This window comes from Choristoneura fumiferana, chromosome 6 (genome assembly GCF_025370935.1).
Source record: "Choristoneura fumiferana chromosome 6, NRCan_CFum_1, whole genome shotgun sequence".
Taxonomy (NCBI): Eukaryota; Metazoa; Arthropoda; class Insecta; order Lepidoptera; family Tortricidae; genus Choristoneura; species Choristoneura fumiferana.
The window spans coordinates 18,277,300-18,349,388 of NC_133477.1; the positions used below are offsets into that span (position 1 = coordinate 18,277,300).

The 72,089-nt window shown below is 38.0% G+C and overlaps 2 protein-coding genes across 2 annotated transcripts; one reads left to right on the forward strand and one right to left on the reverse strand.

Moving 5' to 3' along the window:
- Positions 1-27,552: 27,552 nt before the first annotated feature.
- On the reverse strand, positions 27,553-36,999 carry LOC141428716 (uncharacterized). Its single transcript, XM_074088725.1, has 5 exons — positions 36,996-36,999; positions 31,798-31,828; positions 30,932-31,229; positions 30,187-30,254; positions 27,553-27,804 (listed from the first exon to the last, which is right to left on the reverse strand). The coding sequence occupies exons 2-5, from the start codon at positions 31,823-31,825 to the stop codon at positions 27,716-27,718; spliced, it is 483 nt and encodes a 160-aa protein (XP_073944826.1). The 5' UTR covers positions 31,826-31,828; positions 36,996-36,999; the 3' UTR covers positions 27,553-27,715.
- Positions 37,000-61,276: 24,277 nt separating this feature from the next.
- LOC141428717 (uncharacterized) lies at positions 61,277-64,605 on the forward strand. Its single transcript, XM_074088726.1, has 3 exons — positions 61,277-61,392; positions 63,431-63,512; positions 64,296-64,605. The coding sequence occupies exons 1-3, from the start codon at positions 61,300-61,302 to the stop codon at positions 64,574-64,576; spliced, it is 456 nt and encodes a 151-aa protein (XP_073944827.1). The 5' UTR covers positions 61,277-61,299; the 3' UTR covers positions 64,577-64,605.
- The last annotated feature ends 7,484 nt before the right edge of the window (positions 64,606-72,089 follow it).

A 72,089-nucleotide genomic window follows, 5' to 3' on the forward strand; every position in this document is an offset into this window, starting at 1 on the left:
TCCCATTGCAGGAAATAGGCAATTTTGATCTGGTGCCGAGAATAAAAAAATGATGTGTGTAACTTTATTTCACACGTCGTGACGCACTCACCCTTGAGAAAGATCTTCTGAAAAGACTGAAACTAGTAGGACAATTTCTGACTCAAACTCGTGAGATGGACAGTTTAGGTCTGTAATTTTATAAGGGTGCAGAGTGTCTAATTTTGTCAACTTTCAATTATTTTTGGCAAATTAATATTTTTTTAGGGTCTAGTACCATAGAAGGTAAAACAACATTTATATGTTATTTATTAGTCCGTCTGTCACCGCCAACTTGTCTGAAATTAATTGGTACCTAGGTAAATAGTTATGTTAGTCGGTCACCCAAACCCGGACTGAATTAATTAATAAAAATTAACTTCCGTGAGGGGCACTTTTGGAGGTAAACTAGGCATTAGGGTGGTGATGGTTACGATCTTGTGAGAATGCCGTACTTTAACATAAAATAGAAGCAGTCCAACATAAAACTACTATATAATTAGGTATACAATCGACCAAAGGAACTCAGCCAAAAACACAACCTCTTCAAACTTGCTGTAACAACGGTAAAAATGTGGCGTTTCAAATTTACCTGTCGTCCGTACTCCTTTACTCTACGATAAAACAAGTGGGAGTTGTAAGAGGGAGGCAGTCTGAGAGGCCTTAATGACTAGAGGACGTCGCTATGAATGTAGCTTAGGCTGGAATATAATGGCTGCTTGTAAGGATTACGGTGGTACTACCACCTAGTGGTTTTGCATCTCCATCGATCACGCTAAATTAAATAATCCTGCTTCTCTCTTTTAAATAACACAAAAATAAGTAAGGGGTAGCATGAATTAGCACAAAAACCAGAAAAGTGAGTTTCGTACTTTCCTAGATATTACATATACATATGTCCTATGTTACTTTACTTAGATAATATAAATATATAAATACCATAGATTGTTGCTATAAAATTAAATAAAAGCATGTAATATTAACCTGTAATTTAAATAAATTAAAATATTTATAAACTATCCTATTTTGAACGTGGCAACTCCTAGCAAGCGCTACAGTAGGTACGGTGTTAGGGGCCCTTCACACGAGCGTGCCGAGACATTTTAATGAAGCCGTGTGGACGCCTCTTAAGTGTTGGCTTATGATGGCTTAATAATGTATGGAAGCTGTTGTAGCGGGGAGAAAAAAGAGGGGTTGGTTTGTAGTACCTTGATTATTTGACGTTTGAATTCGGTTATTTTTTCGAGTGGCATGTTGGCATGGCCTTGTGCATCCCGTTCGGACAGGTATCACCTGCTAATTCTGCCACCAAGAAGTAGTGCTGGATAACCAAAAAGCAAAGCTTTAGAATAACCCCTTCCACGGAATAAGTCGAACTACCAGTCCCTGTATATCTACACGGGATGGAATAAGCCAGTTTTTCCCGCAAGACGCGATTATCCGGGCGAATTTATGGCCCCCACAGGCCCCGCACTGAATTTCAATCTCGAACTGATTAATTTTTTTCCGAGAAATATAGGATTTAAATTGCTGTTCAAATAGCTTGGTCCCAGGTGGGGTCGGTTGAATAAGAAAACCCCTTTTCGCTTCAAACGTTCATAGTCGGGTTTTTCTTCTAAGTCTTTTATTTAAATTTGCAACGTTTGTATGTAAGTTTGCGAGTTGTGGTTATAAAATTGGCAAGTCATTTTTTGACCAGTTCTTGATTTCGGATTGAGCTGAAATTTGGCATATTAATGTAAGTCCGGTAGCAATACAATAATCGGGTAGCGAAATTCTGATGATACGGTCAGGGTCGTCTCCGCAGGACGGAACTTTTGAACGGTTAAGAGCGTTTATACCTGCTGAGCGGAAGCAATATTACCATGCTCTCGCTGCTTTCAGAGCATGACATGAGCGCGTGTGAGCTAACTTTGGGGGCGGCAGACGTGAACTTGCCTTCGAAATCCAAAAGTTTAATGGTTACTTGACCTGAAATGTATATTTCAGAACTAAATTATTGTTATTATTATTTCAAAATTTATGACGGTGGAAGCATTCTGCACTTCCACTGAACGTAGATATAGTTTAGATATAGTTAGTGTTTAGTATTGTAACTAAGGGACCCCATCCCTGTATTTTTATTATTATTATTTTTTGTATTTTTTTTCTTTAATTGTATAATATAGTTTTTAAGTATTTTATTTGTAATTATATAATTATGAAAAAATGACTTTCTGCCAAGTTTCTTGCGGCGCATTCTTCTTGGCAATGATGGTCTTTCCGAAAGCGCTGGTAGTTTTTAAAATGACGTGTAAAAGTGCCCATTGCGGCATATTTACTGAATAAATCATTTGAATTTTGAATTTTGAGCTGGCAACGTTGCATTTTTGTTAGTTTTCTCGATTATTCTATAAAAATTTAATGAAAATTAAAAATTTGGTTTATATATAAGACTATAAGTTAATGTGTCTTTTTTGTATTATCGATGCAGTGGACGTTTTGAGACTGTGGACACTGTGGGCTGCAAACTACTGCAAAGGAGTTATACTAGTACATATCATTGATATGTTAAAACATATACTCAGCGACACAAAATTTGGCCCACTCTCCATACAAATTTACCTACTACTGTATACATTTGAGGGCCAGATTTTTTGCCGCTCAGTATACATATATATAGATATTTCCAATTTATTGGTTAATTCCTTTGAAGCAGATCAACATGTACATAGAAAACATAAATAAACGAAAGCATACAAATAACTCTTGCTTTAAATTTATACCCTGTTACCAAAACTAAACAAAAGATATAAGAAACATTAGATACCGACCATGCATTCACGCCCGAACTGTTTCGGAACACAGTTGAATTTCCCTTGGACAATAATAATAGTACTTAATGCGAAAACAAGAGCATTTGTGTTCCGGAAGTGGCGGCTCACATCCGGGAGGAACTTCCGGGATAGACTCACACAACGGAACTGTAACGGAATTATGGGATAAATAAGCGTAATTGTATTATTCAAAGGTAGTCGGATATTCTGCGGTATTCCGGTATTCACTGGGATCTGGGAAATGAAGATTAAATTTTATAAAAATGTACTAAAAAAATTCAATCAGTACGCCTGTCAGTTTATCAGAAAATATTCAATCAATTCAATTAAACAAAAAATTATAAAGACCTAACGCGGCCGCGCGGCCGGCAGGGAATTTCTCTTAAACGACCACCAGCTGTAATTTAATTATGATCCAAACTCCAGAGTAATTTTAAGCAATTGGTTGAATTGGTAGGTACTGAAGTAGTAACTAAAGCCGAGCTTAGACTTGCAAGAAAAATCGTGCAAGTTGCATTACATTGTGGCGCTCGATTGATCACTACAAACTCGTTGGCTTTACGACCTCGCAATGTAATGCAACTTGCACGATTTTTCTCGCAAGTCTAATTCGGCTGAAGACCCGGATGCTATATTAGGCTGACCTTTTAACGTAATTAGTGTAGCTATTGTTTTATGGATAATTTGGAATTATATTTAATTTTTTCATCTTCATAAATGAAAAGAATAAATTCTGATTTCAATTTAATTTAATCTGCTCATTTCAACTTAATTTGATTTGTGTTAATTAGTTAATTTCAATTTTAATTTTGTTAACTTAATACAATTTATTTAGTTTGTAATTTCGTTGAATTTAATTCGTAATTTAACTGGTTTGTTTTTCAATTTAATTTAATTCATGATTTAATGTAATTTGTTCTATTTATTATATAGGTAGTTATAATTATTATCTATGAACGTCTGTCTGAAATAATTTTCGTTTCATTTAATTTCATTACGAGAAAAGAATTCTAGAATTTATCGTTATACCACAAAGGCAGTTCAACGTTCCACTCATTTCTAAACGTGTACAATATACACATATAAAGCGGTACACCTTGTCAGACGTCGGTACACGGCTCATCACTATTAAACCGCCAAAGTTGCTCAAAACACTTGCAAAATACACGGCATTAACGCGTGTGTGGTAAACTAGGGATGGGGCACGACAATGGGTTGGCAACTTGGTATCCAACGTTTTAAAACATCCACACGCTTGCAGTAACAAAAAAAAACTGGATGAGAGTCAGGCTCAAAACCGAGGTTACCTCACATTTTTTTTATTTGATCTACAATCTGGATAAGTATATCCTCATCCTATTAAAATATATCTCAAATACACATCGTCCACAAAACGATCAACAGTTTTTCTAGATGTATTCATCCAGTGTTGGCTGAGCCTTGTTTCTAAGCAAAATGTACGCAGTGTGTGGTGATTTTCGATGGATACTACACACACAGACAGACATAAAAATCGAGATTTTTAGACTTTTGTTATTGGGAAACGCCGCGGCTCTGAACGGTTGTATTGTTCCATGGATGAACTTTGATTGAATTCGAAACATGTCACAGGCGTCACGTACGTGTAGTCTGGTGGTGTGATATTCGGGCTTGTGTGACATACAGTGTGGAGGTAGAGGAGTTGCATTAGCTTACATTTGTTGCATAGAGCTATCGAATAAGGTCGCGGGTGAGCAAAGTAAATGCATTGCATAGTAACGCCTGATTCAATCAATTATGAAGTAAAAAACATCAAACCTTACGCATTTATATTTAACATGAACATTAAGTAACATCTAGCACAATTTAAAGTTGGATGTTAAATATGTATTTAACATCCAACTTTAAATTGTGCTACCACCCAGCACTACCACGCATCCGCTGCGTTGCGAAATCTTTTGAACAAGCTTAAATTTTAGATCTCTTAATGAGATTATGTTGGTATTATTGCGTAAACGTATCACGCGCAGTTTAATGGAATAAATTAATGAATCATTTAATGAAACATTGCTACTTGTGTTAGGGCGGGTTTTGCAGAGTTTTAACGAAGTTATGGGTCTTACTGTGGCAATTAGAAGATGTTTACCTAGGTGAATTTGAAAATGGTTACATTTTTGTAATGGTTATTTTTTTATTTCGAATAGCTGGCAAACGAGCATGCGGGTCACCTGATGGTAAGTGATGACCGGCGCTCATGGACACCTACAGCATTATTAGGACTACGGGCGCGTTGCCGACCTATAAGGGGGGGGGGGTTGGGCCTCCGGATCCCCACTCACCATATGAAACACAGTAGCAAAACTACTATTTCACGCCGGTATTCTGTGGGAGTGTGGTACTAACACGGTCGAGCCGGCCCATTCGTACTGCAGCCAGCAAGCTGTTATAGTAAGGCTCTACCACACCAAAATTTACTTAAATACATTTAAACACTCAAGGGTCGAGAATGAACATTCATATTTTAATCAATTGATTGAATCAGGCGTTACTTTGCTGATGTCTATATCAATGAACTAAAGCAATAATATTGCTCACCCGCGACCTTGTGATAGCTACGTTTATGCAAGATATGCGTGTTCATGCAGTTCCTCCACCTCCACACTGTTAGAACACACACAAATCACACAAACTCATCTACCACACTACACTGACGCGTATCGAACTCAACCAGAGCTCATGTTCAGAGCAACACAACCGTACACCATGTTATATGTTATATGCGTAAACACGCATATCTTGCATAAACGTAGCTCTCATAAGGTCGCGGGTGAGCAAAGTTATTATTTTAGTTCACTCATATTTTACATCATTTGGGCGAAAGCTTAAAGGCTATTTTGTTACCATTTCAAAAGTCCTCTCCTTTCCAGCACTATTTTACAAAACATCTTTTTTGATTCGGTTGTTATTTTTAATTTTATTTTTCGTTTAAGCCCACGGAAGGATGTATGTATACTTGGCAAGTGGATGTTTAAAAAGTTGTAATAATTATGTGAGCCGTGGTGGCCTAGTGGTTTGACCTATCGCCTCTCAAGCAGAGGATCGTGGGTTCAAACCCCGGCTTGCACCTCTGAGTTTAAGAATAACATCGTGAGGAAACCTGTGCAAACCCGCGAAGCAATTCAATGGTGTGTGTGAAGTTCCCAATCCGCACTGAGCCCGCGTGGGAACTATGGTCCAAGCCCTCTCATTCTGAGAGCAGGCCTGTGCCCGGCAGTGGGACGTAAGGGATGATGATGATGAAGGATGTATACTTGGCAAGTGGGTGTATAAAAAAGTTGTAATAATTATGTTTACTTGCTCCGTCAGGTGATAGAACCCGGAACCTTTAAATAAAGTCAATATTATTTTATACCGAATACTCCATATATTAAACAAAACTCAACTCTCCTGGACCCCAGCTAATGCCTAAATACATCAGCAACATCTGTTAAAAGCCGGAAATTCTTTCATTGATCTAAAATTTAAATTGCGTAAAAAGTTTTACGCTTTGGTTTTGTTTCAAGAGTTCCGTAGTCAGCACAAATAAATCGAAAAACGGGAGAATGAGAAGCGAATTAGATACACATCTAGTAGCGAAATACTTGCTTACCGCCCTTAACTTACCTAACTTACTTAACTTTTTTTTTAATTGTTACATATCCATTTCCCAAAATTTAAGTTCGTTCAAGTAGAATTCGTTTATAGCTATTCCGCGGGAACTATGCAATTTTCGGAGATTAAAACTGCTCTATGTCCTTCCCCGGGTTTGTACTATGTGTATACCGAATTTCACCTAAATCGGTTCAGCGGTTAAGACGTGAAGTGGTAGGTAACAAACAAACATACAGACTTACAAAGTATCGAAATTATAATTAATATTATTGAGATTAACTTTACTATTTTTCATATCATAATAAACAATAAAAAAACCTTTCCTATTTAGTTAAAAACAGAAACGTCTTCCTATAAAATACCTAAAGAGGCAGAGGTAAAGAACATTCAGCAAGAAACGGGACGTTTATAACATTGTTAACTCAAGAAATATTCTATACATTATTAATAGTTTTTAATCGCCAGTTTGGATCAAAATGTGACGACCTTTAATCATATACGAATAGTTAACTTTTCACTGCACCAAATTTGATAAAATTTGGAATGGAAAAAAGATTGAACTTCATAGCAGAAACTACGCATAGAATATTTTTAAACAGGGAATGAGAGCGGGTGAGTCCACGAAACATAGTTATTAAATTATGTATAAATATAAATCGAATTGATATTATGTAGCAAATTACGGGTTAATTTTGTGTTATTTTGTAAGTACATTACATTAATCTACTAACAAAGTAAACAAAATTATGACTTCATCTTATTACTTCTTTTATTCATCATCATCATCATCATTATTACTTAGGTACGACTTCACAAAAATGTTTAGAACCCCTGCTTCTGTGACCTTCTAGAGTCCAATGTTATCCTGAATAGACTATAGGTATTTCTAGGGCCGAAAGTGGCAGGTATTAATGCAGGTGATTGTATTATAACACATGATTTGTAATTAAATGTTATTATAACGGATAACTCACGTCTTAAACCGAGTTTAGCTCGACATGTTTCGGGTTATTTCGTAGCCCTTCCTCTCGCACCACGCACGCGCACGCGTGTGTGTGCGTGTTGCGGCAGCCGCCGGTTCGCGTTCTCCTGAGAGGAAGGGCTACGAAATAGCCCGAAACATGTCGAGCTAAACTCGGTTTAAGACGTGAGTTATCCGTTATAATAACATTTAATATGAGTGAGTCTCACGGTAGTTTCATGTTCAAAATGATTTGTAATGTTTTTTAAAACATGTCGAATTCAACCGACTGCCTTCTTACTTAACCAAGCACAAGTGGAAATATTTTTCTGAATTTGCGTTATGTCGCCACTCATGCGCGTACAAGTGTACGGAACCTCAAAGTACTTTATCCAACTACCACTTGCTTTCAAAAGGAAATGTTGCGGACACGCTAAATCACTCGGAAACATTCGGGAACCTTCGCGATCCATTCGAGAACCATTTAAAATAGCTCTTTGACGAATAGCGCGGAAACAAACCTCTGCTTACGTAGGTACGTATAAGGTAACGTTATAATGTTGGTGGTTGGAAAAATTTGATGGTGTTTTCATTTTCTTTCCTAATAAATAAAATAAATAAATACCGTGGGACAATGGACACCAATTGACCTAGCCCTAAACTAAGCAAAGCTTGTACTGTGGGTACTAGGCAACGGTAAGCATATAATCTTAGACCATTTGCTACTTAGATCAGTTGCTTTTTAGACGAAATGATTAGTATCATTACCCCAGTGTAGTGCGAGCTTATTATAATTAAAAAAAAATGTAACTGACTGATTGATCAACTCTTCAACACCTAAGAAAAATAACAGTGACCCTAAAAAGCTAAAGTTTTTCATATAAGTAGAGGCCTTGTTTGAGATTTTAGACAAGAACATGAGTGAGCTTTTGGACATTCCCGCCAAAAAAAGGAATTCCACATGAATGAAGCTGCGGGAAAAGCGTTATGTTACATAACTTATGTATGTATACATGTAAACTCTTTATTGTACAAAAGAAAAGAAACAAAACACAATTGACAAACTTTGAGGTACTTGTACAAAGGCGGACTTTGGGTTATTTATTTCAACATAAGATTAACTCGTTTCACTGTTTTGCAATTAGTATCAATATAAAAATAAATGCGTCAACTAGAATGATATTAATTTGTAAGCTGTAACTGTTCCTTAAATTATACACTGGTTTGAATTCCCGCAACCGTCAGCATATTAATCTCGGTACGAAATGTAATAAAGTCAATTTATGTAAGGTCCGTACAGTGAGGGTAATCCGTTCGTGACAAGCCGAGCGCGGCCGGACTTAGCCGAAGTCGCTTTGAAAAGAAAAGCCGCGCGGTAGACATGACAAAATACAACGGCGTTGCCGAAAGATTACATAGAACGGTTGGGGGCATATAAAATGCTTTGTTTGATATACTATTAGGAAAACATGCGAATAGGCACTAATAAGTGTCGAATTGTATTGTGTTGGAAGCAACTCGTCGGACCTTATAAAATGACAATATTTTTCTTTAAGTAAAATGGCCTCATGTACATTTACCTACTTCAATTGTGATTGGATAGACTTTAAATTTGGTACGAGTATACATATAGTGTGAATACAAGTACAGACAGCAAACAGAAGAAGGTAAAACCAGAAAAAAACAGGCATTCATAATAAAAAAAAAATTACATACTCATTTAAGTTAATAAATTAAAAAAAAAACAAAAAACCCGACTGCCAAAACTAGGAAAAAAACTAAGGAAGAAAATAAGTCTAGTGGTCTAAAACTTTGTTAAGTAGCTGATTTAAAGTTCAACAGTCTGGACCCTTACTAAGAGTTTTTGAGCGTCACTATTTAAATGGGTCCCGACCAGGTCGGGGTTTTTTGATTTTTTTAATTTAATGTTTTATTTTACACTTTTTTGATATTTATGTGAAAACGGTAGATTAAAAGTATTATAACTTATATATATTTAGAATGAGCTAATTATTAGCTTTCATTTGATACCCATATTGTTACAATACAAAATATATTTTTTTCATTCCTCCGCCATATTTTGTTTGCAGACGCCATATTGAAATATTATATAGCCTATATCACTCCGACAGTTATGACGAATCCAATGATTATGATACCTTATATGGTAAAATCCGTCTAGCCGTTTAGGCTGCAGCGAGGACCAAAGAAATGGACATACATACCCACATACATACATACATACATACATACGTTCGAAAAACATAACCCTCCTTCGGGCAGTCGGATAAAAAGCTTGTTTCTTAAAACACTTAAATGAAGCTTGAGTTGTATAATAAAATAACTATAACCTATATTTTTCCATTTTATTGAACACGATACGGACTTACGTTTTTGATCCGACGTACAATTCACGTACAGTTATAATAGCTTCTAGTTTAGCTTTCAAACAACTCCGAACCAACTTACTCGTATGAAACAGTGCTACAAATTTGTAAACTGCAGTAACGGGCTTTAACGTATTATCCCAATCCTTAATAACCAGATGGAACTGGTTTTCGCCGGTTCAAACTAAAATATTGACGCTCCCACAAAGCGTATAGCTGTTTATTTTTAGCAGGCGTATGCACCAGGCGAAACAGACCGGAACTCAAGTCGAACATTATAAATTCAGAGAACCATTTTCACAGTCTACAGTTTTTCCGCAGTAAGCAAAAGCAAGTCAGTGGCGTTCTAGGTAACCAAAGGCCCTTGGGCAAAAAATAAACTAGGACCCCAACTAAACTATTTAAAATCGTTTGTTCCGTGTTTGTCGTGTTCCGAATTCGGGGTACTCCAGATATGTCATTTATACCGGGTGTGGCCTGTAATATGAGCAAATAATTAAAACATAGATCATACTCCTCAAACTAAACCACATTAGTTCAGTGACTTTTAAAAATAATTAGTTCTTTAATTTTTATCCCACTTTTAAGTTTATTCGAAGAAGCAATGTAAAGCAAAATGCTCGATGTTTCTAGGGTGACAGGCGACGTCAGTTGGGTTCTAGGATGGCGTACATTGATAGCAGTATTTAATTTGTATGAAAAAAGGAAAATTCAAAGACTCCATTATTTTTAAAAGTCGCTGAACTAATGTTGTTCAGTTTGACGAGGACGATCTATGTTTTAATTTTTTGCTCGTATTACAGGCCACACCCGGTAGTTTGTAAGTCGGAGGGGCCCCCTGAGTTTGGGGGCCCTGGGGCACTGCCCCGTCTAGCCCTCCGCTAGCTACGCCACTGAAGCAAGCAGGTCTTAGCAAAAAATAAACATTTGCGAATACTAACTGCGAGTTTTATTCTACGTCTCTCTCATTCGCAAGACTAAGTAGGTACCTAGTATAATGTTTATTAACTTATAGCGTGTTCTGAGAAGCTTTTTACAAATTTATGGAAAGATTCGATTTCTGAAATAATCATTATCATTACGGGGCTTGCACATTGTATCTCTATGGTAGGCCAGAGAACGCCACAATGACCACCGTTTCTGCACCACTCGCACACATCGGACTCCTCTAACCTTTCCCAGGTCATCAGTCCACTTTATGGGTAGCAGGAGGAGGTCTTCCGTTACGAGGCAGCCGTTCAAGAAATACAGTGGCCACAGCGGCCATAATTGTTAGAGTTTTTTTTACAATGTGACCAATTTTTTGGTTCCGTGGCAATTTGGGTAGCATCAATCACACTATAATACAAATAAGTTGAATGTATTGTTTTTAAGCGGTTTGCTGCGACGGCGCGGAATGGTTAAATCACTCGGAAACCCTTCGTACATACGTGTTGGAATAAAATGCATTTTCTCGAGGTTCGTGTCGTAGGGTGAAATATTACGTCGCTACTTACGCCATTTACGCCGGCATCAACTGAGACTGAATATCTCGGAAATATTGTGCGGTACGTTTTTTGCGCATGTATTTATTATTGGATTGTACCGGAGGGTGATGTTTGATGGGGGGTTAAGTCAGAACGAATAACTTCAAGGAAACTAGAGTGCTACATTTGATTCTGCGGTTACATTTGATGAATTCCCTAATAATATATTGGGCATCGGGCAAGTGTCGGGAGACAGGCAGCGTAAGGTTCCATATGAATATCATTATTGTCATCAGATCAGCTTATATACGTCCCAGTCTCCTGTCAGAATGAGACGGCTTGGGCCGTACTTCCTATACGGGCCCAGTGCGGATTGGGAACTTCACATACACCATTGAATTGTTTTGTAGATTTATGGACTGACGGACTGTAATGACTGACGGACAAACACATAAACATGCGTAAGGTACTAAGTAAGAACCCTAATTATACGTTCCGTTGTAGCTGATTCTTTAGGGTCAGTGCAGACTGACTGCATTCCGACTGCAACGTAACTGCCAACCGCCCATACATTTCAATTGCAGTCTGAGTGCGGTTACATTGCAGTCTGTACCCTTAGAAAAAAAAAACGGTAATCTGTCTACAAAATCCAGAACTTATACCATTTCAGTGGCATGCAGCTAAGGAAGGGAGCACCAGTAGCTACATCCGCACGACCCATCAGCGCCTGTAACAGGGTAGTCGATCTAAGGAGTACAATGAGGGTAGGCTACACTAGCGCTGCCTACCCTCATGGCAGCACGGTAACCCTGTTGCTGGTGCTGGCGGGTGCAACTACTCGCGCTACCTAGCCTCACTGCACCCGTGCACCCCACTGATAGTGGTATAAGTTTACGAATAACACAAAAATAGTCACTATGTCATAAGCTTCCAAATAGCTCAAAGGATATCCCACATTATCTCACCGTGAAAAATAAACGAAACCAATAACAGCGGATAACAACAACCCTTTTACAATCAATACTCATGTGCTCATTTCAAAAAGTACTCGATTATTCCGACATCCACAGAGCTCGTTGGAATGCCACTACAACCGCATTATCGCAATATTACACAAATACACCCGCTCTTAAACCCAACGATTGCATTCCAACAACCGAGACGGCGATAAAATGGAAGAAATCGCGAATCGTTTCACGAAAAGATGTCCCATCATTCTTTTAAAATGGGACCAATTTTCCGATACTGCGTATAAGCACGCATGACCATAGGAAAAAAATCCGGAAACCAACTGTGCTCGCCGATTTTAGAGTCCAGTTTTCGCTGTGATGTAAGGAAATTAGGAAAAAATGTAAGTGGACTTCAAAATCGCACCCAGCGGGTGCCGAAGAGGAGTTATCAATCTTTGGTAGGATGAAACCCATTTCAACCTCTATTTATGTTTGGTCAACAGTTTTTCCAAAATGAAAAAGATAAGGGAAGGGTCCGCGATTATCAGTTCCAATCCATTGTCTCCGCCATTGAAGCCGGACCCTTTTGTAGACTGAAATTGTTTTTGTTTTTTGTTAACTTTTGATTGTCTTTCTTTTTGATTAATGGCCGGCCATCCTACCAGCGCTTTTTGTTGGCTATCCGTCCTCTCGTTTATTATGTGAGTGAATATACGTACAGAGAGAGAAAAATCTTGGGTACCTACTAACAGTCGAGGAAACTAAAACGCGCGGAAGGGTGTAACCTTTTCGCAACAAACTTCGCGACGATTTCTTTGAAAAGTGCAGTTTTAAATATTATGCGAGTCGATGTAGGTTTGGAGTTATTGATTGACCATTCATAAATGAAGTCTTCACCCGCGACTTCACTCGCGTAAAATCATTAGATAATAAAGTTAAATTTAAAACTTCGGGATATACAAAATTCCTGTGGGAATCACCAAAAATTATCATGGTCATGGTAAAGAAAATAATTCGTGTATTGTGTGTACTGCCGCTGCATTGGGAGCATGTTTTAATTATAAAATCGTCACGCTTTATTTGATTTTCATTCTAAAACAAAATTGTAGCAGAAAAGATATGTCCCACAGAATCAATAACAATAGAAGTGCCCACATTCCTCTAAATACACTGAATGTACTTTATAAGTAAGTACTTAAAAAAAAATTATATTAGTACCTATAGCAGTGCAAATTAATTCGGTTGCAACATCTCAAAATTTTCAATTAAAATCATATCTGCTAAAAGAAAACGTGGATAGTAACTATTTATTACATACTTCAAGTAACAAATTACTCGTAGAAAAATGTGTATAGAAAAATATGTGAAAAAAAGGAGGTATATAGCTACAGCCGTATGAGGTAAACCTGACAGGATAACAGGTTGTTGTGAATATTGACTATGCTGCTAGGCCGACTAAGTATAGATTATTTCCCTATGGTTCAGTTCAGTCGGTTAAAATACATTCAATGCGACAAAGAACAACCACTAACAGTTAAGCTAAAGATAATTGAGCAAACGTACCTACTGCTGTTAAAAACAAATAATAAAGGGTACATTTCCATTCTTCTTGTTATTAGCTCTGTGATAAGTCCTAACTGGGAGACTCCTAAATCCAAATCGGATAGTTGAATACCCTAAGCGGCCTTTCCTTGCGACATTCATCTGCCGAATGGAAGTAATTTAGATAAGCGGATGAACGCGTTTTTATGTGACAGCATTATTTTACCAACTTTTAAAAGATCCAATTTCACACATTGAATGCTTTCTATTTCGCCGAGGCGTTGTTTGAGGGTTGGTTCGTTCAAGAGCTTTTTTTTTCGAGGTTGGTGACCCAACCAGAAGGGCTAAAGAAAGAAGTGATATTAGTTTACGAATTTTGCGATCTAGAGCTTATTAGTAGCGTAAGCAAAATTATAGTAGGTACTGTGGGGACTGTAACTTGGTAAGAGCTTATATAGGTACTGGGGATCTACGCGCGTGACTTTAAACTGATATGAAATAAACAAGGTTATTGTTCCGCTGATTCAGATTTATTGTAGAACTTGGTAGAACTTATAAATACATTAACATAGATAGTTCCGGCCGCTCAGGCTGTCGGGAGCAATCTGCCCTCCGGCATGTATACCGCTGTCAATCGTTTTTAAAGTCAAATTCTAGAAACATACAATATAAAAATACTACATAATAAAGTCAATCTAACCTGCCAGGTGGTCAGTTTTACCACCTGCCAGCGGTATACAGCCTAGTTCCTACAGTACCTATAAAATAGTAAATGGGTGAATCAACTTTTAAGTGTAGCTCTTCCATTACTTGGGGGCCACTCATTACAAGTTTTATTTTATGGGGCACAAATAAATAAAATAAATATCATGGGACACTTGACACCAATTGACCTAGTCCCAAACTAAGCAAAGCTTGTACTACGGACACTAGGCAACGGATAAATACATTCTTAAATACATATACCGAAGAGCTGGCAGTTTCCTCGCTCAACGCATCAGTCTTGCGATCCAGCGGGGAAATGCTGCCAGCATCTTTGGTACCATGCCGCAGGGTCCATTTTTAGATTTAATATAGTTTTAGTTTATTTAATTTTATTGTACATAATATACCTTTTTTATAGTTGGACCTGTATTGTTCTGGAAATAAAAATACATATTAAACATCCAAGACCCGAGAACAAACATTCGTATTTATACAAATATCTGCCCCGGCCGGGATTCGAGCCCGGGACCTTAAGCTTCGTAGTCAGGTTCTCCAACGCCCATCCGGTCGTAAGCAAAATCCAGCAAAACTTTAAAGTTATGACTAGGGTTGCCAACTATACTGTTAAAAACAGTATTATACTGTTTTTCACAACATTATACCTACTTTTTACTGTTGAACAAAAATAAAGTATACAAAATACTGTTTTCAGCATCAAAATGCCTAACACCAAGCACACGCTAAGTCAGTGCAGCTTACCTAGTCACAGTCGTGGCGTTTCACGTTTGACGAATCTGTTAATGTAAGTTTACTAAAACAAGCTCCGTATTTATCGGTCCATCCGTTCAAGAGCTACGTTGCCACAGACAGGCAGACAGACACACATAGTGGTCAAACTTATAACACCTCTTTTTGCGTCGGGGGTTAAAAACGCGAGTCTCTCGGTAGTTTCATGTTGTATTAAATAATTTACTAAGTGCATTGGTCCCTCCGCAAACAAAAGTGTGGGGGTTTTACTTAAACAATGATTGTGAACGATCCGTCATCAATTAATGGGGGTGCGGGGTTGTTTCTGCTCAAGTCTCCCGAATGACCCATATTATAGAAACAACATGACCATTTCTAACAGACCTCGCACAAAGGCTCAACTCACGTTTTCCCTGCATTGACCGAATCCTCACTACGCTAACGCTCAATACGTATTATTCCTGTATTTCCTTGAATCGATAAACTGTAGAATTCAGTTTGCGTGCTAAACTTCGCCACACTTGAGCACAAAGCGAGCTCGTGCATGTGCTTCAGAATTATCAGTACAAACTTTTATCTTAATGTCGGATTAAACTTTGTAGGCGACGAAAGTGCACGATAAAATGGAGTAGCATTGGAATAGATTCGATAGCACGGCAATAACTATAACAATGATAATATTTAAGGCTATTATTAAAAAAAAATGTGGGAGATCTGAGGTGTTAATAAATTCGATCTCTTAGCTCAAGTTTTTGTGAGAGGTTTTAAACGCGGACTGTATCTCTACGAACGAAATTTATAGCCTTGTGTGATCCAGACGGACACTCACCCTGCTCAGCGCTGTGTAGAAACTTCGCAGCAACCAGGTACAGGGCCACTGGATTTCTTCGAGCTGGCCAGTCTTACCTTCCAGTCCTGGGTTACCTGCTACCCGACTATACGTGAAACAGCCGTAGCATTCCCTTGATTCCAGCACTAGATAACTTTTTTTTAAACTAAACGAACTTTGACAGTGGCACGACAGTTCAACGACACGATTCGTACGAGAGAGTGGCGAGATTCTACGGTACTAAGATTTGACAGTTAACTCGTAATGTTACTTGAATATATGAATTTAATAATTATTATTATTATTGAGATAAATAAAGAAGATTAATTGCTAAAAAATGGGCTATTGTATAAATCATGCGTCAAAAAAGGATTTAGTTTCAATGGCGAGTACCACAAGTTTCTAAAATCTATGAAAATACTAACAGGAAATGCAAACAAGTGAGGATACCTACGATTTGTCTAAGGATATTTTTTCCAAAATCAATGTGCCCTCTTTTTTTTTTTTAATAGTTCCTCAGGTTAATAAGACAGCTTCAGTTTTTTGTGGCGATACTTTCCCCAGGAGTTTAAATGGCGAAAAAATCGTCAAGAGCGACCGCCGACTGCTCTGCTTGGTCTACCCCAGACCCAAACCTGAGGACTGACGTATCTACGTTAACCTAATTCTCCGTAAGACACTACAGTGTAGTGAAGTGACATAATCGTAGTTCCGCCTGGGTGCAAGTGCACGTTGCATTAAACCGATCATAGACGCTGCATGTGGATTACATACCGTATATTGTAAACAAGGGAAATTTGATCTTGAGTACTATACAATACAGTACAACAGAAATATTCTTTATTGCGCACCACGAATCAGTACAAAAAAACTTTAAATTACACATACGAGTACATTCTGGGTAGACAATAACTTAAAAGCGATTTCTTCCAGACAACCATTTGGGTACATAGATCTTAAGATTATGTCAAAATTGTAGGTAGCGGACACAGAAACAAAAAACAAGAACAAAGATGTAAGTATATAATTACATACATACAAGACTCATACAATACATATACTACTAACATAAAAAGCAATAGAAATTGTCAAAAGGCCGAAATGTAAGAAAAGGATATGAAAGGGGTTAAGAAAATAGAATAAATAAACACAGAAAGACTGAGGACAGACAGTGTCAAGAAGTGAGCCTTGACAAGATTTTTGAAAATGGGAAGGGATTTTGCTTTCCTCACTACTAGGGGAAGAGAATTCCATAGACGGATTGAAGAGCTAGTGAAGGAGTTATGATAGAAATTAGAGGAAGAAATTACTACTATTTTAATAGTTAAGTCATTGATACACATCTCAAAGATATAAGCCACTGGTTGAGCTTTGACAAATATACCTATACCTAACTAATGGTTGTATACTGTAAGACCTCGTGAGTTGTTCGATTTAAAAGCTATAAGATAAAAAATGATAATTTATAAAAGTTGCGCTCTTGTGTTTTATTGTTAATATTGCTATGCCCAACAGGGTACATGATGATCGCATAACTTTTTGTATCTTTGTAAATATACATTGTAAAATAAAGTATTGAGTAAGTATTGAAATAGGATATTTTTACGTTTTTCAACCCCTAACATGATCTATGCAAAATATCATGGTAATCGCTTCAGTGGTTATGGCATGAAAGTTTCGCATAAGTATATAATATACCTTCTTAAGATTAATATTTACTTTATACTTGTTTATTTTGTGTTTATGTAATTTGAGAAATGCGAATAAACGTTTCTATATATATTTCTATATAATATTGGTAACCTGGTGTTGCAGATGTTTATGAGCGGTGGTGATCTCTTACCATCATTTGCCATCCAGTCGAATAAAAAAAAAAGTATGAGTAAACGGTACGAATTTTTTTACTCCATCCTGATACCGTCTCTTAGGAGGCTTTTGGGAAAAGGTGGTGGTAATGACAAAAATCGACCGATTACGTGCCAGAAGTTACAGTACAAACTCAGAAGTTTTTTACTCAGTAGTATTGTACGGTTTACTGTCGTTTACAAAGTCCGTCTTTTCGTCCGCCGAAAGACGAACTTTCCGTCTTTTTGAACTCAAACCGTTTGAAAAGTTATGTTCATTAAGTTCGAGGTCCCTACCAGCAAACAAGTCCTTCAAAAGCCTATACTATCCAAATGATTTCTAACTCATTTCACCCCTACAATGACAGCATACTTCCGAACATTAAAGCGCCGCCATTTTGGCGGAAGTCGCCGGCTGCCGGAACCGGAAGTCAAGACGGTATCGCGTCAAACGGAAACTAACTTTAAACAAGTTGGCTTATCAAGAATATTGGGAATTGATTCTTAAGACGTAACGCCGGTTTTCGATTACCTATTATTAGTTTTTGGTTCTTGATAAACTGAAACGGTAAGGTTTTGTCAGCTTCGGTAACTTAACATTTAAAATGATGTTCATTTTTTGTCTGATATTCCTTATTTTTACGCGCACAAAAAAAGGTCGTTTCCCGTCGTCTGTTCCTCTGTATGTTATGTAGGTTCTCTTAGAAGTTTTAAACTCATAAAAAAACATAAAAAGTACTGCAATCTCTACCGTGTGACTTGCCAAATGAAAACTCTCATTACGAAATTCTCTCTACGTATTTTTTGATACACCAACGAGATGGACGGATGACCTGGTTAAAGCCGCGGGTTCAAGGTGGATGCAAGCCGCTTCCAACCGAAGCAACTGGAGGTCCATGTGGGAGGCCTATGTCCAACAGTGGACGTCGGCTGATATGACGATGATGATGATTTTTTGATAGTTTCATCATGTTTTTAAAGTAACTTTTTTTATTCGACTGGATGGCAAAAGAGCAAGTGGGTCTCCTGATGGTAAGAGATCACCACGGCCCATAGACACCTATAACACCAGGGGGATTGCAGATGCGTTGCCAACCTAGAGGCCTAAGATGGGATACCTCAAGTGCCAGTAATTTCACCGGCTGTCTTACTCTCCACGCCGAAACGCAACAGTGCAAACACTGCTGCTCCACGGCAGGATTAACGAGCAAGATGGTGGTAGCAATCCGGGCGGACCTGCAAAATTACTTAAGCAAATATATGAACGTTGGTCATTCCTCTTGAGTCCGAAACCACTTATAGGTACAATAATTTAAATAGATTACAGCAAATCCTGTAACACAGGAAACAAAATGAGTCAAGCAGGATCGAAAAAACATATTTGCCACAATTCTTGTCAGGAGAGTTCGAGTGGACTGGACTTTTTATCGTCTTAGTCAAACAATATTTTCCTATAAAGTTATATATACACGCTTTTGTTTTACCGTTTTGCACGCGAGCGCCATTAAAATAAGGAATTAAACACAATTCAATAAATTTCGTTTTATAACTGATGGACGCACCGGCCAGGCAACGGTAAATTATAAAACGACTGTACATCAAAAATATGGCACGCAATATAAAATACATTAAATCCAGACGCTAATAAAATATAGGCGAAGCGGGCCTTATTCGTATGCACATCACACAACACACAAACAAAAAACAATCAATGCAAAAACAAAACAAAGACTAAGTTAATTCCGAACTCAAACAGACCAGCGAAATCCCATTATTCAATCTTCTTTTTCGAACTGGCCGGAGTTAAGTTGAAAAATAAAAATAAAACAATAGAGTGAGACGTGGGAAACAAAGGGCGGCACAATCAGGGCCTTATTTACCGAGCTGGCCTAATTGATACGGGGACGGACCGGGAACGGGGCCAGAAGAACGGCAGGCAATTTACTGTGTGTTGTTTTACAGAGAAAATTAAATGTGAAGTTTTAGAACATTATCACTTCAAAGTTTTTTTATTTTTTATTATAATTCGACTGGATGGCAAACGAGCAAGTGGGTCTCCTGATGGTAAGAGATCACCACCGCCCATAAACATCTGCAACACCAGGGGTATTGCAGATGCGTTGCCAACCTAGAGGCCTAAGATGGAATACCTCAAGTGCCAGTAATTTCACCGGCTGTCTTACTCTCCACGCCGAAACACAACAGTGCAAGCACTGCTGCTTCACGGCAGGATTAGCGAGCCTACCACCAGCAAAAAGTACAAGTTGCTAAAGAAGGATAAGTGCATGAATTAAAAAAAACTCATTAATGCGTAAGTAAATCTTGATGTTGAAATATGCGAGCAACTTACAACCCAATGTAATTTTTCAGAATTTTTTCTTTTTAATTAATATTAAGATAAGTTTTGATAAATATTTCATTCTTAATGAAATTTTTTTGCTGATTATACTTTTTGTTGCATGTGTACAGTCAAGTGCAAAAATACGTATTCGAACCACTCAAAAATATGTTACCACGGCCTTATTATATCGGAATAAGAGTCGGTGGTACATATTTTTGAAACGTTGAATAAGTTCATATTTTTACACTTGACTGAACATGCACATGGGGCATTTTCACTAAAACACGTACCTAGCAACGGCATAGTTAGATTAGAAGAAAAATCCATTGTTTTGTAGTAGGTTTGCCGTGACGGTTTGTATTGAACGATATAGTTAAGGAGTTAATCCAGTCACCAAAACTGACAACTTTTAACTTTACACCGTTGCTAGGTACATGTTTTAATAAAAATGTTGTCGTCCATGAACCGTCGAAGAGTTCTATCCTGCGGAGATGAGCCTGGTCGGACCACCAGAAATTCGCTTCCTTACATTACATAACATTAGCTATTTCGGGAATCCCGGCAACGGTTCTATCAATTTCGATGAAATTTGCTATGCGATAGGTTTAATCGATTTGTTTTGGTTTTATTTCTGAGAACAAGAAGCATTTACTTTCTCGCTAATTTAGTGGCCTTCTGAATGACATATCAGTTCGTTAGATACCGTATCATATCTATTTCAGCGCACATAGACGCGTGTTGTAGCAACAAAGGTTTTGCTCCAATTACGGCGCCAACTGATGCAGATTGCACTGAAGCCGGCCTGCGTATTGGATTGATTAATATGCAATTTGACTTAGTTACTGTCCAACTGAGTAATGCTCATGTTAATACAGACAGACAAATCCCCCTGTTACTAAGGTTACTAAGCTTATCTTATACTAAACTGTAATTATTCTAGCTAATATCTTCATCATCATCCCAGAATATATACGTCCCACTGCTGGGCACAGGCCTCCTCTCAGAATGAGAGGGCTTGGGCCGTAGTTCCCACGCGGGCCCAGTGCGGACTGGGAACTTCACACACACCATTGAATTGCTTCGCAAGCTTATGCAGGTTTCCTTACGATGTTTTCCGTCACCGTAAAGCTCGTGGTAAATTTCAAATGCAATTTTGCATTAGAATTTCGAAAAACTCAAGAGGTGCGAGTCGGGGTTTGAACCCACGATCCTCTGCTTGAGAGGCCATAGGTCAAACCACTCGGCCACCACGGCTTCCTTATAAGCTACTTAATATCTTATAAGGGACTTAACCACGACTGTTAATAATTGCTAGAATGACGTTTTGACATTGCAGCGGCCATGGTCAGAAGGAGACTGAAGTGTCTACTGAAGTGTCATTTAACGGCGTGAGTTTTAACAGACAGATAACATGTTTTGACAGACAGATGACGGACAAATCGACAACTAATCCTACAAAGGCTCTTAATTTTTTTTCGAGTTACGGAACTCCAAAAAAGGATTTACAAAACCCTTATAGGGGACTATTCAAATTTGGCCGGAGTCATGCATATCAAGACCAATTTCAAAGTGAATAATTCCGTTACGCCAGGGTTCAATTGGATTACGGCGGCGTGTAAAGAGTATCACGGCGGGTCACGTCACGATTTTATTACCGTAACGAACTGAGACGGCAAACTGAATGGAGTGCGGCCCTGCCCAGACCCGAGCCTCGGACGCAAGCCATGCGAGGAAAAGAAACAAGCAGCAGTATATTGCGGGCTGTGGAGCGAAGCAGTTGTAAGCGATCGATCGAGCGTCGCAATGGAATGCTGCTTTTTGACTCCGTCGGTTCGAGCTCAGTTTTTGGATATATGTTTTGGTGCAGTTCGCACGATGACAAGCTTGCATCAAACCCCCAATTTAGCAAATTGCAAGGGAAGTTACTACATCACCGTCATCATGGTCAGCCAGAAGACGTCCACTGTTAGAAAAAGTCTTCCCCCTTAAAACGCCATAATGAATTAAGAGAAGTTTCCCTGCCGGCCGCGCGGCCGGGGTAGGTATTCGTTTGGGATATTGCTGTCTTTATCGCTCGTGACATAAGCGCTCGCAGCCACTCGCAGCTGTCCCCCCCCATGCCTTCCGCAACGACGTCCGTAATTTATATCGAGATAGCTGTAGGCTTTTCAAGATTTGGGCGGTTGAATTTTGGGTTTCGTTGTCCTCATAATATACGAAAAGTATAGCACAGAAATCAATGATATTTTACAATCAAGATATTCATTATATTTTCTATGCCTGTGGTTTTTCGATTTTTGTAAAAATGCTTTATTAGTCTGTAATTCTCGTGCAAATTTGACATCATTTTTTTGTCGACTTTTGAGCTCCTGTAATTCTGATATTTACATTTATATGAAAAATCTGAAAAACCACAGGCATAGATAATTACGTCTAGTCCATACATACAAAATGTCATCTATTTCTGTTGCCTAGCTTTCAAATGAGACCGGGACTACGTTTGTATGGAGAATGGAACGAAGAGACTTCTCTTAATGAACGACAACTCGCCACACGCATTCAAATTTTTATGTCTGTCTGCCTGTCAGTAACCATCTCTCAGAGAGGTTCTGCTAACACGGAATAGTCATATAATAATAATCATCATCTTTATCATCATCATCATCATCGTCACTATCATCATCATCATCCCAGCCTACATACGTCCCATTGCTGGGCACAGGCCTCCTCTCAGGATGAGAGGGCTATTTATACCACATACTTACCTACCTACAAAATTGTACGGAAACCTGGGTGCGCGAGGTCCTTTCGCACTCGACCGTTTTTTTAGAAGCACATTTGCACACTATTTTATACAGGGTGGCCCATTTAGATCGGTCAGTATGGGAAAGTTTGAAACTATAAGACGTACAAAGATCTGTTCTTAGGAACCATGTCATCGATTTTAGTAAAAAGAAAAACTGCATTCATACATTAAAAAAATTCAGTTCGGGAATCGAACCCGGTCATTTTGAAAAATAAAACTTACATTATTTCTATTTGGATATCGGTAGTGTAGGACATAAGTAATAAATGTTACTATGAAATACGATACCTAAAATTAATAAAATGCATTGTATTACATATTTTTAATAATGTAAGCTTTATTTTTCAAAATGACCGGGTTCGATTTCCGAACTGAGTACATGTTTTTCTTTAAATGTATGAATGCAGTTTGTCTTGTTACTAAAATCGATGACATGGTTCCTAAGAACAGATCTTCGTATGTCACATAGTTTCAGACTTTCCCATACTGACCAATCTAAATAGGCCAACCTGTATATCCTCGTGAGCCCTCGCGTACTTTAAAAAGGACCAATTTATTAACACTCACAATAACGGCCGAATGTACTTTATAAAGTGAAAATTGTTCATTGAATAAATGCCGTGGTGGCCTATATAGTGGTTTGACCTATCGCCTCTCAAGCAGAGGGTCGTGGGTTCAAACCCCGGCTCGCACCTCTGAGTTTTTCAAAATCCATGTGCGGAATTACATTTGAAATTTACCACGAGCTTTACGGTGAAGGAAAACATCGTGAGGAAACCTGCACAAACCTGCGAAGCAATTCAATGGTGCGTGAGAAGTTCCCAATCCGCACTGGGCCCGCGTGGGAACTATGGCCCAAGCCCTCTTGTTCTGAGAGGAGGCCTGTGCCCAGCAGTGGGACTTATATAGGCTGGGATGATGATCCGACATAACAAAGCTGGTGAACCACGTCTAGGTCTCAAGTACTAAGTCTCTTACTCTCGAAGGTAATCGTATCATCCATCGGCTTATCATAAAAAGGTTCCATATGAAAGGCTTAGTACCTACGTATTTTGGGAAAGTGGGTTCCCACAATATAACCCTGTTGAAACCACAAAGGGACTGTAGCTCTTTATTTTACTTTGCCTATGTATTACTGATAGAATATTTGATGAAATCATAATATATATATATAGAAACCTTGTGGGTTCTAGTGGTGGGCGTGAGAGAATTCTGGTTACGATTGTTTAAATATTTAAAAGTTAACAGTAAGTATTAAAAAAAGGTTATAGAACAGAGGAGAGGTAAATAAAAATTCTTGATGGTCAAATCAGCATGATTTTTGAATAGGTATAATGTAGTTAGGTTATATTTTTCAATTTTTTATTTTTCTCAAACATCCAAGGAAATGTTGTCCTTGTATTCGTGATAATAGAACGCCAAGTACAGTCACCAGCACCAATATCTGACACAACAAGCGTGCATAAATATCTGATACGACTCTATTTCTAGGGCCGGAAGACGTGTCAGATATTTTTGCACGCTCCGCTGTGGCAGATATTAATGCTGGTGACTGTACGTCTTTGTGTAGCACTTATTGAAGATTCGTTCTAATTTCAAATTAGAGGATAGTAATGAAATTTCATAAAACATTGCTGGCCATGGCCAGCAAAGACATTGTTTTTTGTTTCAGTCACAGATTACTTAGAGATATTACGTAGTTTTAGTGGCTTTTATTTCTTTTATTGACTATCTATGACATACTGCCAATTAAGAAAAACATAGTTCGTGAATGTGTAGGTATTTACTTTTTATTCTCTTATTTGATTAGATTATTTAATTAGAATAAATCAGATACCTATTCAATATAATATTTATTATATAATATTTATTATTGACATTTATTGTTACTAATTTATCAAAATAACTAACTAATAAGGTACCTATCCTCATTTTTTGGAATTGAATTGGAATAGAAAAAAAAAAACAAATACTTATACGGCTTATACCTAAAACGAGTGGTTTTTAATTCAAGTGTTATTGTTTCCGACATGAGTTCATCATAAAGTGACATGGATTATTTCCTTGGATTTATTTGAGAAAAGCACTATACAAGCCTCGTCGGAGAACAGGGAGTATCGGTCTCGTATCTCTATTATAACTACTCGGCCTGCAATCTTTTATTTCGCGGCCGCTAAAGTAATGTACTATTGACGTCTTAGTATATTCATTAACATCTGTTTATAGTTATTTTACACATTACATTTAATAAATGATAAGAATTAAGAAAATAATTCATCGATTCAGGTGTTACTTTGAGACGGTTATTTTTACGAAATAAGGCTAAAATTAACAAATTAAAAAATTATCCTTTATAGGTATACATAGACAACACAGGCAATCTACAGCTACTACCTGTAGTAAGTAACTCACCCTTGAAAAAGGTCTTCCGAAAATATCGGAACTGGCGGACCGTTGCTGACTTATAATCGCGTAGCGTAGTTTTTGTTCTTCTAAATGATCAATGCCGCTGGCTCAAGCAGTGCGTGTAAAAACCGGTATCGCCTTTGCGGTTTCGTCACAACACTGGTCTCTTAAATGAATACCGGGATCCCGGGATCAGGTATCTGTCCCCGCCGCGTGATTCCTAGCTTTATTCCGGGGTAATGTATTGGTTAGGCTCAAGTTCCGATAACTTAGTTTCACTTAGGTATTGGGATTTATTTATATGCGGAAACCTAAGGGAATATTTCGAGTATACGTAGTTCGTATGGGCCGGCCATATAACCGAAGAACCGATAACCGTTGGGTAGACGAGTTCTTGAGTGGAGACCACGGACCGGCAAACGTAGTGTAGGACGTCCTCAGACTCGGTGGAGCGATGATCTTCGCAGGGCAGCTGGCAAGAGCTGGATGAGAATAGCCGAGGATCGTGCTCAGTGGCGTGCCATGGGAGAGGCTATGTCCAGCAGTGGACGAACATAGGCTGATGATGATGACGTAGTTCGTTCGTATTGGTACTGTTTTCACAGTAAATACTAAAGAACCAATTAACGACCACTTCGAAGTTTTATTTTTTGACAGTTTCGAGGGACTGTAGTAGACCTGATACGGTTTTAATTTCAACTCGATGCCTCCACGAGTTCCGAATATAAAAGGTCTTAACGGACAGACAGTTTAGCATGGTGAATGGTTGTGTTGCTCTGAAGATAAGCTCTGGTTGAGTTCGAAACGCGTCAGCGTAGTGAGGTGGTGGTGACAGATGGGTTTGTGTGATTTGTCTATTCTGTTCTGTGTTCTTTAAAAGTAAGCTATCATAAGGTCGCGGGTGAGCAAAGTAATTGTTTTAGTTTTTGGGTTAGTCTACTTGCTGGTTCTTGAGGGTTGTTCCCAAATAATAAATAGGCTTGCAACTTGACTCCATTTATTACTAACGGGCGAGAGGCTAGAGCTAGCGCGTGTTAGCCATATCGCAAGCTAAGCAATCTTGTAACCCTACAAGTTCATTGATCCTATATGACAGACGTTTTCAACTGGCACGATTGCCGCGAAGTGTATGCTGAATTGAAATCTATCCATCCATACTAATATTAAAAATGCGAAAGTTTGTGTTTGTATGTTTGTCCGTCTTTCACGTTGAAACAGAGCGACGGATTGACGTGATTTTTGCCATAGAGATAAATAATTTATGGGCTAGAGAGTGATATAGGTAGGTAAACTATTTTTTTATCCCGGAATAAATGCATAGTTTCCGAGGGAACAGCGCGATTAAAGCCAAAAGGTTGAAAAAGCCTGCTATGAGGTCCCGTTTTTCCTTTTGAGGCACAGAACCCTAAGAACAGATTGAAAAAGTACTATAATTTTTCATACGCTAGACGCTAAAACAAACTAGGCACACACTCGACTAAACACTGAGTGCTGAGACGCATTTTTTTTTAGCAACAATTAATCTCCAGCCAGGCCCGTAGGTGGCTAGTGCTGCAAAAAGCCCGTTTTTGCCCGCGGCAGAGCAGTCACTTGTTCATTTGCCCGGTACGTGCCGGGACTGGGGAGCAGCCGTCATTAGTCGCCGGGATTTAGCCGGGATTATTTTTTTCGGTTGCGTGCGAACACAATTAGTGCTACGCTATCATTATTTTATTCTTTTTTTATTCGAGCTGTTTAGGGCGAGGATTAGCAAAATCAACCGACTTCAAAGTAATTACTTTTTAACAAAGTAACTTTGTTTGAAATCAAAATGTGCTTGAAAATAAAAAAACCCTTTTTTTGCCCTAAGAGCCCGTTCACACGGATACATCTGTTTTTGGCGGGAACTGCGACTTCAAATAAATTCGTATGAAATCGAAATGCGTTAATAAGTAAAAAAAAACCCCTTTCTCACCCTAAGTGCAGACACACGGACAGTTTTTGCAGGATCCGATTTAGTAGCAACAGTATTTCAATCCACGCTAAAGGTAAAACAAAAAAGACAAAAAAATACAACTGATTCGACAGTCTAAAACAGGATTGTTTGAAGTCAGAAATAATAATCTTTTTACGTTGTTTGTCATTTAATTAGTGATGTAAAGGACACCATTATACAGAGACAAAAAATAACTACATTATACATACATTATTTATAGTACCTACAAATGTAATCAAGACAGCAATTTTTTTCTCGCTATTTCTTGAATGCTTTCAATTAAGTCTTGCGACTACGATCTTTGACTATAAGGCTTTATAGGTATTTCCCATTGTGGTACAAAGGCTACCCTTTTCTTTCGCTTCCGGTAAAACGTATCATCTGAAAAAAATTAGAAGAAAAAATTTAGTTAGTTAAAAAAGTTTTTAGGGTGTCAGAACGGCAGACACGGAATGCTTATAGTTACGCCATGTCTGTCGATCTAAAGAAAGCGAAAGAAATAAATAAAGAAATAAAACATTTATTAGTGACAGTGGGACAAAAAAAAAACAAGATTTAAAAAGTGCGCATTCCACGAAATGGTCCCAAAATAGCAAATTGTCCTGCTTAACTCAGACTTTTAGTAGGTACAGCCAAGTGTAAAAATTTGAACTTATTCAAAGTTTCAAAAATAAGTGCTACAGGCCCTTATTCCGACGCAATAAGGCCGTAGTAACATATTTTTGAGTGGTTCGATTCGATGGAATTTGACATGGACGCACTTAATAATTTTATTAATATTACAAGATAAAACAATTTTGAATAAAAAACCGGAAAACTTGAAAATATAATTTGAACAGACACCTATTTAAACGTTGTAATTAATTAAAACATTCGAGTGCTAGACAAGCTAATGCTAAAAGCTATCTATTCTATCTATCTTTCTATCTACTTATACATGTACCTTCATAAGTACAATTGTGGTCATATAATTAAGAACGATTTTTTATAGAGAAGATTTTTTCAAACTGACAAGTGTTACTAACTGCATGTATATTTTTGTACTTCTCTCGGTATCGTAAAACAATTCCGTACTAGCGGTAAATTCATTTATACAAATAATTGGCTAAAAAATAAATATATAAACTTTATACATTACATCTAAACCTAGTATTACTACTTACTGGCTGGTCATATAATTAAGAACGCTGAATTGTTTATTTTTTATTCAAATTTATATAGAGAACGGACCGCCGCTTTGTGGTTTTAGGTTATTATTCGAATAATTTTGGCGCCATTTAGTGCCGTAAAAGTCTTAAAGGCGATTGCTTCATATAAAAACAATGGGAAAAATAAAAGTTGTGATAAATCTACAAGAGAAGTAATACTAAAACTTCGCGACAAGAATTGGTCGTATAAACACATAGCCGATCATCTGCAATGTTCAAAAACTATGGTTTTCCACGCCATAAAGCATTTTGCCACGTATCAAACTACTTCAAATGTTCCGCGTGTACCTAGACAAAGAAAGTCATCTCGTCGAGATGATCGAAATATCGTTCGTTTGGCAAAACAAAATCCTTTTAAAGGGTCTAATACCGTCTAATGAGTTAAGAAAAAAATATTTTGGCGAAAACAACCCTTCAGCAATCTCGGCACGCATTATTCGAAGGCGTTTGGTAGAAGAAAAGTTGCACGGAAGGATAGCAAGGAAGGTGCCTATGTTGAAACGGTGTCGTAGGCAAGCCCGGCTTGCATTTGCAAGAAGATATGAAAACTGGACAGTCAGACAGTGGAAAAACGTTCTTTTTTCTGACAAGACAAAAATAAATAGGGTATGTTCTGATGGCAAACGATATGTAAGACGGCTTCCAAATAAAGCATTCGACCCAAAGTACACAAAAGTGACTTTAAAGCATGGCGGGAGAAATGTAAAAATTTGGGGATGTTTTTCTGGACATGGTGTTGGACCTGTTAGGCTGATAGAAGGAAACATGGATCAATTTCAATACAAAAACATACTGGAAGAAACAATGTTACCATATGCTGAAGGCGTGCTTCCGGTTATTTGGACATTCCAGCATGACAATGATCTCAAGCATACTGCACGTACCGTTAAGGAATTCCTCACATCGCAATCAGTTTCTGTCTTAGATTGGCCAGCCAACAGCCCCGATCTTAACTCAATAGAGCATCTTTGGTGCGAAGTCAAGAAAAAGGTTTCAAATCGACAGTGTGGCAATTTAAGAGAACTGTATGACGTATTCTTAGAAGAATGGAGCTCTATCTCTCTTGCGAAATGTCAAAAATTGATAGATTCAGTGCCTCGCCGGTGTAAGGCAGTAATAAAAAGCCGTGGACATGCTACTAACTATTAATTTTGGTTAAAATGTATTAAATTGCTTTTTTTTGTGTACAAACTTCACGTTAGTGTGATTTAGTTAATCTAAGTTTCAAATAAAAAAACTTTCGAGCAGTTTAATAAATCGTTCTTAATTATTTGTCCAGCTTCATTACTATTTTAATTGGTTACTAAAGAGAATAAAAACAAAATTTGTAAAAAAATGTCAGCAATTTTATTATTTATCCTTAATCCCGTTTGCTCTATTCATGTGGCTATTTCATAACGTAACTAGTTACTTCTAAGAAGGAACCACGACTACACATGACATGATTTAGTTAAAAATAATCTGGAACTTCAAATCGTTCTTAATTACATGACCACCACTGTATATTTAGATATATTATGTAAACTTTAGCTAAAGGCTTATTGAAAAATCATACCATTCGATAGGGCGCGGAATAATCGATAAATTTTACTGTTTCCATCGTCTTTATTTGTCAATTGAACGCTAAAAAAAAAGATCAGTTCAATCCTCATGCATGATACATAATTATGACTATTCAAACATTCACTGTTGACGAACACTGGTACGTTTACCATAACAAAGCACCGTGCTTTTCTTCATTTCCGTTAACTTCGACATACAGTTTAGTTTATTGACAGAACTACATTAATTAACGTTTGGCCGAATTGAACAAAAAGACATTCTGCATCACATGGCATAAATAAATAACTCAAAAGTGTTTTTTTTTAGATAGCGCCTTTTGGCTTAGGAGGACAGTATAATAACTTCACGGTCTCCAATGTCTCTAAACCTAGAGTTTGAAACTTTGGGACTTTATCCTTAATTCCGTGGGAATATTTTGTATTTATTATTTCTGATATCCAGCTGCTTACACATCAGTGACGTGGTGCCAGATATTTCCATGCTTAAACCAAAACAGAGATCGCTTATACATTTTATAAATCCTGTATAACCAGGTATCCTATTTTGTAAATATTTGGCAAGCCGGTGGTAATAGGGTTTTTTGGACACTTCGTCACTGTTGTGTATTAAATTTCATTCAAATCTAGTCGCACTCAAGTGAAAAAAAACACACACACACACATCAAATACTCACAAAACTTTTAGATTTAAAAAATTAACAGGACTAGACTGTGAGAGTCTGCGTACGAGTAACTTACATGTTATTCAAGATATCTTTATCACCAGGCACAACGACGATAGAACTTCTGGTCTCGTCAACGAATCCCCCTTCATTCTCACTCTTATCCTCATTATTACTCTCGCTATGCCCAGGCTTCAGCAACGTCAAGTATTTGGTGATATATTTAACTATAGCCGCTGCGTCGGTTTTGGAATCCAATTTGTTGATTCTCTGCAGAACTGGTTCATGGTTCTTGCTTCTGGTCTCGGATTGGTCTCGGATTTCATATAGCTCTACGCTTGGGTGGTGACGTGCTTCAGCGACGGCGAAGACAGCTAAGGAACAAATAAATTTTGAAGCTGGGAAAGCTTTTAGGTTCATCATCATCGATTTGTACAAGATATGAGCGTTCATACAGTACCTCCACCTCCACACTGTAAGTACACACAAATTACACAAACCCGTCTATCACCACCACCACACTACACTGACGCGTTAGGAACTCAACCAAAGCTCATCTTTAGAGTAACACAACCGTTCACTATTCTATCAGATGTTAGACACACATCTAACATCACATCTGTTATCTGGTCTTACATCTGGTAGCATGTTGAACGGCTTTGGTTGATTTTGAAATGCGTCAGGGCAGAGTGGTGGTGATGATAGATGGGTTTGTGTGATTTGCGTGTGTTCTTACAGTGTGGAGGAACTGCAAAAACGCACTCTTCTTGCATTTATAAACGAAACTATCATGGTCGCAGGTAAGCAAAGTAATTGTTTTAGTTCATAGATGTAGAAATAGACCTCCGCAAAGTAACGCCTGATTCAATAGATTATTCATCATCATTCTAGTCTTTCCGTCCGTCTGTCCGTCTGTTCTTCGGGTACAGCCCTAAAACTCACCAAACACAGTAGCAATTAAAAGCCCCATGTTATTCCCTTTCTTGCATTTTGTCTATGATTGAAAGTCATTTGCTTTACTGCCTTTTTATGATCTGGCCCGATGTATCGGATGGCTAGATTGGGAATCATAAATATGGAATTTAATTTTCTTTACGACTTCCATGCATTTTTATGGAAGTAGTTTTTAATGGCACAGCGTATGATTGCTGAGCTGTTGGCGTATACATACATTTTCTATTTACTATTGTTCTCCGTAACACTTTTAGGTTTCTGTGCAGTTCATCGAGAATTTCAATAATCAACCCATACATGGTCATTTTTGAGTTCAATAGGTATCTGAAAAACCGCTGAGCCGATTTTTACTAAACATAGCTAAGTACCACGAAAGGAAACTCGCTTTCTAAAGAAAACCGCATCGAAATCGGTCTATCTGTTTGAGAGCTACGATGCTACACTCAGACAGACAGATAAACTTTGGAGTCAAACTTGTAACACCCCTCTTGCTGCATCGGGGTGTGAGTGTGACAGAGGTGTATTTTGTCTCCTATGTCACGATAGTCTTTGATGCCACTTTGAGATTTATTATAAATAGTGAATATTGCAAATATGTTTTAAAAAGAAAATTGAAAAAATAATAAATTAGGTATTACAAATACCATTTAGTGTATTTTTAATGGGTTTATAACATTTCTGGTAAACGTCATAGTGACATCGCTTTAATTAACAATGAAAATCGTAATGACTTTTCCTTTGAAATGGTTCCATATTGGCTCCTGGCGTCCTTGTGTACATCAGAATAGAACTATAGTTGCTTTTATGACACTGCTCTTGCCTATTACGAGTTAGCATAGAAAAGTAAACTGGTGCGTTTTGAATACCAAGTTTGGATTTGTGTCCTATGTATCCGACTTTGCTACAACAGGAACAAAGCTTTTCTATTTCCTAATGCAGCACAATATTAACTTTAGACGGGATTCTTACAGGAAAATACATTTGTGCAATTTCTTAATACTGAAATATAGCGCAAAGATAGCTTCAAGTGGCACTACAATTCATTGTTTCCTCTGTCAAGGTGGCATAGACAGTAAACGGGGAAGATGGTGCACTCGCCATTCTCCATGCTTATTTTCGTTTACTATGGTGTAGATTTTGTACGGCATTATAGCAATCTAAAACTTATTTTGATTTTTAATTGAAAATTAATCTAGTTTTCAGTGTTTGTTTAATTCATATCCATATTAATATTATAAATGTGAGTGTGTGTGTTTGTATGTTTGTCCGTTTTTCACGTCGAAACGGAACGACGGATCGACGTGATTTTTGGCATAGAGATAGTTTATGGGCCAGAGAGTGTCATAGGCTACTTTTTATCCCGGAAAAATGCACAGTTCCCGAAGGAACAGCGCGCGATAACCGAATTGCACGCGGGCGAAACCGCGGGCAAAAGCTAGTGTTTATACATGTTTATATATTAATGTTATATAATAATATTGTTTGCCCAAATTTCATAAGCCATAATGTATCGTAACGTTTATATTGTAATAGACGAAGCATTGGCAGGCCTCCCACTAGGTGGACTCACGACATCGTGAGAGTGGCGGGAAACCGGTGGATGCAAGTGGCGAGTTGTTGTTCATTGTGGCGTTTTAAGGGGGAGGCCTTTGTTCAGCAGTGGACGTCTTCCGGCTGATGATGATGAAAATTTCCGTACCGGTGGCCTTATGGGTAAGGCCGCGAATTTTAACCAATGTGACATAGAAATAACATAAAAAAAATACGTGACGTTACCATAAAACGTAACGCAAATTTTTATAAAGCCTAGATCAAACTGGTAAAAATTCCCATTAGATAACGTATGTATGAAAAAAAAATACATGTCATATAATAAAGTGAAGTTTTTATTTTTACTAGAACTTTCTGACGATACTGATCTTAAATCTGTCCTATATGAGATCTATAGAGCTAAACATGAGAATGTGGAAGTAGAAGTACCCTCTAGTTGACGAACATCTTTCCAAAAGTGTATCTTTACATGCCTCTCTAACACTGACAATAAGGTGCACATTTATAAGCATAACGAATTTGGATGTGGTTTTTTTTTATTCGACTGGATGGCAAACGATCAAATGAGTAAGAGATCACCACCGCCCATAAAAATCTGCAATACCCCTGGTGTTGCAGACGCGTTGCCAACCTAGAGGCCTATGATGGGATACCTCGTGCCAGTAATTTCACCGGCTGTCTTACTCACCACGCCGAAACACAACAGTGCAAGCACTGCTGCTTCACGGCAGGATTAGCGAGGAAGATGGTGGTGGCAATCCGGGCGGACCTTGCACAAGGTCCTACCACCTAGTTGTGAGCATGCTTGTGACTTCGACTGTACAAGCTATTAAATACCTCAAAGAAATGGCCAAAACCCTAAATCACAGGTTTTACCAATTTAGGAAGTAGTATCTTAGTTAAGTGGACAATGTAAAAAGATGTTTTTGGAAATAAATTATTATGATTATTAAGTTTAGGTAACAAATGAACTAAGTAGGTAAGTGAATCTCTCCGTTTGTCTCTCACTTTAAATACGCTATGCATGTAGCAGGACGTGAACACAGAACTCGCCACAATTCTCTTGTGCCGATCCCTGCACCTACAGATTAAAATTTATTTAACTTCAAAATATCCATCTAACTAACTTACTGTGCGTGCAGTCATTGGAAACCTAATAATAAACTGGTGTAAGTTAGAATTTTTCTGTGTGAACTTCCCTTTACCACATTTTTTCGTTACGTTATGTACAAAATACGTAGCATTTTGTAAAAATGTAACGTAATCGTAACGAAAGTGTAACGTATTTTATACAAAAAATCGTTTATCATGGTGAATAACGACATTTTGAACATAATAACACATGCCACTTACATGGAAAAGATTACCCTATCGTATGAAAAAACAACCAGTTAAAAATAATCACTACTTACCCTTAAAATCGAACAAGCACTTTCGACGTTTTTTCGAAAAAAAAACCTCCGCGTCACTTTTGATGGCTGTTTGTCAACAAACTGATGAGATTTATTTATCTCATCGATGTTGCCCTATTAGAGTATTAGTTGCCAGTGTACAAAAACAAATTTCTACCGAAATTGGCGTTAAAGGTAGCTTAAAAAAGCGTCACCTAAGTATTCGTAACGAAAACGTGGTTTTTTGGCACGTGAAAAGAAATAAATATAAAACATGAAAATTATTTGATTATCATGATTCCGCAATCGGTAGGACTATCGTTATATCATAAAATTTCGTTTAAACAAAATCATGATCATGAGAAGTTAAATAGCATGAAAATAATAAGGTATTAAGTACTCGTGGTCAAAAAAATAGTCAATTTTCGTTACGTTTTGGACGGTAATATATTTTTATTATTTTTTTAAAAGGGTTTAAATCAATTATCTCATTTGCGACCTTGAGAGTTTATATCGTGTCATATAATAAAAAAAAATTAAACCTCTAGGTGTTATCAGTTTTTTTTTATCAGCGTTCCAAATTTGAAACGTCCAAATTGGTCAAAATTCGCGGCCTTACCCTTATACGAAAATCAATTTTCAACGAGTTAGAGATGGGAAAAACTAATCACGTGAAAGAAACGGTTGATAGTATCATTTACTCACTGAGATATATATCACTCATTAAGCTGACTATATCAGTAGCTCGCAGAACGAAACGTAACATTATTGCCTTAATGCTCATTCATTTTCTCAAATCACTTTCATGCTTGTATGTATGTATGTATGTAAACTCTTTATTGCACATAAAAATAAAAATACAAATACACAGAGAGGAGAACAAAGGCGAGCTTATCCCTAAAAAGGGATCTCTTCCAGCTAACCTAGTTAGGAAAAAACATTTGGTTATATAGACCTTGTAACTTGTATTCTCCTTCGATGATGTAATGGTTGAAAATAAATGACAAATGAAATCTAACATCAGAGTTTTGTCAGCATCGCTTATCTAAGGTAAAATAAGAGTGAGCTCACTTAAATCATAAAATGATAAGTACATTTAGATTTGAACTGATATAAAGAGGTATACAGTTCAGCGAACTGATATAACTAGCTCTGTTGTGTATATCGTTCATGAGTTACCCATCTCTACAACGAGTAAACTCAGAAAATCTTACGAGTGAACCCTTTTGGTATATTTAATATGTGTCTAAGCTTTAGATTTCTATGACTATCGTGTTCACAACATAAAAATGCTTTTACCTTTGAATGATATTTATTATTTCCTTTCTTTCTTACCTTATACTGGTTTTATTTTAGCTTCAGAAGTACGTTAGATAAGAGATGGGAAATGAACTTGTGTGATTACAAATTGAGAGTAAATCAAAGTAAAGGGAAATATAGTTGGACAAACTAATTGATTTACCAAGGTAAGTACCTTGACGCCGTGACGTCACGACGTGCTGAAAAGTGTCGCACGGCGTGAATCCACGCGGAACTATATTGACTATGTTTTCCTTCATCATTTTTTGTTTAACTGACAAAAGAAAAATATGTCATTTATTTTACATAACAATATTCGATTTTGTATTACTGCAGCGCACACAAACAATATGTAATGTTTACTTTTAAGTTTGAACTGATGTTTTGTATCTGTACCTAATCTTGATTGTGTGTTTGCAGTACCGAATAAACGTTTTATCTATCTATCTATCATTGTTCGAGCCTTGGCAGGTGGGGGTGGAGGCAAACAGCTTGTTGGGTTGCTGAATTTATTTCGGTTTCGAAAATGAAGCGAACAATAAGGGCTGAGCTGCGCTGTGCATGTGCATGCGCTTATATAAAGTCAAGCAGCGCTCTCTGCAATACTTAAAACTAGATTTATTTATAATCACGCCCTCTGTGGGTCTTGATGCTTATTGCTTTCTAGCTTACCTATAACATCGACTTTGTGAGTTTAAGCAAAAGGATCTAGCGAGCTAGTTTAAAAAGCGCCACTTAGATGACGCTTTGAACAATCATAAAACTGACCCGTGATTGATTGGGTGTGTGAGTGTGTAAGCGCGCGCGCCCGTTCGTGTGTGTGGTTTTTTTTTTTTTTTTTTTTTTTCTCGGGTGAAAAAAATACGTTAAGTATCATAGGACAGCCATCCCGTATGTCGGACTTAATGTTATGTTACCGACTAAAAATAACACCCTCTTCTTTCACCATATTCCCCGTGGGACCACCGTTAGGTATTACTTCGCGGAGAGAGGTATCTAGCAAAGGCTGTGTGTGTGTGTTGTGTGTGTTGTCCAATATATTCTGACAATGTAATTGACGAACTAATTACATATTTTAGGTAACTAGTCCATTATGCTGCGCCAGTGTGCTAGGTCCTCAGGAATAACTAATTTATCTATACCGCCGAGCCAGCTCCCGCCCGATTTGTCAGCGCTCGCCAATTATTGAATTGACTAGCGACAGAGAAACGCTCTCAGCCCTATTTATGGCCGCTATTTATAACTGTTTGTTTATCGGCCGGGATTAGGATATACCCCGTGATTTATTTGCAACAAAAGTTGAAGAAATTGGCTGTTTTTTGGGTGACCTTGGATGGTGGTGATTGCTTTCCATCAGGTGACACCCCAGCTCTATGCTCTAGCTTTAAGATTTAAGGTAATTGTAATTATGTTTATACTTCGTTTTATAAAAATGACTTTTTGCCAAGTTTCTTGCGGCGCATAGTATAAAAAAGTGACATGTAAAACTGCCCTCCAATCTGTAGAAGTATGTGAAATCCATCTTGCGCCATTTGACTAGTACAAACGAACGCTGTTTATAAACATGTTGAAAAAAGGAACTTGGGGTTTAGGATACATTACAACTTAGAATATAGTTTCTCTGGTTATATTAGCTCAGCGAGTTTTAAAAATAATTAGTGTTTTAATTTTTATTACACTTAAGTTTATTCAAAGAAGCAATGAAAAGGAAAATGCTTGATGTTTGTAGCGTGACAGGCAACGTCAGTTATGTTCTAGGTTGGCGTACATTGTTAGCAATACTTAATTTGTACGAAAAAAGGAAAATTCAGAGACTCCATTATTTTAAAAAGTTGCTGAACTAATGTTGTTCAGTTTGACGAGGACGATCTATGTTTTAATTTTTTAATTTTCTGGCCACAGTATACCCGCTGTTGTTCGCGATTTCATCTGGGAATAATTCCTACCCGCAGGAACTATTACATTTTTCAGTATAAAAACTTTCAGTGTCTCAAACGAACGGTTTAAGTTTGAAAGCGTAACAAACAAAATATAGTTACATTCGCTAGTTAGGATTATAAGAAAATTACAACTCACGCACTCCAATACGAGATACACTCGAAAAACTCTAATAAAACCTGACTCCTGACCCTTCAACCTGGGCAATATTTGCCCAACCCTCGTCCGGATGTTTGTCCACTATAATGCAATAAAAGAACATTGTACTGGCTATCTCGCAAACGGATAGTCAGCATTTGTTTAGGACTGGATTATGGGATACATACTGTTTGCACGGGCAAAGGTGAAAAGACAGCGCGTGTTTCTATATCTATATATGTCTATATGAACACAGGTAAAAGCTACAGGGGGGAGTGTGGGAAAACTTGGAGATTGATTTTGTGAACCGTCTTTCTTCTTTTTAGGGTTCCGGAGCCAAAATGGCAAAAACGGAACCCTTATAGTTTCGCCTTGTCTGTCTGTTTGTCTGTCTGTCCGTTCGTCCGCGGCTTTGCTCGGGGACTATCAATGCTAGAAAGCTGTAATTTTGCACGGATATTTATGTAAACTATGCAGACAAAATGGTACAATACAATTTTTTTAGGGTACCTCCCATAGACGTAAAGTGGGAGTGATTATTTTTTTCTTATCCAACCCTATAGTGAGGGGTATCGTTGGATAGGTATTTTAAAACCATTAGGGGGTTGCTAAAACGATTTTTCGATTTAGTGATTTGATTGCAAAATATGCAACTTTAAAGTGCAAATTTTCCTTAAAATCGAGCGTCCCCCCTCTCTAAAATCTAAACCGGTGGGTGGAAAAGGATGGTAGTAAGTATATCAAACTTACAAGGAAAACTATAACGGTTAAGTTTTCTTGAGAATTATTAGTAGTTTAAGAGTAAATAGCAGCCTAAGGTATAAAATATACCTAAACTTAGAATATTCCGTACAAAATACGAAATTCTTAGAAAAATATTACTTAATTTTTTCGTAATGGCTACGGAAACGGAACCCTATTTCGGGCGTGTCCGACACGTTCTTGGCCGGTTTTTTTATAAAAACTTTTTAGCGATTGTGTTCTGTTTATTCTGATGAAGATGTAGTTCATGTTGACAAACAAAATGAATGTAATACAGATGTGTGCTTTGTGTTTGATAACCAAGCTTTGAGAATGGACTCCTAGAGAGTTCGAAACGTTTTAGCTTTTCTTGTAGTGTTTGTGATAGTAGGGCCTGTGTGACATGTGTATTTTTAACGTGTAAAAAGGTTTTGCAAGGTATTCATTAAATAATAAAAAACCGGTTTTTTTATAACCTCTTTTACTGTCCCATTCTAAAAGTTTACGATAATGGCTGTTTTTCTGTCAATTTAGATTTTCTTCAAAAGCGGCGAAGTGCAACTGATAATTACAAATTACTATTATAGAATTATAGATTCAGGAATAAATATTACTGACTTATAGTTGGAGTATCTGAAGTTTTCAGTTTAATATTCACCTTGTAATGTCAACATAAAATATAAAACAACAAAGCCGTAGCTGTGGCGAACTGTTAGTAAGGGAGAAGCGAGAAAAAAATATTGAAATTCGTCTTACTCTATGTCAGTTAGCTCAGGGGTTCCGTCCAACATCGTATCAGGCCGATTACCGCGCCGTACGCGTCCGCCCACGACGAATGATAACCGGATTACCGCCGGTCCGGTGATTGACAGCCGTGGGCCACTGGTCCGGCGGAGAGTGGATAGCTTTTGAACGGTCTATGTGTTTTGAAGTCGTGGTTGGTTAGTAGTTTAAACTATAGAGCCAGAACCCATTTGAGCCAGACCTTCGCCATGCTCCTAAGGAATGGAATTGGCCCCCATCGTCTGTACTCGTATTTCCGGATAAATACAATCTAGGGCTCTGAGATAGGAGTCATTCTCGGTCAGTTTTATGTAAAAAAATACTATAAAGACTGAAAGTTTTTTTAACCCCCAACGCAAAAGTTTGACCACTAATGTGTGTTTGTGTGTCTGTCTGTGGCACCGTATCTCTTAAACGGTGAACCAATTTGAATGCAGTTTTTTTATTTGAAATCAGGGTTTCTAGCGATGGTTTTTTGACATGTTTTATCAAAATCGGTTCAGCCTTTTTTGAGATATTGAAATTTGAACTGACAATGTCGGGGGTTTTCCATCTTTTTTTGTTGGTTAGGTTATTACTTATTACGTATGGTGATAGATAACACAGTTGCAAATTAGAAATTAGAGGGCTACTACGAAACTCGAAAATCGAAGTTCGTATCGTACCGTCCCTCTCGCTCTCGTATTAAATAGTATGTGTCAGAGGGACCGCACGACACGAACTTTGAGTTTCGATTGGTTTTTTGGAGTCTTTTTGTATTTTTTATTTCAACTCCAAATTTGTTACTTTTACGGGTATCCCGTGAAACCATATTATTAATCGGAAATACAAACTGAGATATGGATGCACAGAAAAACCAGAAAAAGAGACCAGCACTGGGAATCGAACCCAGGTCCTCAGCATTCCGTGCTGCGTGCTATATAAAAAAAATATAAAACAGCCGTGTATAAAAAAAGTAAAAAAACATTTATTTTTTTAAATTACATGTGAAAATTCGTGATTATGTCTTATAATTATGGTACTTCCACTTGTCCTAGAAACTTGAAATTTGGTGTTGAGGTAGCCTTTGTCACAACACAGAAGAAAAATCTGAAAATCTTAAACCAATTTCATTACTGGGCCATCACAGAACCTTGTCGTGACGATATTATACGGCCATTGATAAACATTACAGAGAATTGAAGTTTTTACTCTGTTAAGGTTCCATGGTAGCCCAGGAATCAAATTGGTTAACTTTGCTTACAAATTTGTACGGAATCCTGGGTGAGCGAGTCCAATTACTGTTTTTTTTTTGTGTATGCGTATGTATGTTTATTTACATGTAGTTTATATGTAGTCTATTGATATTGATATGTATTAGTTTATTGTTTATTTATTGTTTTGTATTAGTGTGTACCCATATATGTATGTGTAGGTATTAATTTCTTATTTTTGATGTATTGTTTAGGTAAATTTAAATTTTTTGATCCTTTTATCTTCCCATTGTAGTGTCTACTCTTGTTTCTGTTGTCCTTTCAATCGTTCAAAGGTTAACTGGGAGAGATCGCTTTTAGGGATAAGTTCGCCTTTGTACATATCTTTCTCTTGTTAATTGTAATTTTCATGTTTTTATGTACAATAAAGAGTTACAGCAACAACATAAGCCGGTGTTGCCATACAATTTAATAATTTTTTATTTTATTTTTAATTTTCATTTTAAAGTTAGTATTTAGATAAGGTCCTCACTGAAAATCAGGCTTGCTGTGGCATTATGCTGAGTGGGGACCTGTTTAGCGTCATGTATGTCTTTATCTGTTTTATGGCCTTAAATATTTCTTTATTTCTTTCTTTCTTTTAATTCGCATTCAGACGTTTTATTTTTTAAATAACTATTGGCGCACAAAAAAATCCTGAACGTCCATTGAAGCATTGAAGCGTTAGTATGCAGCGCGCAATCGCCTATTTGCTTTGTCTATGCACGAAAACCCGTGTTTTGCATCCGAATACACTAAGCTTAAAAGCTTATCGGAGCAAACATGGAGCACCTGCGACAGGATTTGTATTCGGCTTAGCCTTGCCGTTCTTTTTACCACCTTTTTGTTGTCAGAACCTTTCAAGTTTTAACCCACTTTTGATGGATGTGTGGACCAATGAAAATCGTTAAATTTGAAAAAAAAAAACAGACGTTCCAACCCTATTATCGTTAGGAATGGTCCGTCTAGGTTCGTTATTTTCGAAAAATCGTTTTCATAAGCGAGTGGGTTCACGACAGTGGCTCACCGTTGCTGGTGGTTCACCTATGAAAAAGAATCGCGGGTTGAACGGTTTAATTTTGTGATGTTTTCAAATATGTCGCGTGAGAGGTTCGAGAGCATTTTAAAACCTAATTATTTAAGAAATGTGGAAGAGCGTATGCCTCTGCGTATGTGCGTGCATGCGTGCGTAACACACACACACCATCCCAGCCTATATACGTCCCACTGCTGGGCACAGGCCTCCTCTCAGAACAAGAGGGCTTGGGCCATAGTTACCACGCGGGCTCAGTGCGGATTGGGAATTTCACACGCACCATTGAATTGCTTCGCAGGTTTGTGCAGGTTTCCTCACGATGGTTTCCTTCACCGAAAAGCTACGTTGTGTATAGATTCTTTAAAATTTTTGAAATGTCGAAAGAAACTCTCTAAAGTAGCTCGCTGCCATCTCCAGTAACGAGTACTCTATTAGTACTCCGAAGAAAAACTCTCTTTCTGTTCGTATTCCGTTCCATCGAATTTTAAGTTCGAGGGAGAAATATAAAACTAGCTTATGCCCGCGACTTCGTCTGCGCGGATCTAGGTTATCGCGCGGTGGCGCCCTCTACCGGAATAGTAGGTATCCTATGTTGATCCTTGGGGTTAAAACTACCTATATACCAAATTTCATCAAAATCGGTTTAGTGGTTTCGACGTGAAAGCGTAACAGACAGACAGGGTTACTTTCGCATTTATAATATTATATATAGTATGGATAGTAGGAATAGTAGGAATTAGTAGGGATTAATGATAAGTTGTCTAAATGTCGTTCGAAATTCGAAACAGTAGTTCAATTTTCTTTTCCTTCTCATATAATGTATCTTCAGAAAACCGAAGAAAACATGAGAGTCTTGAGCGACATTAACATTATAGTTGTATTGTATGATTTAAGCTTTTTTAGGGCTCCATAGCCAAAATGGCAAAAACGGAACCCTTATAGTTTCGCCATGGTTTTATACATTTCATTAATTTTCTCAGTTTCAAGAAGGCGTGGTACCGTTGGATAGGTCTTTTAAAATCATTGCGAGATTGTGAAGACGATTTTTCGATTCAGTGATATGTTTCTATGATCTGCCCTTGATTGGTGTTTTAAATATTGAAATTCCCCATTAAGCTATCTAAACAATTACATTTCTGTATTGAAATACACTAGTTTGTATAACTTTTTCTTTCTTTCTATTACAATGACAATGATATGACATCTTATCAGATGTTTAAAATCCTTGAATGTACCAAATCTGACAGCTGAAGTTTGTTTACATTAAGTTAAATACCTATCCAAACCAAGTATAAGCGTGGAAGATTCCGGATAAAATAAATCCTTCGAAAAATATTACCTACTTGATTTTTTTCGTAACGGTTAAGGAACTTTATCTTGGACGTGTCCGTCATGCTCTTGGCAGGTTTTTTTTTAATTGTACATGTGCGGAACCGGGGCGGATTGCTAGTCTTATTATATGCAGTACCTAGGCGACCGAGCTTTGCTCGGGCTAAAACTCATTAATAAGCGTTTTCCCAGAGATAAGACCAAACTATCTATTTGTCATCCCCAAAAACCCCCACATACCAAATTTCAACGACATCTTTGGAGCCCTTTCGCGTTTCGATTCTGAAAGATTCTACAAGAATTGCTCGTTTAAAGGTAGTATATGGGCTAATCAACCTTTTTACCGAGACTAATCAGTCCGCGAAATTTTTCAAACAATTGCAGATTTTTGTAAATAAACATGTTTTTTCTGTAATTTAATAGATGGTGTACATGAATCCATGCCATCCTACGTAAGTTCAACCTATTAAACCGTTAAATATCTTGTTGGAAGTACGATTTTTGGTAAAGCCATGAGACAATTATGGTAACGCAGGAGACGCCCAAAGTGTCGGTAAAATAGTTGATTGGCCCATATAATAATATTCCCAATTGAATCTACCAATAAGACACACTTCCCATTACCTGTTAAATTTAATGTTTGCATTAGATTTTAAATTACAATAAGTAATATGATAATTATAGCTGTTAATTCCCTCCCAACTTGATGTAGCAGTATTTAAAAAACAATCAGTGATCCTAAGTACACAACCGACGGCTCCTAATAAGAAGCTACCTTTAATGCTAATTACGCCATGTGTGTTTAGGGAGAATCCATTTCAGATGTTATTAAAATTTACTTACGCTTTATTGGAAGTTAACTCGCAATTTGTTCGAGTACCAGGCTTATGGTTAAGTCTCCAATTTACTGGGATAAGCCGCCGTGTTATGGTTCATTTTGGTTACTCTCTGATGCAGAATATACAGATACGACACCTTTTAGTTTACTATCCAAGCGGGTAAAGCCCATTTCGTGTGGTCAAAATTATTTTAAAATACAATCCAATACAATGATCCAATATAATACTTTATATTGAACACCAAAACATAATAAGTTGTACAGAAAACATAGGCCTATAGAGATCTTCCAAGGTAAGCAATGACAGCTTTATCAGCTTTATCACTGAACTAAAAAAATATATTTGCTCACCCGCGACCTTATGATACGAGTAGGTAGCTAAGTTTATGCTAGATATGCGTGTTCATGCGATTCCTCCACCTCCACACTGTAAGAACACACACAAATCACACAAAATCGTCTACAACCACCGCCACAATACACTGACGCGTTTCGAACTCAACCACAGCTCACCTTCAGAGCAACACAACCGTACACCATACTACCAGATCGAGAGCTTTATCACTTTAGAGCGATCTCTCCAGGCAATCTTTACAATAGACAGAAGTAAGGAATATTTTAGCAGGTAGTGTAATTTACAGCAGATAAGAGCAATATCAAAAATACATAAAAATAACCATGCCTACATACACAACAACATACATACACACACATAACAAATCTACCTAAATAGAATCACACAGATGGCTAATGGCGTCCGCGGACCGGTAGACGGGCTGTCGGTAGGCCTCCAACAAGATGGAGCGACGACCTGGTTAAGATCGCAGCCATCGCGGGATCGCGGTGGATGCGGAAAGCACAAGACCGGTCTGAGTGGAGAGCCTTGGGGAAGCCACGTCCAGAAGTGGACGTCTTTCAGCTGACATGATGAGAATTAGACAGCAACATAAATAGACTCACAACATAAGACTAACACGAGTAACATTCATGCGGAAGATGACAGATAGTGTTTAATTTTTTTTGGAAATTAGTTGGCTTTATGGGTGGTATTAGCCCTTTGTTAAATATGTAATCTACTACTTCAGTTGTATGACATGACAGCTTAGCAGGGTTGACAATATTGTTTGCTATATTTACGGGTTATTTTGTAGCACGTTGTATAATTATAACGTGTTATGTAGGTATACATATATGTACAATATTGCTAACACCACACAATTCGCATCACCCTCCTTCAACTTCGTCATTACCTGTTAAGTAAGAAAAACAGCACAGGATCGTATCAAGTACAATTTTCCTTTTTTGCACCGTAACAATTTTTGAAGTAATCTTAGAGTAACAAGATCAAGAAGACGTCAAGCGTATCAATTGAGACTGAGAAAGAAATAGAGAAATTAGAGAGAGAAACATTTATTTACACATGTTCGATACACAAAATAGTAGATTATTGTCGTGGCCTGGAAGTAGGCAATTGCTGGCTGGGTATGAGTATTAAACGGACGAGCTTGCGAGTCCGTTTAACTAATACGAAGCCAGCAATTGCTATTTCAGCCGAGACTAATATAAAGCTTTTCTCAAAATGGTGAATAATTCTGAAATAGAATAAACTTTTTCTCAAAATATATTATAAAATTTAATTTTATTCCAATATTTTTCTTATGCTTTCCCGCCTTTTTTCGTTAAAAATAAACTGCAGGTGTATTTTTCCATCGAAAACACCACAACTTATTTCAGACCCAATAGAAAAAGTCCGGAGTTCCAACAAAATATCTGATACCGGCCAATAGACTTGGCTGTATACGCCTTGTGCCAACATTTCCATGGCTTTTTTAACTTAAAAAAAAAATGTGACTGATTGCAGGCGTGCTAATTCATTATTGTCGAGCTAGCGCGCCTGCAATCTTTTTAACTTTTTGATTTTTCGCTGTCCATAAACTATGCACTTCACCTTCTGATATATAAAGAATAATGTCAACTTTTACGGACATTTTTGAGAAAAATACATTATCGCTATACCTAAATTTATTATCCAAAGAGGCAAAACAGCGTATGAATATGATATATCAGAACTTATGCACGTCGATATTCACACTAATTAATACGACTATGAAAAAGTGTAACATTAACTTGAGCGTGAAAACTAACCATTTCATTGCTACGATTATGAACTAACGACTTCGATGATCTGAATTTGAGGGTGTGAATCTTAAATATACAATCTCAATAGTTTTAATTTATGTTTGTCATTTAAATATTTTGTTATTATTTAAATAAATCTCATTTAGAGGATCTCGGCTCCTGGTTTGACCCGCATCTCACTTTCAACTTCGCCTTAACTTCATAGTAAAGAATTACGTGCGCTGGCATATCTTAGGTTATTTTCCTTCATCATCATCATCATCATCATCATCATTCCAGCCTATATACGTCCCACTGCTGGGCACAGGCCTCCTCTCAGAACAAGAGGGCTTGGGCCATAGTTCCCACGCGGGCCCAGTGCGGATTGGCAACTTCGCACGCACCATTGAATCGCTTCGCAGGTTTGTGCAGGTTTCCTCACGATGTTTTTATTTTCCTTAGCGGGTGGGAATCTGATTTCTGAGTTGCCAAAGCCACTTGGGCACTTTAGCCGTTGTTCATAGGTATACCTAATTTTGATACAGGATCGTCGTTGACACCTCCAGCTGGCTCATAGCTCTAAGTAATTCCCACCCCTGCCAAAAGCAGCTCGGGGGCAATTTTTAAAATTCCCCCACAATAAGATTAGTATACAAAAAGCACAATAACTCGCACCCTCGACGATTTATCCCGCTGACGTGTCAAAAGACACCGTCAACAGGTGATGTATGGCCCTGGATTGTAGGTCTTACACAAACTTGCGATTTGATGCAGATTAATTTACGCCAAGCGACAGATATATGCTTCATTTTTTTTATATGTACATAATATGTACATGTATTATATAGGATTTAAATTTAAAAAAATATTATATTATATTATATTATATTATATTATATTATATTATATTATATTATATTATATATTATATTATATTATATTATATTATATTATATTATATTATATTATATTATTATATTATATTATATTATATTATATATATTTTTTTTTTTTTTATTTGACTGGATGGAAAACGAGCAAATGGGTCTCCTGATGGTAAGAGATCACCACCGCCCATAAACATCTGCAACACCAGGGGTATTGCAGACGCGTTGCCAACCTAGAGGCCTAAGATGGGATGCCTCACGTGCCAGTAATTTCACCGGCTTTCTTACTCTCCACGCCGAAACACAACAGTGCAAGCACTGCTGCTTCACGGCAGGATTAGCGAGCAAGATGGTGGTAGCAATCCGGGCGGACCTTGCACAAGGTCCTACCACCTGCAAAAATATTATATTATATTATATTATGTATTATATTATAATGTAATAGCTTAAATTTCGTTTTCTAATATTTCGAGAAAGTGAATGTTAATAGCTAATGTATGATGGATTCACAAATTATTTATGATACGGAAACTCATTGTAAGATTAGCGTGTGTGTGTGTGTGTGTGTGTGTGTGTGTATCCAATAACCTACATACTCCGCTCCGCTAGTACTGATATCAAATGCATTAGTGTCAGTAGTCGCCTACTGTATTCATTTTAGAATAAACTTAAGTGTATCGTACATTTCTCTAAAAATTTAGAAAGAAAGAAAGAATACATTTATTCAAATTCATAAGGACACACAAATACAACAAAAATAAAAAATAAGAATAAACAGCAAACAGAAAAAACACAAAAATGAAAATACATACACGATTTTGTGTGTCCCTGCAAAAGTGAAACCCCTACCCCCCATACCCCCCCTAATCCCCCCCCACATACTTATTAAAACCATTAAATTTTGTTGCGATGACACAATGTCGACATTATGAGTGTCAAAAACCGCATGCTAATCGCATGCGTGCGCCAGCTCCCTCCGTATGTTAAAAACAATTCTTCCGGGTAAATAAATCAGACGCAGGTGCCGTGGACACATCGCTGTCTCCGTCTTATATTATATTCTTCTCTTTTATTCCGTGTCAAAAACATATGACCGCTAGGGAGAAAGGTTCTCGAGTGACCATGAACCGGCAAAAGCAGTGTTGACAAGCTCGGGCATGGACCGACGGTGTCGCTAAAGTGGCGGCTAACTGATGAATGCACGTGGTAAGTTGGCGATCATAATAGCGATCTAAGTGGGAGGCACAGATATAGATAACACTAGATTACGCAAATGCATCTACTTCGCGTGTCCGAACCCCGACCAAACGTCGGGGTTGGCACCATACAAAAACTGACCGCTAACTTACTAGTCATGACTAGTGACTGACTCGAGCCCCACGGCGCGGGCGGGCGGCGCATTTGAATCGATTTTGTGCGTTCATCGGGGAATTCACATCGCTAATTCGCTCTTGAGACGTCACAGTAGATATAAAGAAGTGACACGGTTGGTTTTCATACAGATTGAGGTGTTTGCGTTATCTAGTGTAATCTATATCTGTGGTGGGAGGACTTTGTTCAACGGTGGACATCTTCCGATGATGAACATTAGAAATGCTGAGAGCTGCATCATGTTTAACGAAAATACAAACTGAAACATGAATGTACAGAAAAACCCGGCAAAAGAGACCAGCGCTGGGAATCGAAACCAGGTCCTCAGCATTTTGTGCAAAAATACAAAAAACTCCAAAAACCAATTTGCATCATTTTTGTTCCCAAAACCGCAAAAACGGATTAGGTACATTTTTGTAATTAGTACCATGATTAAATTAAAATCTCGTGATATCACAAAAAATCTATGCGCATTAAAAACAAGGAGATAAGATATTTTTTTTTATTCGACTGGATGGCAAACGAGCAAGTGGGCCTCCTGATGGTAAGAGATCACCACCGCCCATAAACATCATATGGGTATTGCAGATGAGTTGCCAACCTAGAGGTCTATGATGGGATACCTTGAGGTGCCAGTAATTTCACCGGCTGTCTTACTCTCCACGCCGAAACACAACAGTGCAAGCACTGCTGCTTCACGGCAGGATTAGCGAGCAAGATGGTGGTAGCAATCCGTTCGGACCTTGCACAAGGTCCTACCATCCGCAAAGTTAAAAAAATATAAATATTCTTATTCATCACCATCATATCAGCCGTAGAAAGACCACTGTTCGACATAGGCCTTCCCTGACGGCTTCAAGTTGCATCAGTTGGAAGCGGCCTGCAGCCACCGTGAACCCGTGGGCGGGCTTAACCATCTCGTTGGTGGACGTCTTATGCTGCGCTTGCTAGAACTTCTCCGCGCCAACGGCGTTCTGTTCTCCGTGCTGTACCGGGTGTGGCCTGTAATACGAGCAAAAAATTAAAACATAGATCCTCCTCGTCAAACTGAACAACGTTAGTTCAGCGTCTTTTAAAAATAATGGAGTTTTTTTTTATTCGACCAGGGGTATTGCAGATGCGTTGCCAACCTAGAGGCCTAAGATGGGAAACCTCAAGTGCCAGTAATTTCACCGGCTGTCTTACTCTCCAGGCATGCTGCTTCACGACAGGATTAGCGAGCAAGATGGTGGTAGCAATCCGGGCGGACCTTGCACAAGGTCCTACCACCTGCTGGAAGTCTTTGAATCATCCTTTTTTCATACAAATTAAATACTGCTATCAATGTACGCCATCCTAGAACACAACTGACGTCGCCTGTCACGCTACAAACATCAAGCATTATGCTTTACATAACATACAGTGTAATAAAAAATAAAAAAACGAACTATTTTTAAAAATCGCTGAACTAATGTTAGTTCAGTTTGACGAGTATGATCAATGTTTTAATTATTTGTTCATGGCTACACCTGGTATGGCCTGCCCATTGCCACTTCAACGAGCTAATTTGTCTGGGTATGTCGGTGACTCTAGTTCTTCTACGTATCTCGTCGTTTCTGATTGGATCCCGTAGATAAACCCCGAGTAGATATTTGTATTTCGTTACTGGCTCTGTATGGACAACACATCTGAACCACCCCAGAATAAGGCAGACGCTCGCATACGTAAACCTTATCCTACTAATATTATAAATGTGAAAGTTTGTGAGTGAGTGAGTTTCTGAGTGAGTGAGTATGTTTGTTACTTCTTCACGCTGAAACAGCTGGAAATTTGGCAAAAAGTTAGTTTATAACCTGGATTAAAACATAGGACATTTTTTATTCCGATATTCCCACGGGATAGCGATAAAATCTCTAAATAACAACCGCTGGGTTTAGAGTCATGAAATTTGGAATGTAGGTAGCTGGACATCTGGGATAGCTGTATGTCTGGAATAACACATAGGCTACTTTTTATTCCGATGTTCCCACGGGATAGGGATAAAATCTCGAAGTAATAACCGCTGGGCATGTCATGCTAAGTCATGAAATTTGGTATGTAGATAGCTGGACATCTGGGATAACACATAGGCTACTTTTTATCCCGATATTCCCACGGGATAGGGACAAAATTTCGAAATAACAACCGCTGGGTTTAGACATGAAATTTGGAATGGGTGTTTTAAATTTAACGTCAATGAAAACCACGATGCAATTTTAGGGAATTCCCACGAGAATTTAATTGTATCCCGGAATTTCAATTCAACTGCTGTATCTAATGATTTACGCGTGCGAAGCCGCGGGTAAACGCTAGTTATCTATAAATAACAGTTTGCAGAGTTCGTGTCCATCAAAAGCTACAAGGGTACACGGCCGGAGAACAATATAAAATATTCAGCCGCTTAAAAGCCTTCCTATGTTATTGTCAGTCGATGGCAAGTTTCGCACGTACCTAGCATCCCAAATAGGATTTAATTTGCTTGCTCCCAAAGACAGGTTACGGAGCATGAGGTTTTGACAGTGGATTCTTTAGTCTTCGAAATAGTTTATTGGGTTTTAAATCCCACTAATAATCATAAATGCGAAAGTGTGTAAGTCTATTTGTTCGTTAGCTCGTCACGTCTAAACCGATGAACCGATTTAGATGAAATTCGCTATACAGTTTGAGTCCCGGGGAAGGACAGAGGATAGCTTTTTTTCATCTATTTACACGATCATATTAGCCGGAAGACGTCCATACTGCCTTGCAAAGGCCTCCCCTTAAAACGCCACAGTGTTCGACAACTCACCACTTAGTCTTGCATCCGACGGTTGCCTGCAAATCTATCGATGTCGTTAGTCGACATAAATAGTGCAAGGCCTACTAATGATTCGTCTTACATTTTGATTCCGATCTCGTAAGTATTTACACACAACTATCCTAAGCTTAAAGTAGGTACCTACACATAAAAAAACCTAAAACAAATGATTAAAAAGTTAAAGAAGCATCTTAAAACAGACACATAGACACACATAGCGGTCAAACTTATAACACCCCTCTTTTTGCGTCGGGGGTTAAAAATAAGAAAAGCGCAGAGATTTAAAGAGTAAAACGCGGCCTACTTACAAAATGAACGTTTTAATTTAAAGCTAATTATTGTTATTTATTTACTTTCATGTAGTAACAAGTCGTTTTCCATACCAGAAGGTTCTATCTACAAATACTGGTGTATTCAACATTAAGCCTTAGTACAACAACTTAGGCTTTAAGTTGTCCGAGACTAAAGCAACGTGCTGTTAAAACACAAAAGCAATTGAGTGTTGCATGCCATGCACGTTGCTTTGAACTTCAGTTTGGTGCAGCGTTACAGCTAAAACCACAAGCACAGTACACAGAAAATAATAGTCTTCATCTTCTTCCATACCAAATTAAATTCAATTCAATGAGGGCTACCGCGTAATTCGCCGCTAGAGGCGTTAGTGTAGCGAGAGGTCTCCGAAATGTCAAATGTCACTGTTTTTGGGTGAGCTACGCGAGTTTATTTATAATTACTTAGAATAATTTTGTGAATTAAATTAATTATGGCAAATATGCGTTATGTACGGGGCAATGAATGTCTGTGTTTTGAGACAGCTTTGTCTTTGGGAAACCTTTGTCCTCCTACTTTCCGATCAAAACGGGACTAGGTACTTACGCAATACAGTGGCAATGGCATGCTCGATTTTTTATGTTACGGTTTTTGACGACCGGATGGCTAAGTGGTTAGAGAACCTGACTACGAAGCTTGAGGTCCCGGGTTCGAATCCCGGCCGGTGCAGATCATCATGTCAGCCGAAAGACGTCCACTGCTGGACATAGGCCTCCCCAAGGCTCTCCACTCAGACCGGTCTTGCGCTTTCCGCATCCACCGCGATATCTTAACCAAGTCGTCGCTCCATCTTGTTGGAGGCCTACCGACAGCTCGTCTCCCGGTTTTGAGAACCTTCTGCCCCATCGGCCATCCGTCCTGCGAGCAATGTGCCCCGCCCACTGCCACTTTAGCAGCGGTGCAGATATTTGTATGAATAATACGAACGTTTGTTCTCGGGTCTTGATGTTTAATATGTATTTAAGTATGTATTATCTATATAAGTATGTTTATCCGTTGCCTAGTGTCCATAGTACAAGCTTTTCTTAGTAACAAATTAACCCTATAATACTAAATAATAATATGTAAATAATAATATTTATGGTGTACAATAAAGAGTAAATGTATTGTATTGTAATTCAGGCGGGACCTTTGTCTACAGTGGCGCCAACTGGTGAGCGCGAAAACGGTAGCCCTCATTGCATTTAAATCGGTTCCGCGGTTTAAGAGTGCAAAGGTAGCTTCCGCATATGTAATATATATTATTTGATTAGGTGAAATGCTTCGGCAAATGAGCAAGGAACCCTGATGGTAAGTGAACCATATATGGGCACCCGAACCACCAAACGATGCCTTATAAATGTGACAGTAATTTCACTGTCTTAGGGGCTGTTTCACCATCCATTGATTAGTGTTAACTGACGGTTAAATGTGATGATGTCTCTATTTGTTTCGTTCGAATGGACGGAGACGGCATCACATTTAACCGTCAGTTAACACTAATTAATGGATGGTGAAACAGCCCCTTAGTGTCTTATATATGTCCCACTGTGGGGCACATTCCTCCAGTGCCCACAATGAAAGGGTTTGGGCTTTTGTTCCCACGCGGGCCCAGTGCGGATTGAGAACTTTACACACAACATTGACTCTTTTCGCAGGCGTGTGCAGCAGGGCTACTACGAAATTCGGAAAACGAAGTTCGTGTCGTTCCGTCCCTCTGACACATATACTATTTATAACGAGAGTTTGAGGGACGGTACGATACGAACTTCGATTTTCGAATTTCGGAGTAGGCCCTCAGGCTCGCGATGTCTTCCGTCATCGTAGAGTTCGTGAATTTCTAATATAATTTCACACATGAATTCCGAAAACAAAGTCGGGACAAAGTCGTAAGTATTCGGTCCCGCCTCGATATCTAGTCGTACGGTGGCGAATGGGAGATGTAACAAGTTCATGTAATTCTTACGTAGCGTCCCGCATTATATCCTTAAACATAGAATACATGGCATGCTGTTTAAATCGAGTTTACTGTGCACTGTGCAGTTTAGACTGAACACTGGCAACGCACGTCGATTGTGGCCGCCGGCGGTGCTTAACTTACGGAAATTTGTCGATTTTGCCAACCTTTAACTTTTCTAAACATGTACAAATTGCGCCCAACTTACTTGATCCTGACACAACATTGTAATCACGCAAAACTAGATAATGTTTTACCCCAGTCACCTAACACCTTCGCTCTAAGTAAAATCAACATTAATTGAAATAAGCGATTTTTTGCATTAAAAATTAGGTCAGGTAATTTGCGAATATATTCTTCAATAATCCACCAAAATTTATCACCGCGACAGTAAAAGTTTATAAAAAATAATCTTTAATAATTCTGTAAAAATCAGGAGAAAATGCTATAAGCCTATTTACTTCATAATTTATTAGTTAATTTATGTTCTTTGTAACACATGTAAAGAGCACTTATTTTTCTAAAGGATCTTAAAAAAAAGTGGCATAAAAGGTAAGTATAGTTAAGTATCTTGTTAACGTGCCTTGACACTTTTTGTACTTATTTTTGCTGCTGATTTTACATCGGTTTAACAAAATACTTAATTTCCAATTATATCTAATGTTGGATTTTAAATGATAATTATTTGAAATACAATTTCTTGATCATATGAGACTTAAAAAATCGCATTTTATTTTTCTCTTAATAGAAATAACACTTATTACGAAACAATATGAAATAACTTTAGTGTTTTTTTTTCAATTTCCTGTTAGATATATTGGTGGATTCAGCTTGCAGGTCTAAAAACTGAATTATTCAAACATATACATATACATTTTGACAGTAAATTTACTGATAACATTTTTGCTAAACAAATATCACCTATTTTAAGGTACAATTTTTTTACCATCTTCCGGAACTAAATTTCGTTGGATTCGAAAATATTATTACAAAAAATTAGCCTTATATCGATTTAAAAAAAAAAAAACTGTATAATGACCAGGCTATTTCGAGAAAACAAATACCTATAAAAATATATAAAAATTTGTCATGATCAGTAGAGCTCACATCTCATGTTTTTAAAGGTCTCTAGTCTCTACCCACTATACCGTACCATACAATGACCGTACTGTGAACATATCAGGCACGGAATATAACGCGACACGGACTGAAATGTCAACGACGCGTCATACCCGTATATACCGTGTGTGGCCTATAACAGGGGCAAATAATTAAAACGTAGATCATACTCGTCAAACTCAACAACATTACTTCAGCGACTTTTAAAAATAATTAGTTTTTTAATTTTTATTACACTTTAAAGTTTATTCGAAGAAGTAATGTAAAGCAAAATGTTTGATATTTGTACCGTGTCAGGCGACATCAGTTGTCCAAGGTGGTGTCGGGGTTATAACACGCAGCACGGATTGCTGAGGACCTGGGTTCGATTCCCAGCGCTGGTCTCTTTTTCTGGTTTTTCTGTGCATCCATGTCTCAGTTTGTATTTTCGATATGGTTTCACGGGATACCCGTAAAAGTAACAAATTTGGAGTTGAAATAAAAAATACAAAAAGACTCAAAAAAACCAATCATAATGACGTCAGTTGGGTTCTAGGATGGCGTACATTGAGTTTACGGTTAAGTTTGTGTAAAAAAAAAAAGTTATGTTTTGATTTTAATGAAGTGGGACCATGATGATCCAATTACCAGTGATCTATAGAGTCTTTTTTAATATTATCCCCGGTTCTGGGCCACACATTGAATTATAACTGGTTTAGTAACCATATAATTCACGTACGTTTCCCGCAACATCCGCATATATTACCCGTAGCATCTAACGTTTTATTTAAATAGTAAGGTATAAAAAAACATTATTTAAATGTGTATATTTGTAATAATATAGTGCTTGACTTCTAAAACATGACGTTAAATTGACCAAGGAGGTAGGTAAGGTAGGTTGTGCATACGTTTTTATAATAAAATTCCAAAAAATATTATAAATTAAAGACATACAAAATTCAGATATATTGTCAAGAAGACATTAATATCTAAGGCGTATTATAAAGTTAATGATTATATCATGGACAGGGATATTTGGAAATAATTCCGATCCGCATTAGCGATCACTTCAAATAGCGAACCTACTGTGTTAAAAATAAAGTTGTGTTAAATACTTGTGATGTATACATATCGTGTAATAATATAGTAAATCTGTTTAAAAAATATATCCCGCGTTGAATTTCTTGCCGGATTCTTCTCAACAGAGGTTTTTCCGAACCGGTGGTAGTTTTTTTTGACATTAACAAGTGCTTGTTATAGCCTAAATTGTATAAAGATATTTTGACATTGACTTTGACTTTGAAGGTAGAAAAGTGATCACTTATTTATGACGTAGACAGAATCTGTCTGATGTAGGGTCTGACTGGGGGATGACTTTTAAAAATAAAATTGAATATTTTGTAATTTTTATTTATTCTGCTTTATCACACCCCTTATTCGAAAATGAGGGCTCCAAACAACACAGCACAATGTTAAGCCATGACGCGTATTTTCCGAACAATAATATAAAGAAATTTGTTAGAAAGGGGCCGCCACAAAACTGCATGGTCATCCTACAAAAGAGTTTCGTTTTTAGGGAAAAAAAGCGAAACACTTATTGCCTACTTCCATTCGTTCATTCCGAAAGCGCTCTTTCATTCATTCTCGAGAGTGCTGGGAAAAGAAGAGTCACCTTGCCGACGCAGGTACGAGGACACAACAAGAGCAAAATCCCACTAATAATAATATTATAAATGCAAAAGTTTGTTTGTTTTTTACCTCTCCATGTTTAAACAGATCACACAAATCACACAAACCCATCTATCACCAGCACCACACTACGCTAACGCGTTTCGAACTCAACCAGAGCTCATCTTCAGAGCATTACAACCGTTCACCATGCTACCAGATGTTAATTTCAACATGATGATGATGATGAGTTTGTGTGATTTGTGTGTGTTCTTACAGGGTCGGAGGTGGACACCTTGCATGAACACACATTTTTTGCATACACGTAGCTATCATAAAATCGCGGTTGAGCAAAGTAATTGTTTCAGTTCATTGATATGGACCTCCGCAAAGTAACGCCTGATTCAATAAACGATTTTAATAAAACATAATTAAGAACCACCACATGGAAACTCGCTTTCACGAAAGCATATTTAATGAAGATATTTATTTTTGTCTCTCAGTGTACCTCTAGCCCGTGGCGTGAGTGAGCGGAAACTACTGTCTGCGACATGGCAACCCCTGACTCCCGGAGTCGCGTCACACTATAATGACAAGCACAACTTAAGTGTATAGTGCTTTGATATTAAGCAGCTTAAGTTAAAGTCCTTTTCATCACACTTGCTGGTAAACAGTGGCGTAACATGCAGGCTACCTTGGTTGCAACCCTGCAACCCCCCAAATAAAACCCTCGACTTTAATGTGCTAGTCATGAAAGCCAAGGTCGCTAAATGAGTCAGTGCCCGTACTGCTGCTGCAGGAGCACCCGCACGCGCACGTCAGTCGCATGCTGCGGGGGGGGCGGCGCTACCAAGAGCGCAGCCTAAGGTATCGAAATATTTTTACTCGCAAATGTGACATTGTATGTCTTTTACGAACATACTCAAAAGCCCTTTACTCGGGCTTCTAATAGACATTTCGTAATTCGCTTACGGGCGGTACTAGAATTACGAACATTGACTCATTAAAGACTAAAAATAAAGCCTTAAAAATTAAGGACGTCCTCTATCTTAATGGTCTACCACGTTCCGATTCCCTCATTCTTCATTATTGCATCAGTTCACTCACTTATCAGACTCAAAGAAACAGTGTCCTATCACTAATATTTGATCAAATAATTTTTAAACTAAAAAAAAGTAGGAAAATCCCCGACTTTGTCACTGCAAAGCTCAATATCTCAAAACGGCTGAACCGATTTTGATGAAGCATATCTAAGAACCATCGCTAGAAACCTCGATTTCAAATAAAAAAACCGCATTCAAATCGGTTGACCCGTTTAAGAGCTACGGTGCCACAGACATAGCAGTCAAACTTAAAACACCCCTCTTTTTGTGTCGGGGGTCAAAAAGTAAGCAAAGCTTGTGTTATGGGTCCTACTATGCAAACGATAAACATACTTAAATAGTTAGATAAATATATTTAAATACAACTCATACTACTTACAAAATAAACAAGGTGTTTGGTATAACGCAATGCGATACCGGACTGATGGCCGATGGGGTCAGAAGGTTCTCGAATGGCGTCCGCGGACCGGGAGACGAGCTGTCGGTAGGCCTCCAACAAGATGGAGCGACGACCTGGTTAAGATCGCGGGATCGCTGTGGATGCGAAAAGCACAAGACCGGTCTGAGTGGAGAGCCTTGGGGGAGGCCTATGTCCAGCAGTGGACGTCTTTCGGCTGACATGATGATGATGATGATGATGATTGAAACTAAGCAAAGCTTGTTCTATGTCCTAGGCACCGGACAAACATACTTGGCCTTCTGGTCGTCAATACTGTAAATTGTTGTTTGTAATTTGTAACTTTAAACCACACTACCGCAAACTAGGTACTTTATATCGTTTTATCGCAGTGGTTGACCGTTCGTCCTGTGTAATTTGTTTTACAGGCAATGTTCCAAGCCTATCGGAAACCTCAGTTAATAATTAAATTAAATTATAATGTTTTTAACATACGAGTAGCTGGTAAAATATCGCATTCATCATCATCATCATGTCAGCCGAAAGACGTCCACTGCTGGACATAGGCCTCCCCCAAGGCTCTCCACTCAGACCGGTCTTGTGCTTTTCGCATCCACCGCGATCCCGCGATCTTAACCAGGTCGTCGCTCCATCTTAGTTTCAATTGGTGTCAAGTGATCGATGATATTTATTTATATTTATATATACACCGTGTTTTTGTTTGATATCTGTTAAATTTAAGGGGACAATCTACAGGTCAAATAAAGTTAATTTGTCTAAGACACTAGTGGCCTAACTCTTACTGTTTAAAAGATAATCAAGAGTTCAGATAATTAATTATTAGCAGTCATCATCATCATCATCCCAGCCTATATACGTCCCACTGCTGGGCACAGGCCTCCTCTCAGAGCAAGAGGGCTTGGGCCACAGTTCCCACGCGGGCCCAGTGCGGATTGGGAACTTCACACGCACCATTGAATTGCTTCGCAGGTTTGTGCAGGTTTCCTTACGATGTTTTCCTTCACCGCAAAGCTCGTGGTAAATTTCAAATGTAATTCCGCACATGAATTTCGAAAAACTCAGAGGTGCGAGCCGGGGTTTGAACCCACGACCCTCTGTTTGAGAGGCGATAGGTCAAACCACTAGGCCACCACGGCTATTAGCAGTAAAACGGCGTAAAGGTCCTTAATTATGTTTTTTTATTCAAAGTCCATAACTAATCCGTGTTTAATTCACACATATTTAGCAAAAGAAAGTTAAACATGTGGTTTTCTTGATGCCTCTCTTATGTGTCACGTCAATGTCACTGTCTAGTTTGTTTATTTTACAATTTAACAATGAATATGAAACTATTATATGCAAGAAAAGAAGATTTTTACTTTGGATTTTTTTATTCAATTTCGCGAAAAAGTTAATTATCACGTAGTTCATATCAATGAACTGAGTCTGCCGAAGTTAACGGATATAAAAAACACGGTGTATATATAATCTGAATCTCGGAAGTGGCTCCAACGATTTCGATGAAATTTGGTATGTGGGTGTTTTCGGGGATGACAAATCGATCTACATAGCTTGGTCTTATCTCTGGGAAAACGCGCTATCGAGTTTTAGCCCGAGCAAAGCTCAGTCGCCCATGTTCTGTTTATATAATCTACAGGCTAAGATTGATGAGTCTAGAGTAGTGTCGACGAGTATTAATGAAAACAAAGTTAAATAGTTCTTGACCATTGTCTATTATTTAAACAAAATATCCAATGCACTCTCGTGAGTGCACGGCCGCTATCTTCTACAAATCTTGAATGAAGAATTAACAAATTCAAACAATACGCTTGAAATATAAGGAAGCCGTGGTGGCCTAGTGGTTTGACCTATCGCCTCTCAAGCAGAGGGTCATGGGTTCAAACCCCGGCTCGCACCTCTGAGTTTTTCGAAATTCATGTGCGGAATTATATTTGATATTTACCACGAGCTTTGCGGTGAAGGAAAACATCGTGAGGAAACCTGCACAAACCTGCGAAGCAATTCAATGGTGCGTGTGAAGTTCCCAATCCGCACTGGGCCCACGCTGGAACTATGGCCCAAGCCCTCTTGTTCTGAGAGGAGGCCTGTGCCCAGCAGTGGGATGTATATAGGCTGGGATGGATGGATGGCTTGAAATAATAAGTACACGTTAAGTATGTCAATATTTTGAAGTTGTTAAGAGACCTTAAAAAGCCGTGGTCGCTTAGTAGATTCGCCTATGACCTCTCAAGTAGAGCATCGTGGGTTTATACTCTGGTTCGCATAGTTTCTTTGCTTCGCATCCGCTTCATGTTTCTGAAATCGATACGCTATGAACCTCTTGAGTTAAGTCCCTACTCACGTCTATTATAACTACCGACGTAGAAAGACCATTCAGTTCGTTGAAATGGATATTTACAGAAAGACGCCGTAGTACTGTAACTGTTCCAAATATAGAAAAAATATTATATGTACCTAGTTTATTATGAAAATCGCGTCAATACTATTACTGTAGGACATTTTTGATGCTATTTTTATTATTAATGCTTGGTAGTCAAAAGGCACGGATCTTCAACCAATGTGTCTTGCCGGTTTTAACTTACGGAGCAGAAACTTGGGTAACAACGAAAGCTGTGGTCGAAAAGCTCCGAGTTGCCCAAAGAGCAATGGAGAGGAAACTGGTCGGAGTCACAAGGAGGGACAGGAAAACTAACAAATGGCTTAGAAAGCAAAGTAAAGTCGCCGACATTGGTAGAAGGATAGCGAAGCTCAAGTGGCAATGGGCGGGACATATTGCCCGAAAAACCGATTCGTGGTGTAGAGTTGTTCTGGATTGGAGACCATGGAAACAAAAAAGACCAGTAGGCAGACCGCAAATGAGATGGAAAGATGATATAAAAATGGTGGCGGGTAGCAACTGGACTCTAACTGCCCAAAATAGATCGGAGTGGAAGAGGTTGAAGGAGGCCTACACCAAGAATTTGGTAGAAGAAGGCTGAGAAGAAGAGGAGAAGCAGAATGCTTAGTAGTAAAGCTAAAGTTCACCCTACATGAGTTAATATAAAATTGTTGTAACATAGTTTGTATACAATTCGCAGAGAGGTTATTAGTTTTTCATTAGGCATAATATGTTTTTTCTTCAGAATAACCTCTCTGTTTATCTCTAGGTACTCTTTCTCAAACCGTTCCCGTACCGAAAACCCCGATGTATGATTATAATAAAACATGTAGTAACACAACAGATAATATACAGAAAGTCTTCGATGATGATGTGCATTGTACAGGCCTCCTCTACAAAGTAAGTCAATGGTTAGTAACAACAAAATGCAATTTCTCTCAATCAATTCGTTCGACGGAAATTATCATCCGGCTGATGAGTCAATTTATACGCTCTTGCTTACATTTGGTGCAGATATTATCACAACAGTTTTATTATAAGTTATTTGAGAGCTGGCATTGTCCCTTCGCACGTGTGTATAGAAGGTCGTGTGATGATGAAATGGATTCTGATATTAGTTCTGTGCGCTTCGAGTGTGGATTCAACTGTTTTGGGTTTTCTAACCAACCTGCCTTGGGAAATCGGGGTGAGTGAGGGATAGACTCTTACTATTAAAAACAAATGGTTGGGTCACACGCTAGAACATCTAGTTATGACAATTAAATTGGATGTACCGTTTTGGCGTCTGTACAGACTATAAAAACGCGTGTCGGCATGTGTGCGTCGAATTGGGATCTCTTGGGTCTTTATAAAGGCCTAGTACTCGTCACATGTATCTACCTTCTGGACAAAGCTGAATAGAATCTGTTGATTAGGTTATTTCTGGTTTCTAACCTATGTAACCAAAGGCCACAGTATTAACGGAGAAATGACTGTTTTACGGTTTAATACTTCGAAGCATACATTAATTTCATTTTGAAAATATATATTTCTTTATATTCATCTAGTCAAATAATTTACTACATTAGAATATTCCTGAGAGAGCTCTAAGTAGATACTCGGGATTACGGTGATTGCCTAGAGAGTAGAGAAACGTTGTAATCAGCTCTAAAGCTTTTTAATATCAATTCAAAGAGCACGTTCTCGCTCTGCTACGTTTAGGCTGCGTGGGAGGATCTGTTGCGTGGAATATGTTTTTCATGACCCAATAGAATTCGGCGTCTAAGCTGAAGTGGGACAGGGCTGGCCATGTTTGCCGCATGCCAGACGAGTTTTGGGCCAAGATAACCACCGAGTGGATGCCCACCAACTCGAAAAGGCGACCTGGCAGACCTAGACGGCGATGGCGGGATGAACTGGTCTTCTTCTTGAAGGACTGGCCCTTGTATGTAGGGGACAGAGAGCAGTGGAAGTATTGGGGGGAGGCCTTTGCTCAGCAGTGGGACAGAATAGGCTAACAACAACAACAATAGAAACGCTTTATTTACCTCGCCTCGCTACGCTCAGCTGTTTCCACCAGAGATGTGCTGTGCGAGGATATGTAAATGAAGCGTTTCTATTGGTTGATGAAAAACATATTCCACGCAACACATCCTCGCACATCTCTGGTGGAAACGGAGCCTTACGCATGTTTAGTTTATCTACGTAGTAAATACGAGTATGTGTATATGTTCACTGGTACGAGACATGGAGTGCATTTTAACTACGCATGCAAATACGCATAATATCTGTTTGATTTTAATATACGTATATAAACTTTATATTTTATTAAATTTGTTAGTTTTATTACCTAGTCATTATCAAATTAATTTATTCATTTGTAAAGTCATGTACACAGTTATTTATTAGTCATAAATGGTGTTTTCTGGGATGGTCCATATTATATTTTATTACAAGCTTTTGTTAACAAATGGACCCTGCGGCATGGTACCAAAGATGCTGGCTGCATTTCCCCGCTGGATCGCAAGACTGATGCGTTGAGCGAGGAAACTGCCAGCTCTTCGGTCTCCTGTGGTATCTCTGAGTATCTTTGATAGATCTTTGAAGAGACTCAGAGCGCCAGGTGTTAGTTAAATAACTGAAAACCTAAATTTATTTTGTTCAGAATTGAGAGAAGCTTAGATTACATTAGACTTTAAACCAGGTAGTGAGTTTTTTAAATTCATCTAGCCAATTAGATGTTTTAATTAGCAAGATCTTTATATTATTTAGATACTTTAATACTGGCTGTTTTTGAAATAGAAACACGCAGTTTGAGTATGTGAGGTTTTCAGTTGACCCTTAAAAAGGTAGAGGCGATTTAGCAACCACATGCATTGACTTGGAAATTCAACCTTATTGTTCTAGTTATAAGTTACAATATCCATTGTAATCATTAAAAATACTACTAGCCAAAATACCACGCACATGACTCATCACGCTAACACACACGAGTAATATTTACCTCGACGTTTCGGCAACATTACAGTGGCCGTGGTCACGAGTAGACTAATTATAATAATAATAATATTTTGAGCATTCGTTTAAGGCTTAGCATAGCAGTTTTAAAACCGCGCAGAATCCCTGAACTTTATTATATATGCTAAGTAATTGTCAATCGTTCGAAGGTGAACTATTAAGGCACTAATTTTCCAAATAATGTCATGTATTTATGTAAACTAATTATATGTTTTTGTATGCTCCAGAATTCTGTTAGCAGTGCTTGGACCGCTTTCAAAGATCTTGTCAAGAAACCTGTGAGAATTAAAAGACTGGGCAGTGGTGGCCGTAAGTACTCAAGTTCTTATATCCCTACTTCCCTACTATATATATTAATATTATAAATGCGAAAGTAACTCTGTCTGTCTGTCTGTCTGTTACGATTTCACGTCGAAACCGCAGAACCAATTTTGATGAAATTTGGTATAGAGATAGCTTAAGCGCCAAGGATCAACATAGGATACTTTTTATTCCAGTAGAAGGCACCACCGCGCGATAATCTAGGTCCGCGCCGACGAAGTCGCGGGCAAAAGCTAGTAGTTTTATAACTTGCCTGATACAGAGTCCCGCTGCTAGGTAAAGTCATGTTTGACCGCCACAATTCCAAGTCTGGCGCAATGTCAACCCAATTTCTTGTTTATAAGCCTAAATCGCTCCACCATCTTTTTCCTAAAAAGAAAAACGATACTAAAAAGAGAAAAAGAACAAAGTGCAACTTTAGATTAGAGCAATAACGAAATATATACTGTGCATACAATATACGTATATAACAAACATAAGTATGTAGATAGATTCATACAAAAGATGATAGATTAAATAAAAATAGGTGTACTTTGCGCGCCTTAAGTCTATCGGTAAGGAGATCCATAACTGAGTAGTGTATATGAATAAAGGTAGAAATTAGAGTTTGAAAGAGGGACGGTAAGGAAAAAGTTCTGAGAGCAATGAATAGAAGTAACATCTAGTAATAATTTAAGGAAGTTCCGCAGCTAAGTTCTGTTTTAACCCTATCGTGTACATTAAACTAAGTATAAAACTCTCCATCCACTGTAACGTCACAAACTTTTGCAGCCAGAAAACCAACCGTACCGCCCACGCGTTCGTTCACAGCTGACACAGATTTACCAGAAACCGTATTACCGACACGCGGCAATCCAACACCACCAAAGCGCCCGACTCTCCCAGTCTTCGCACTACCGACCTGGAAGACCCTGCATCGTTGGAACCACATGCAACAACCCAAGTTGTATCACACGAGGGGTTATCACTCCGTCACCGACCGAAGCACCTACAGGTTACTGAACTTCCTCACTGCTGCTAACTCCCCTTACGACAATTTGGTTATGACGTAACTTTTATAGAGGAGAATATTAAAACTTTTTTTCGCTGACAATGTGGTTTTACTGCCAAAGCTTAAGCCGTCGAGAAATACCCTTAGTTTTACTTGATATGTTATTTTTCTGCCAGGTTTGTGATTGCGTGGTTACGTATGTCGAGCTAAACTTGACTTAAGGCGTGAGTTATCCGGATTAACTTTCGTTTAATATGAGTGAGTGAGTGAGAGTGAGTCTCACGGTAGTTTCATGTTCAAAATAGCGTCGTTACCTATTCATGCATGTTAAATCTTAAAAGCACGACCCGGTGTAGAATTGTTTTATAGAAAATGCTTTCGTATAGTCAAGTCAGACGTCCGGCAGATGATAGATATTTCCTTATTACCTTCTGAAAAAATACATTATAAACATATATAATATATTTAATCAGGTGTTACTTTGCGGAGGTCCATATCATTGTACTGGAACAATTATTTAGCTCACCCGCGCGCGACCTTATGATAGCTACGTTTATGCAAGAAACATATCAGGAGAGATTCACAAAAGGATCGTCAGTGTATGCAAATTACGAAATAGTGCAAATAACGGATAATTTTTTACTTGAAATAAAAACCAATTTTGATGTGGTTGTTTTATTTTCAACATTATGTACCGATAAGATGCTTTTATGTAGAATAAAGTACAATACTGTCTAGTTTTGTGGTAAAAGAATTACTTGGAATACGGCCGTTCGTATCAAGTTTAGTATAACCCACTTGATATAAATTAACATTGAAGCTAACATAGGTAAACAAATTGAATTTGTCCCAGCCTGTGGCTGCCGCGTATTCGGAGAAACAGGCTGTAATGGCAGAAGACTGGCCAAGTTGTTTATTGTTTATTGGGTTAGGAATATGACCAGCCTTTATTCAGTCTCGGTCTGAGGCGTAACACATAGGCTAATTTTCATTTCGATATTATCACGGGATTAGTATGTTATCTCGACCTATACATATGTACACTCATGAAAGCTATACATACTGTCTCAGAAATTACATTAAAGTAAGTTTCGAATAACTCAGAGGCGCAAGCCTGGCATCTGACCCACGATCCTCGCAGCTTAGGACTCAATAGATTACTATGCCTTCAAATCGATAGTTACGAATGTAAAATCTCGTTATCTCAACCACTAAATTTGCTGACATGAATTTTGCACGGATTTTTAAACAACGTAAAAGGAACGCGTGGTGCTGTTCTACACAAAGACTTCATTATAGATAATACCCAAATCTAGTCCGACGTTACGTTTGCCCGAGTTTGCTCGGATCATAATTATGAATAAACAAACCAATCATACACAACTCTTTTCATTTTCATGAGTGTTAAAAATGCTTCAAAAGAATAACCAATTCCGTCACAAATTTGACGAAGGTAAATATAAGAATTTGGCAAGAATACTCGCTTCGTTTAATGCAATTTTCTGCTCAAAAAGGCGATAATTATGTATGTTATTATACGAGGGAAGGATATATAGCGTTGATAAAGCAATCATGGTAATACAGCGTTGTTCAATCACATTTAATTTAGCACATGCATTATGCGAACACAAATGGAATGTCTAACTCAAACGCCTCAAATAGATGACTAGGGATGTCGCAGCGAAATATTGTAATTTGCAGCAAATTAAATCAATATTAAATATCTTAACTGCTCAGTGGTTAAGAGGTTTAATACCTGCTGAGCTGGCAACGCTGCATTTTTGTTAGTTTTTCTCGATTATTCCATAAACCGTCCGTCCGTCCGTGTTTACGTCCGTGTCATATCGACGTCGGTGGTTTGATGCAAATGCTAAGTGGTTAGTGTTTATAATGTTAATTATAGTTCCATTGTGTTTTTTGGTTTTTTTTTTTAAGTATATTGTAAGTAAGTTTTATTTTATTGCTTTTTGTTTTTATATTTCTAGGAAATTTGTCGCCTTCCGTTGTCGCCAAGCGGTCACAGCGGAAGACCAGCGTTGCCTACACGGCCAATATGCTGAGCTGGGAACGCTTCGCGATTTCGCATATTGTTGTCTTTTCTTTCTTTAATGTATTTTTATTATGTTTTGTGCGAATAAATATTTCTATTTTATTTAAAATTAAAAATGTTTCTGATAGAAGTTTTTCTATAACTTAATGTTCTATTCCAATAATATTCGTTATAATTTTTATAATCTTTAACCTTAATAACATAATACGTTTTTAAAGAAAATAAAATTCAATCACGCATAATTATTAGAGTAGACACATTAACTTATCTATTAAGAACAGTTCTATCAGACCACATTTTTAATTTAATTATATTTTTATGGAATAATCGAGAAAACTAACAAAAATGCAACGTTGCCAATTTTTATAATGCTCAAATCATTAAGTATGACCAAGATCACTGGCTGTCAAGTGTAGAAATAGATAGATTTTTTACCGAAATATTTTAAAAATAAAAATAATAAAAAAAACAAAAACAATAAAAATTAATGAATAAAAATGAATTCTTCAGAAGCAACCTCCAAAAACACTTCGCAAAGAAAAGGAGCAAGCGAAAGACGTCCACTAAGGAGATGGTCGAATGTCTTAAAGGCGCAGGTTGCGACCACTTCCAGCCGAAGCAACTGGAGTTCTATGAGGGAGGCCTATATGCACAACAGTAAATTAAAGCTGTTGGTTCTCCGAAAATAAATAAATAAATAAATAAATAAACAGTAGACGTCCTGTGGCTGATATGATAATGATGATGAAAATGAAACTACTGCGGATGTATTCACAAACATTGAACATCCCTAGACCCTCTCAGTCTGAGACCCGCTTTGACATAGACAATGAGCGCCGGCGGTGTTTTGATTCCGCCTGGTTGAGTCGACTATGCAATTAGTGATAGCGCATACATATATGTATGTTTAATGAGTTAAATTTGTATGCTTATGTCACCAATCTACAGCGGGAACTGAAGAGGGAAGTTATGTTTTGTTTTCATATGCTTGGATTCATATGTAGTGTTACGCGGGAAGTAGTTTGTTGTCAAGTCTGGAAATGATAATAACGACGCAATGTGTTATTGTAGACTTAAGACTAAATAATAACAAATATGCGATTAAAAAAAACTTTTATCTATACCCATATAATAAATCCTCCATTATGCGTTCAAAAACCATAGATAATGACCAGCATTACGACATTGGATTCTATTATGAACACGGCTGTATATATCGTAATGAGATTTAATACATCATTACAGCGCCGGGCGCGCCGCGCCGCGCGCACAAACAGCAGCAGATCGTCGCGCGCGCAGCGGGCGCAGCTCGTGGGGCAGACATACCTACCTAGTTCTCGTTAATGCAGGTCATTCTCAATGGTTCTTGAACACATGATAGAGGATTTAATATATGGATATAGATAAAATATTGTATGCAACTGCACGTAGTTAGGCCTTAAAACACTCATGTGACCCTATTATGAAACTCAGCTACGCATCGTTTCATAAAACCACACTCGTGTTTTAAGGACCCCTATTACGATACAGTTGCATAAATAACTATTGGAGTGTTGAATGTGAATTAATTACAGCGTCCAGTTGTTTCGGATTTTGTTTTTGTAGTTAGCATATTAAAGGAATATGGGTGAGAAATATGATAACAAAAGGAGTGAAAGCTGAAAGTGGCTTGCTCGTTTTATACTCGTATTGATATAAATACTACTGATATTAATGAAAAAAAATACCAATTAAAAGTGTAAAGAATAAATAGGTAATACTTTACTAAAGATAGCTAATAAAAAGAAGTTAATCTTGCGACTTCCTGCAATTAATTTCTTTTAGTCAAATTATTATACCAAACTTTTAAATCTCGCCATTAAAAACGGTTTATTTATAAGAACTATACTCTTTTGTACGTATGAAAGAAGATTCGTGTTCGCAGACTTAACTGTTTCTTCCAGAACATAAAACACGACGAATATGTTGTATAAATTAAATATGAAAATTTAATAAGCCATGTTGTAGACCATATTATTTTTTATAAGGCCCGTATAAAAGCTGTACAATACTGATTATATTAGTGCCGTAAAGTGATAGAAGCGGGTCAGACAGTATTTTACTACTAGATAAAAGAATAATTCTTATCGGTACGGACGTGCTTCGGTTCGCTACGGCCGTTGTAGGCAGACTTACTTAGTCGTAAATATACGGCTATGTTTTTATATCTATACGCTGGTGAGAACAATACCATCCCAACCTATATACGTCTCACTGCTAGACACAGGCCTCCTCTCAAAATGAGAGAACTTAGTTCGTAGTTCCCATGCCGGCCCTGTGCGGATTGGGAATTTCACACACACCATTGAATTGCTTCGTAGGTTTGTGCAGGTTTCCTCACGATGTTTTCCTCGCTCAAATTTAAAATGTAATATCGCACATGAATTTCGAAAAACTCAGAGGTGCGAGCCGGGGTTTGAACACACGATCTTCTGCTTGAGAGGCGATAGGGCAAACCACTAGGCCACCACGGCACAATACCTTCAATATTTTACAAATGTTCTATACTATACCTGCGGTACTTACTATACTACCACTTCACTGCTGGATCTATGGTACCTAGTATACGTTTGAATTTCGGGTTTTAAGTTTAATATATAATTTGACATTTAATTTTGTTAGGATAATCCATATGCTTATAATAATAATAATAATAATAATAGTACAGTTTCAGCAATTAGATATAAGCATGCTGTCTAAATGTTTACATGCTTAGGCCAAAGCAGAATGTATTGGACATAATTTTTTTAATTTACCACCTTTCATTGTAAAAGACTACGTTCCGGTAAACAAATAAATGATTTATGATTTGAAGTAGGTACGGTTGAATTGAATTTCCAGGATTTTACTGTTTTAGGGTTCCGTACCTCGAAAAAACGGAACCCTTATAGGATCTCATTATTGTCCGTCCGTCCGTCCGTCCGTCTAGACCCTTTTTCTCAAGCTGAAATTTACATCAAATACTCAGGTCTACTGTCCCTAGAAGCTGTGAAAAAATCAAAGCCAACGCAATCAAAAGATACAGCCGTTTATGCCGCAAATTTCCGCAAATTTTCGAAACTCGCAAGGGAATCAAAACCTACAGGGTATACTTCCCGTGAACTCAGAATCTTGAAATTTGGTACGAAGCAACGTCTTATAGCACAGATAAAGGTAAAATTGCGAAAACCGTAAATTTTTAGTTAAATCGTATAATAAAAATATTTTTAATAATTTTAAAGTTACTACCTATTATACAGGTTTGTACAGAACCCTCGGTGCGCGAGTCCGACTCGCACTTGGCCGGTTTTTTTAAATATCAAATAGCTGGCAAACGAGCATGCGGTTATCTGATGGTAAGTGGTCACCGCCGCCCATGGACACCTACATCATTAATAGGACTGCGGGTGCATAGCGGGCCTAAAAGGGAGCCTAATGGGAGAGGGAGAAGGGAGGGGAGTTGGGCCTCCGGATCTCCCACTCACCGGACGAAACACAGTAGCAAAAGTACTATTTCACGCCAGTATTCCGTGGGAGTGTGGTACTAACCCGGTCGAGCCGGCCCATTTGTACTGCAGCCAGCAAGTGGTTCCAGTGAGGCTCTAAGTACCACATAAAAAAAGTAAGAGTTTATTTTGTTTCCATCAGTACCAACTATATCTGTGACCACCACCTTACAGTAATGAGACTTAGGGGCTGTTTCACCACCCACTGACTAATTTTATTTGACGGATAAATGTGATGCCGTCTCCGTCTATTCGAACAAAACAAACAGAGACGGCATCACATTTATCCGTCAGATATATTTAGTCAATGGATAGTGAAACACTAAAACCAACAATACAACTAAATCCACGATTCTCTGTTTAAGAGAATATACTTAATGCCAAACCTAATGGTGTCCTGATGGACACAATCTTTTCATGCCCGACATGTTGCAGATTAATCGTTAGCACTTTGTGTGTGTTCGAACAAAGAGTCAAGTGAGAAACTATGTCTCGTGTATCGTTTAGTTATCCGTTTGAACACACCTTGATAAAAAAACTTGCTCAAAGATTCGCCTAAAACATATTGTGTATGTCATCATCATCATCCCAGCCTTTATGCGTCCCACTGCTGGGCTCAGGCCTCCTCTCAGAACAAGAGGGCTTGGGCCGTAGTTCCCACGCGGGCCCAGTGCGGATTGGGAACTTCACACGCACCATTGAATTGCTTCGCAGGTTTGTGCAGGTTTCCTCACGATGTTTTCCTTCACCGCAAAGCTCGTGGTAAATTTCAAATGTAATTCCGCACATGAATTTCGAAAAACTCAAAGGTGCGAGCCGGGGTTTGAACCCACGACCCTCTGCTTGAGAGGCGATAGGTCAAACCACAAGACCACCACGAATTGTGTATCTACTACAGAATAATTATGTGAGCGACACGTGGGTAGGTTAGGTACTGGAATTTTTCCGACGAGATAAGGTAAAAATTAAATCGATACCTTGGGGCTCAAAAGGCGTAAAGGACATTTGGGCGTAAAGGCACTCTCTATGGCATCTTATACAGTTTTTTTTTCTCTATCGATCTGTATAATCCACGCAAGGAAATTCGTTCATAAATGTCCTTTACGACCTGTGTTGTTTTAGTCCCTAAACACAGTTATTTTCAAAATTTGGGATATAAAGAACAAAAAAACTGCTTTGTATAAACATCAAGGCAGTAAATATAAAGTATGTTAAAAACACCGACCCATATTTCTACTCTCCCTTTATTGCCTCGAAAAAAATTTAAGACATACGGCGCAAAAGCTGTAATTTATTCAAGTGTCCTTTACGACCATCAAATATTTTAACGTTTATTTAGATTTCTTAAGACCGCAGCCTAATAATAATATAATCAAAAGTATGGAATAACGCGATTTTTTTACTCTTTGAAACGGCCTGAGTTATTGCCATAAGAAGAAGTTAAACTTTCCTATACGACCCATTGAAAGCAAAATTTGTGATAATGTGATTTACACCCCTGTGAACCAAAAGTTTACTAAGTCTTAAAGTACATCTGATTCAATCCTTGTGTTTTCACCAGGGCGTATAACACACGTATCTCTGTAACCATACAGTTTGCATCCAATTGGAGTATATTAACAAAAACTACAAGAAATTCTAAGCTCTTCGTCAATAGAAGACTTTTATGTAACATTAGAAACAACCAAAACTATAATTTTTTTTCCAGTTTTTTGCTTCTCCTGAAAAGTTGTTTTGTGCTTTACGCCCTTTGAGCCCCAAGGTATCGAAATAATTGACTTCTTCTGACTGACAATGACGATGAAATGATGATTGACGACGATTATTGATAAATACGTAGCCCCGTAAGCATTGGAATCGCAGGCGCAGCCGATACCAGGTCGGGTCGCGGGGCACGATCAAAGTCCCACTTATCGGCGCCCTGCGAATCAAACCGACCCGAACTGAAGAGGGGCGCTTAGTGACAGGCGATAGCGATTTCTGAATGTAATTTACAATAC

Excerpts from the sequence above, each read along its gene's own strand:
- LOC141428716 (XM_074088725.1), bottom strand. The coding sequence starts at position 31,825 with ATGGGGCTTTTAATTGCTACTGTGTTTG. Across the intron at positions 30,255-30,931 it reads AAAGATATCTTGAATAACAT|CGTTCAATTGACAAATAAAG; the intron begins GTAAGTTACTCG and ends CTTTTTTTTTAG. Across the intron at positions 27,805-30,186 it reads ATTCCGCGCCCTATCGAATG|ATGATACGTTTTACCGGAAG; the intron begins GTATGATTTTTC and ends AATTTTTTTCAG.
- LOC141428717 (XM_074088726.1), top strand. The coding sequence starts at position 61,300 with ATGATGAAATGGATTCTGATATTAGTTCTGTGCGCTTCGAGTGTGGAT. Across the intron at positions 61,393-63,430 it reads ACCTGCCTTGGGAAATCGGG|AATTCTGTTAGCAGTGCTTG; the intron begins GTGAGTGAGGGA and ends TGTATGCTCCAG. Across the intron at positions 63,513-64,295 it reads AAGACTGGGCAGTGGTGGCC|CCAGAAAACCAACCGTACCG; the intron begins GTAAGTACTCAA and ends AAACTTTTGCAG.